This window comes from Megalops cyprinoides, chromosome 8 (assembly GCF_013368585.1).
Source record: "Megalops cyprinoides isolate fMegCyp1 chromosome 8, fMegCyp1.pri, whole genome shotgun sequence".
NCBI classification, from domain to species: domain Eukaryota; kingdom Metazoa; phylum Chordata; class Actinopteri; order Elopiformes; family Megalopidae; genus Megalops; species Megalops cyprinoides.
Window position 1 is genome coordinate 16,518,794 of NC_050590.1, and position 72,089 is coordinate 16,590,882.

The following is a 72,089-nucleotide window of genomic DNA, read 5'->3' on the forward strand; positions in this document are numbered from 1 at the left end:
TCCAGTCCATGATTCATAATCAATAAATGCTCCTGTAAGACTTCTGTTGAGCTTTTCTTCAAAGTTGCTGCTGACCTCTGCTGGTGAAACATGACCTGTGATGCTGACTGGAACCCACCTGATGTCAAAGAGTGCTGCTTGTTTTTGTACTGAACTGTGGAATCCTGTAGGTATGACTAAGCTATGAGTCATAAAATGGCATAGCTTTTTTCAAGTACACTACAAACGTCACATAGCACTGCCAGCTTGACGTCAGACAATCACAGTATTGTTTCTGTGCAGTCCAGGGAATAGGTATTTTTAGTTTTTCTTAGGCAATTCTTTCAAAACCCTACTTATTAGTTGCACAGAATACATTAGTTGACCATGTGTCCACATATAACAGAGCAGGGACAATCTGTTACAGAAATCCCAGTGATTCTCTTTGGTCTTTATTTCAATATAAAAGGCAATATATCAGTGTCCTTCCCATCCAGGCGATCAGTGAATCTGTGCCCAGAGAGCAGAATCAAGCAAAACGGACAGAAAACAAGGGCAGAACCAAAAAAACATATAATGAATTTTTCTAAAAAAAAAAAAAAAATGTTTAAAGGTTTCCTTTTGGTTGATGTTGGTTTTTTTGTGTTCCAAGAAAATGTCACAATTATAGAGGGAACCACCTTACAATCTTTTCCTGACATGTGTAAAACCGCCTATAACTTTGTTAAGAGAAATATGTGTTCATTTAAGTATAAAGTAGCAGGCCTTCTGCCCTGAAGCCTTTCATGTCTCTCAATAAGATGTTATACAAAACACACCTGCGTAAAAACTGCATAAGACATCTACTTGTCAGCCAATTTGTAATTGCCCTGACATTACAAGTATCTTGAATATTTTTTTTTTTATATCAGCAGCTTTATGCTTAAATTGTGTGTGAGAATAGCTACAAATTATGAGTCAGTTTTTTGGGTAAACTTTGCAAAATAGAGCATTATGTTTTTATATTTTGGGGGTTGTCTGGAGTGGCAGGTCCTCTCCATATTATCATATTATCTCTTAAAGTAACAAAAGTTTAGACAATATAATGTGTGTTGTCTTTCTCTATAGCATTTGTGCATTTTTCTACATACTGTGTTTCATGTATATGCAAATGGTGATGCAAAGAACAATAGACATGGAACGTATTTAAGAAAGTGGAAGTAAGTATTTACTTTTCTCTAACTGGTTAAGACCTTTAGTTGGTGTCTGCAAAAAAGAAACAAGGAGAAAAAAGAGTGGCTCTGTTTGTTATTAATTGGTGAAAAAATATGTTTCTACTTCCTGGCTTTGCATGCTTGGAACTGATCTGTGACAAGTAGGCAGTTGAAAAAAAAAGTGGTCACACTGCATCGGTAGGTTTCAGATCTGCTCTTCTGCATGAAGCCTAAGGGCTGCAAGCAGTCTGTCACAGCAGAAAAATAGTAGGAAAAGACTTTTTAAAATGAACTATGCCCAGGTTCCTCTAATTCAGCAGGATCACCTGCTTCGTGTTAATTCTGTATACATATATGTATTATAAAATGAACATAGTCCACTTACGGTGCACTCAACAGAAATATAACTTTCTCTGTGGATTCTGTCAAAAGTACATAACATTCCCACACCACATATGAAGCAGTGTAATAGACTGACGTGGCACTGTTACTCTATATTTTCTCCTTCTCAAAAAGTCTGCTACTCTCCAAAACCTCTGCTAGCTTGTTAGTCACTGGTGCTGTGCATATAAGGACGATGTTAACTTCAGCTCACCTGTCTGCAGTGCCTGCATTTCTTTCAGAGAGTTCACCTCCAGCCACAGCTTGGCTATCTGGGTCTTCACATCATCCTCATCTGCTGCTGCATCTCAATTAAAAAATGAACAAACAGGCATGCAGAAGGTCAGCAAGTAAAACAATCCCTCAAGAGAAAGCAAGAAAAATTCACCAAAAAAGTACCAAGATTTATTCTCAGAGACATTAGCCACAGTTTAAGATACATTTATCAATTAACTGTCTTTTTATCATTTACCTACATTTATCATTTACCTATCTTTAACTGGATCTTGAAAGTAATTTGTTATTTTGCAGAAAAAAGAACCCCAGGAAATGCAGTTGGTTGAATTTACCAAACATTCTAAATGCTTCTGACCAAACCCTTTCCCTGTAGTTTTCCCCCTTACTCTAGGTGACTTTATGAATAGGTCCTGTCTGCAGCACATATTACCTGTCTGCCTGGTGGGCTCTGCCTTCCTGGTGCGGGAGGGCCGGCCACTCCCATGGTGTAGCAAACCAAAAGAAAGGACCAGGAGAAACACAATTCCAGGACGTACCATGCCTGCTGCAAACATCGGAACACACTTTGTATCACTGAAAGTTTTCAAATGCTGTCTGGACAGCTCACTAAATATGGTTTGACTTTCTCTGTGCAGGGATTCTGTCCCATTGGCCTGTTTTGTGTAATTTTCTCTTTTTTTTTTTTTGAACTTCAGGAGGGATTCAAATATCCAGGGTGGACAGGTCACAAAGAGTCCCCTGTTTTTGCCAATTCATAAATATTTACCTGAGCCTGCATGCAGCTCATTTAGCTAGCAGCTTTTCTACCCATTACACAGCCAACCTTTTGATTTACTCCTAAATGACTGCTCCACTATTACCTTTTATATATATGAGCAACTTCAACAATTTTCGTCCAGCCTGACAATGCAAATAAACCTGTATTTATGACAATTTACTTCCTGTTTAACAAAACTACAATTAAATGCTGAAACCATTGGGCACTAATTTCACTGTACAAGTACACTTTGATAGTAATGTAAGTGATTAAATGTTCCAGCTCTCATTGTAGTGTTTCCTGTTATTATGAGGTTTGCAGGCCTGTCATTACCTTAGCGTACAGGAAATCAGGATGTCAATGTGACAAGTCAGCAAATATGCCTGTTAACTGCTCCAACTGACAGGAATTGATCCAGTGCAGAGGAATGTGGAACTAAGCTTTGATTATATCATAAGTTACATGTTTTCTTTTTCTGTCATTTAAAGTATATGTGTCTATGGGTCCATCGAACCAACCACATGTTTTAAAGAGACAAGGCCTCAAAATGAACTCCCTTTGGACGTTTTCATCCTGAATGCAATTGATAGCAGATGCTTCCTGTTTGTTTATGCTCCATGACATTCAAAAAACTTGTAACTGTACTTTGGAGTTTTAAATTGTTGCTGAATTATCCTCATTGACCTCATGTGTGAGAACCCCCTGAAACAAGAAGGCCCATTTGAGAATAATTAGTCAGTAGTGAATTGTGGTATTTATCAAGGCTTTGATTCAAGTGATGTACAAGCAGTTGTAAAAGGGAGTAAAGATAAACACTATCTGAGTGAAGGCAAGGAAACATTGCAGATAACTCTCCATTCCATAAAGTTCAATTTTATAGTATGTTATGTTTTGAAATACAGTCACTGCAAATTTGAAAAGCTTGAAAGTATGACTATGGCAAGAACAGTAATATATGTGAATTACTGAGTGTGTGCAAAAATTCCTTGCTTAGCCCTAAGCAGAAACAACAACAACAGTTCTTACCTGTAATTTGTAGATCGCTTTCAAAACGACAGGGACACGTGTAGGGTAATCCAAGTTTATTGCCATTTTAATTGTGCGTGTACCTTACTAACAATTCTATGGCTGTTAACCTCACCACATTTGGGCTATCAGTAGTGTTGATAAATTGAAATCATGGTTTTGACAGTGCAGCAGTGGGGAAGAATGTTCAGTGTGCTTAAGATTGTTACATAACACACAGTATCTTACTGTGTTTCTGAATCTGTGAAAAGAGACCCTGTTAATGCTAAAGAGATCTAGTATTTATCTTGTAGTAGTGCTATGCTATTTATAGTCTGCAGAGCTATAAGTTGACATAGTGAGAGTGTAGCAGTGTGCAGAACCATGTTGGCATCTGATGGAGGGTTGGTCCACAGGGAGTCCAGCTGCCTAACATGTACTTGACACTCTCTCTAGCTTAATAACATTTTTTGTTGAAATTTTCCTGGATGGGGAGAATAAGCAGCTGATATATTTACATTTGAGGTGGGCTTAGGAAATTTAACACTACGTGGTAATTCATTTCTATATGTCACATACATTTCTAGTTCAAACACACATACTATATGGTGGAAATGGAAAAGTGATCAATTTATATCAGTCTCATACTCAAGAAGGCAAAGCACAAGATGAGCATACTAAACATTTACCTCATATGATATGTTAGGAGTCCAGAATTTTTGCTCCTAGTTTCACTGTTGATGACATGCCTCAGCTTGTACAAGCCTTAAAAATCTTTGATTTTGTAACACAAATCACAATAAAGCTGTTCAGCACCTCAAACGTCTTTCAGTTTAGGCAGTAAACATTGGGCCTCATTCATCAAAATGTTTTTAGAAATGACAGGATTTTGTTCTTGGGAAAAATGCATACACAAACGTCACATCAGATTCATGAAACATGAGTAAACACCCAATTTGTTTGTACCCTCATTCATATGATGATGAATGATGAATTCCAACTGCTGTTAAATTAGATGCTTATGTATCTTATCTATAATTAGCACACGTAAACGCCCCAACAATCCAAAATAAAGGACATTCTGAGTAGACAGATGTAAGCCAGGTGTAAAAAGGTGCATGCCTATGTGTAGTTCATGCCTTTATTCAAAGACACTTAGTTAATTCAGTGCAAGTCTAGAGCATAGCCCTATTCTCTTGAGTGATTCAGGCATGAGATCCTCTCAGTGCCATTCATCTAATGGCTAACGGATGAAATCTTTCATGGCCATACTATGAAGAACACAGAAAGCCAGCATCATCTTACTCAAATTTGTATGCACGTGTATGTGGTACAAGTGGTCTGGAGCAGACATGAAATTTGTTCGTACATAAGAACAAATTCCAGGTAAGAAGAAATTGATGAATTCCAAAATGTTTATGTCATTTAGATCATATGCACAGTATATGCACAAGTGTATCCTGGAAATGCAATCCAAACATTTCACTGTCCCTGTTTACAGGCCCAGAGAATCAAAATGACCACTTCATAGCAAATGTACCACACCCAGGAAAAACATAATACATATTTCTCATTATAAAATCAAAAAATAGAGATGAAAATATATCAATTATATTATAGCCTATAGTACAAAATTTATTTCCATATTCTGACATGTTAAGAAATATTCTGTAGTTATTTACTTTGGTTATTTTCCCCACACATCTGCATGCATCACTTTTTTCCGAGGTATTGCTTTTAATTAGTCGTGGTTTTAAAAAGCACGATATCTGAGAACAACTACACGTAGCACAAACAATACCAACAGCAAGCAGAACATCTAGATGTTGTCTTTATCAGTGTCATCAAAGGCGTACTTTGCACCTTTAGAAACGTTTCTTTGTGGCTTAGTGTCTTCTCTTAGTTGTATTTTAATATAAAGCAGCTTAATAGGAAACTAAAATTACAGCCTTGTCTTATCTTTGAAGGAATGTTTTAAAAAGTAAGGAACACTACAGCACTACTCCCAGGATTTCACTCATGAGTTTTACTGCAGCATTTGCAATCAGAAGCCACTAGATGGTAATAACAGCTGAGAAAGAAATATACTGTAGCACTTACCAAAATCCCACAAAGGAAGTGAACACAATGCACATCCTAACATACTTCATAAAAAACTTGAAATATGATTTAACAAGCACAACACTCTAAACCCTAAAAAAGGCTTATCCCAAAAACCTTAACATGCGATGTTGCAGAGTACAACAACAAGTGCATCCTTTACTAAGTGATGTAAGCTCAGCCAAATATTTCATGCAGCAAGGTACCTGAATACACCCAGATATATTTAGTTTCCATTATGTGCAGTATATCCAGTCAAGGTACACTTTGTTTGATTCACAATGCTGACCTCTGACTTAGTAATTTTTTGTATGAAATGTAAATGAGTGAGAATATATCTACCTTTTTGGAAGCATCCTACCTACCCAATTATTGGACAGGCTGCAGAATATTTTCATTTGGAAAAGGTCATTTGTTTAAAATATAGGTTGATGAATATGAATTTTACAGGTCAAAAAATGTATGTGTCTTATCTTGGAAAAATACAAGGCAATATGATGACACACAATGCAAGATAATACAGTCTTTGTGGAGCTCTGTGCAGTTTATATTTGTGTAAACAAATCTGACATTGTATACAAAACATAACAAAAGCACTAACGACAACAAATATATTGACATAATTTTTCCATACCTGTCTATAAACCAGACATAAGATGTCAATTAGGCCTATGCAGAATTTTACTCTTTTTGAAAGCAAACTTAAGGCTACCCATCATGGTGAACTTGCATATACACAACTGGTTAGTCTACACATTAAAATCTTAAGGACACAACCTGACACAGTAAACATGGATTTGCTGAAGCCTTGGTCAACACTCCAACAGTATTACAGTGAAAAAAATACATTTACTTCACCACATCTGCTTCAACACTATAGTGAGTTAAGAAATTAGTCATTTTCCTGCATTCAGTTTCTGAATATGTTATATGTTCACCTGAACCATAAATTATGAATCATGAATCTTATCACATCTTATTTCCTGCATTGACAAAATGCATAAACAGACTGAAAAAAATAATGAATTGAAGTAAGAGCCACCGAGGTCTTCATTTTTATAGTGCATTTATGCAATATTTGATACTAAGATTGTTAATATTAACATTATGATTGGATTTAAATCTGTACATTTTTGTTTCCACAAGAAGAGAAAAACCATATCGGAACTCAACAAAACAGAATATACTGTGTGTTCTGTCATTTAATCAGTTCTTAAATAATGATCCCATCCCAAGTAAACCATCAAACATACACTGACATTACTTGTTCAATGCCCAAGTTTCCTGTTCTGTTCCTTAATGATGGTCTCAGATCATTTACTGGTATTTCACCTGTTGTGCATGAATAAATCCTTTGTGCTAAATGGCTCTTCAAATCCTCCCTAATTTACTCTAATGCAGATTATTATACCAACTGGTATTCATTTGTATTGTATTGCATACCACATGCAATGTACAGGCACATTAGCATAGCTTTAGTATAGCAATAAAGGCCCAACAATTCAAATTAAAAGAAAATAAAAACCAAGAAAGGTGTTTACAAAGACAGAACGGAAAGGAAAGAATTAACAGTGGACATGTCTGACCATTTCACGCTTTTTCTGTTTTTCTCTCTGAAGATGTCATCATTTTGTGTCCACAAAATATCACTAAAGTACAGACCCATTTTGTTATTTTTTGGACCCACATACTCCTGAACTTCAGTATCTGATCACCAAATGGCACAAGGCACAGAGTATTGCAAAACTAAAATGATTTAAGATTATATTTGAATACATATTTTGTCATTCTTTGCATGTAGTCTTATTTAAAGGTGACTACAATAGGCATACTGGTGCTGTGATGGGACTCTTACTTCATATTATCTCAGAGGAAAGGAGAGGAGAGGAACAAAAGTTTTTTTTCTCTTGCTTTAGTTGTCTTTGACTTTGTCCATTTCCTTGATATGGTACAGCACCACTGGAATCTTATATGCTTTCATATCTTAATAAGAGAGTGTGGATAACAAGAGGTGAAATACCACAATCACTGCAAGCCTTCCCTGCAGAACTTTGACGCAACGGAGAGAAGCTTTCAACTGCAAATAAAAATTGTTCTGTGGTCATCATAGGGACAGTACAAAAGGATCTTTTCCTGCAGGGTTAATTTAACTGTGGGGATGAAAGTGATTTCAGGGGGTCCTTTCCGCAGTCAACCACAAGAGGAGAAAATTGTCCACAGAGGTGCCTGAGTGATCAGTAATAGGTGCCCTAGAATGACCACTGTGAACAGTGATTGTGCAACTTCATACAGTCATCTGTTTATACCACCATCAAATCAAGCGGAGAGCAGCCTGAAGGAACGAAGCCTTCAGTCTCAAACACAAAACAGTTTTACCTTTTTTTCTTGTATCAGCCATCAAGAATGCTATGAAGGTTTTTTCAAACACTAAAGCTCGGTCAATAGCTTACTCATGTGTATACTTGCCTGCACATAGGGTACATTTTAAATTTGAGATACATGCACATTTATCCCATTTAAATACTTCAGCGCAGAGCTGTGCACCTCTCTCCTGACTAAGAGCATTCAGATATGAGTACTTAAGCTCATATGTAGGATATGAGTGTTTTGGACAAAGTTTATCCACAATAAGGGCATAGTGGTATTCAACAGGAACAAATTGCCTTGCGCCTTGAAAGAAGAAAGTTTGTTAGGTTGCTGAATCAACGGTAAAATCTTGTTTTCTCTGAAAACAATAAAGCTAGCAATAACTACAAAGTGAGTACAATGAATTAAAAGATGCAGAGATGGGGCTTGCACTGTAATAGTCTATCTATCTTGTAATTACTACAAATACCTAATAATGAAGCAAGGATATTTTTATTCATCACTGCCTGGGATTAGATTGGCCTACCTATTAATGACAGTAGATGTTTCGACAACTAAGTATGGACAGTTTTGCTATTTTTAGTGAATGCTGAAATTATACTTTTTTATAAATCCCTGTAGTTTAGCACAGTTTTTAAAAAATCTGATGTATGACCTGTGTTTTTATTATTTCAGTATTAAACATGCATCGAAGAAGTGCAGTCTATCAATGTATTCATTCATGGAGGCATTGCTCGTTCATTAATAACTACCATCATTTAGGATCTTCACTGTTGTAGCTAAATGTCTGGTAGAATTAACAGGAAGAGCATTCAATCACATTATATAACATGTCCATCTGCCCTGCAGCTTAATGACACAATTTGTCATGTAGATTCAAGGTATCTTAATTCAAACAACAGAATATCATCAAGTCACCACCCTATGGCAGAGAAGGAAGTGCACTGAGTGAAATGAGTGAGATTCAGTGAACGAGATATACTAAAAGAATTGAACAAACTGGTAGAAATGATTGAATCATTTCGTTAATCGTTATTCAAACCTTGGGAGATGTGCATGTGGGCCTTGGTGTGCAATGTATAATACAGATAAATTTACTTTCTGAATGAATTTTTAATACAATAAGAAGATAAATATTAAACATAAAATAATTACATTTTGCATTTCTCAGTGTGAGCACTTTGTCTCGAGGGGATGCCTTACTGAAAGAATCTGTGACTCAGTGAATGAATCTTCATACTGAACAAAATGATTCAGTTCAATAAAAAGAGTCAAAATGCCCATCACTACTGTGCAGACGTTTCCCAGTGCACAGCATTGAATCACAGCAGCTTTTTTCATTGACACGAAATCTTGATAATACAGCATGAAGAGTCACACTTCAGTGTTTAACAATATTGCAAAGTCATATTTTCTTAAACTGTTTTTTTAACTACTGACAAGCAGACAGGTACAGTACTAGTAATACACATATGCAGTCACACTAACACACAGCACTACAGCATTTGTTCACAATGCACAGGTTTCTGCGCGACAAGTCCTGAGGGAGTCACAGCCAGGCTTACTGCAGTTGTGGTCATTACTGAATGAAGGGAATACGCTCCTTGTTGTCATTGTTATCCTCATGTTCCTCCTCATCATCATCATCATCATCATCATCACCCGCCTCACTGGTCTCTGTGCTGTCATTTGCCATCTGGAAGGTAAAGGCATCAGTCTGACTCTGGTACCTCTCAGACCACGGACATCAACATGCCAACAAGTGCATTCCAAGTGCTGTTACTGACCCCATTTAAAATTGTGTGAATGGGAAAACAAGATTATCACTACATTACTACTACTGACAATGCCATGATACCTAACAGATTCTCCAGAATGCAGTAGAATATAAAATCAGTTTAAACAAAGGTATGCAGCCATAGAGGAAAGAAAAAAACAGATTGGCTCTTCTTTCAAAAGGTCAGAATGAAGAGTACTCATCAGAGGGAAACAAAAAAAAAATCCAGCTTCTCTCTAAAAATTTTTCTGTTGCAACAGTACAAACACAAGTGTTGCCAAAGCCAATGTACGGCAGATATATTTTCCATTTTTCCATTTCCATATTTTTGTTTCTGTGTATGCACATTTGAACTTGGATTCCCTCTGAGGATTCACCATGGAAACCACTTAAGTGACGCTGAGAGATTTTTTTTTGTTTATAATCATCAGACACTGTTATGCTCCACTTTGCCTCCTGAAATGCCACATCACTGTCTTCACCACATTATCACCAATTTAGTTAGTCTCTTCTTTTAAAAGAGAATTTGCAATCCTTTCTGAGCATACCATTTTTATGTAACATATTCATTGCTGTCCAATTATGTTAGGTTTTCTTGATACTGCACTGTAATACAAGACAGAAATCGTGAGAAATTATGGCAGAAGCATGCTTTCAGATCTTGTAACATGTTTAGCACTCTATGATCAGAAAACAGTTCAATCATGATGACTATCACAGCCAGCTTATGTAGTCATTTATATTTTCTTGTGAAAATATCATGTTCTAATCTTCACAGCCACACTTACATTTTCTAGTAATTAAACCACTTCCAGGCATTTCTAGGTTCTTCAGTTATACATACACAAGTTGTGCCATACTGAATCTGCCCTTTGTGGGATCCCACCAGCAAGAAAATATAAAGTACCTGGATATCTACTTGGTGGCAACTGAGGGGACAGGATATCTGTGTCATCTGCTACTGCCAGACCCCAACACCTGTGGCCTCTTCCCCATGAGACAGGGCCCACAGGGGGGACACAGGGGAGATGAGGGGCAAAAATGAAATGTCAATTCAAACTCAGCAGCAAAAAAGGCATTCTAGGCATTGCACAATGAGCTGATTTGCATGACACCTTCACTGCGGTGTCATGTCAGAGGCAGATTTCCTGATGTCACAGCTGCTGCACTTACACAGAATTCAATCATTGTCAGCTGACAAACTGAAATAAAGAGCTTTGTTTCAGCTGAAAACACAGAGGATTCTGATTCACCTACCAAAGGTGTTGGGGATTTCTCCATATCCAGGATGAGTTTTCCTATGTTGCCTCTCTCATGAATTCTCTGCATGGCTTCTTTTACCTGTTAAAAATTCACAACACTTCAGGTCCTCTGTAATCCACCGTCTCTCACAGTCACAACAGTAACACCAGCTCAGTATGACTACGACAGAACCACTGACATGCATCAGAACACAGGATGTAACCAATTCTTTCTTAATTTCTTATTTGGTATTCTTAACTCACACTTCCACTCCTTCAGCTGCACATGTAAAGGGAAAAAATGGTGGCACTTGCCAACAAAATGGATATTGAATTGCTGTATTGCAGAAAAAAAGATCACTCAAAATTTGCACATCGATTGCTATTTTACTTTCTGGACATAATACAAACTGTTAAATATCAGACCCTAAGGTGTCGCATTTCAATACTAGCTACATCATCACAGTGTCTGTTTCAATGACAGAAATCTTTCATTTACTCCTCTAAGTAGTGAAAGTATTTAACGGGCGGGTTTAACATTGGTATGAATAGAGCTCTAAAAATAATGAATAAAGTACATTGGTTTGAGCTACAGGTGGCAGTAGTGGCAAAAACCTAATTGGAAACATTCCACTGTGCATTCAGAGTCAATTAAAGCTGAACACATTTCCTTTATCAGACTCATAAATGTTAAATTCAGCTAAAAAAAAAATATCCTGCTCTGACACTGAGCTCTGACTGGCAGCTCACACTGCCTGCAGGACAATAAGGAGATTTACTGCAACACTTCCCAAGAGGCCTGCCTTATGACTGAGCAATTTCAAATGTACACACTACAACAGATGTGCAAAAAAGGTGGTCAAATATGCCCTACAGTCAAACAAACACAACCAAGATATGCCATATGATCAAAAAGGCCACCCAATGGGCCTTGCAGAGCAACAGGCATTCATAAATACTAAATTGAGCTTCAGCCAGGTGGCTGCTAACAAATGTACACAAGTCCTATCCATGTTTAATAGTACATTTAGGATGTTCCTTCTATTAATGATAAATCCAGTCTATATCCCTGTCCACAACACCTTGTGGATATTCCAGTCTTTCAACATCACAACTGACCATTAGAGTTCATGCATGAAATGTGAAACATACTTATTTCATTTGGGCCACTCACATAAACAATGAGACAGCAGAGGAAAACAATACTGCAAAGCTTTCTACAGGTGGATGAACACAGAGGACTGCATGGTGGTGCAGCAGCATTCAATCAATTGCAGTAAGGAGGGAAACCTGGTGCAAGTGGAGGATTGTAAATTTATCGTTTTGAGAGACACAGAGTGACAGTTTTTATCAATATGATGACACCGCAGTCTGCATGTAAATACTACCTTAACAATTATATTCTACCCTGATTGTGTTCCATTGTTATTCCTCAGTTAATGTTTCCTTTGATTTTTGGCACAGACTAATATCTGCAATTAAAATGCAGTTAATCAATCCTTATGTAGGGATGGCTGACAAAGACAAATTAAAATATGAGGCTATCAAATGCATAGCACAAATTCTCACAGAATTCAAACAAAAGCTTCTTTAAGTGTGTCTTCCAGGAGTATTCAGATTATATTTTTTAAGTGTTATTAGGAAATAGAACTCATAACAAACATTGTTATTCTACCCTGACCTGGCCTCGTCCATCAGATATAAAGAAACAGGACAAGGAGACAATCAAGGACCTCATCAGAAAGTAGTGTGTTTGTGGCCCTTATTCCCTTATGGCAATGTCCCCCAACAAAAGCACTACATCACAATTATGGCACAAATGATTCAGTATTTACATGGCTATCTGTCAAACCCTACTGAATGCGCTTTTTAAAATTCAGCAAAAGAGCATCTGCCAAATTAATAAATTCAAATGCAAATGTAAAAAAAAATATACTGGCAGCTCTGAATTATCCAAACACCAAAACAAGGTGATTCAATACTGGCCTGTGATTGGGCAGACAGCTAATGAGGGTCAGTTGCAGTTCATGCACTACATTATACACTCCTTTAATAGACTCCAAAGTGATATCTCCCCAATTAACACTTGCTTAAGTACAAAAATATACCAACCATGTGTACAGGAATTAAGCTCAAAAAGAGGTACAAATTTCAAGTAAGAAGACGGCACAAAAATGTCCAAATCCAAAAAAAACGAACAATACATTTTTGGACAGTTAGGAGAGTAAACGGCACATGCTGCAGGACTACAGCATTAAATATTTAAAGCAGCACTTTACCAAATACATGGCCTGAGGGTTAAGTATTCCCATCCTTTGCTCAATGTTAAGACAGTTGACAATTTGCACTCATCAAATAGACTTTGCAATTTGAAGGAAAGCGAGAGAAACTGGCATGTTACAGGTTAACAAACTCATCCAGCTTCTAGTGAACAAACCAAAAAGTACAACAAAGTAAAACGTGTGTCAGTTAGATAAAATTCAAAGAAATGCTGAAATGGGGAAAAAAAAACAGCTGAGATACAGCTGAACCAAAGCCTGCTTCCCAAGACATGCCAAGGAGCAAATTATATCACTTTTTAGACCAGAGAAATTTGACATATCCATCTTACTTAAAATACACAATGATTAAACACAAGTTGAAAGTGGTGGGGCCAGTATAACTGTGCTAAAGCAGATGGAACTATGAGGCTGAGGAGCCAGTGGGCTGGAGAACAGTGATTAATAAGTTAGAGGTATGAGGATGGAGTGACCATGTACAGGACAGTCAAGAAACATCCTAAACTACCTTCAAAATTATTTTAGTTCCAGAGCAGAATATAAAACTGCATTCTATCAATGACACGTCGAACAGCTGCCAGCAATTACCAGCTCAGTTTTAGGAAAGGGTTAATTTAAACGGTAGAAGCAACAACATTTTAACAAGCAAAACATTTGTTTATGATGCAAGATCAGATTACAGCTGACTGATTGTATGACAGTTGTGTTGGTAATGAAATATTACAGTGTCATGCTGTTTTATCACATGTATATCACTCAAAACACAGTGCACATTGTCTATATATAAAACACAGATTGTATTTAAAAAAGATAAAAAGGAGAAAGTTTACACTTTAAATGAAGATTGACAATAACCACCATTCTTTTAGAGAATAATACTGAGAATAATGGTCATTCTTTTTGAAAACTATTTACAGATATTTAATAAAATGCAAGACATGAATAACAATATTTATGAAAAAAACTGTTCAGCTTTGATAAAACCCAAGTCACAAAACTACATGAAAAACTAGAGTGGTATTCAATATAGGGCATACTTCTGCCACTAATTTATATTGTTCACACACTGACAAATGCAGAGGTCAGTCACATAACCACTGCTCCACCTAGTGGTGATCAATATGATGAGGGGCCACAAACAGGATTTGTCCACTGGATGCTTTTATCTCTTTTGTAGATGAATTATCTACATGCCAGTAACTTTGAGAAAGATGGTATGTAAATGCCACTGGGGCTGGAGGGCAAGGGATTGCACTGAGTCTTCCACGGGGATTAGATTTTAAGATCTCCCTCATGATCTGTGTAGAGCCCCTGGAAACTTCTAAGTAGACCTCATGATTCTGCTCAGGAATTGTCCCCCTCACAGCAGCTCTTCAGCATGTAGTCCCTCTTTACAACCTGTAATCTCTGTTCCACATGCACTGAAAAACAGCTCTGCTGATTATATCTGAGCCTTATTTGTGCTCATTCTTCTGTTTTACTACATTTTTCTCTGTGACAATGATTAATTCCAATTCCTGCCAATACAATTCCAATACAAATCCCAGCTCTATAATTATTCATGGTATGTAGTCTAGTAAAGAGTTGTGCTTCTTTGGGGAAAAATGAAAAATGAATAACCAAAAGAAAATAGTTTTATTTTGCACCTATTCTAACAGTGTCTAAATGTCAAGAAAATGCAGAGGAATTATAAATATTTCCCACATTTTGGCTAATGACAATCCAAGGCTTTCTGCTGTGTGGCCAAGGCAACTCCTGCACATAACATTATACTGGCAGGATCTCAGAAATGAAAAGACAAGGATGTCTGAACAGATTATGTAATTAAGAAAAGGTAAATAAAAATAGGGTGACCCACCATGATGAACACTAATCTAATTCACGTCACTGTTGTTACAGAGGAACAATTATCACCATAAAAGAAAAACGGGTGACTGCACTGGGCCAAAAACAAAAGCTGTTATCTGAATGGCCTCATTAAAAACTGTTCACAGGATAATTAACACAACAGCCAAACTACTTATTCAATCCCCCATGAAAAGAAAAACTGTTCATTATTTATGAGTACAACTGAAATACATCAGGAGTAAAACATATTAATGAACACATTGTTTTTTACAAGAATTTTCCTGGTCATCACTTCATTCTGTAGAGTAGACAACACAGGAAAGGCTGGGGGATAGTGAAACCCAAGCAGACATGCACAATCAAGACGCAGAGGGGCTGGGGTGTCTTACTTTTATCACTTTTTCAATATGCATGTACTAAACCTACTTTAGACCAACCAAATGCCTCCTTGAACAGCTCTCAGAAAAGTTATTTTACTTAACATTGCTGCAATCATTTAAGGTGCGATGTCTGTTTGGAGTTCTCTCAAAAAAGGATAAAACATGAGAAATGTAATGATAAGAAGAGACTATTCAGCCCAACAGGACTCGTCATTTGTTTGTAAAATCTTGCCTTAAATTGTTACTGTCCTCATGTGGACCATTGCAATAGTAGTCAAAATGGATTTCTCCACTTTCTACATTTGTCTTAAGTTTTTGTTATTTATGCAAACTTTTACAGTGCAAAACCAGAGCTGAGAGAGAATGTGAGGGTCCTGAATCACTACTTCCAAAAACTAGCAGTAATACCTGAAAAGAGGCCTGATTTAAAATGTAGAGATCAATACTGAAACTGATACTGAGCTGAAGTTAGTTCATTGGCCATAAGCACTGGTAATTAAGATCTAAACTGTGATTTAAGGTTTGCTGTTAAAAAGGTGAAAAACTCAGCTAATTATCTGACTGCTGCAATAAACAGTTAGTTAATCATTAAGCTAAGCATTAAGCCTTAATGTGAAGAAACAAGTGGAAAATTCCCTGTCACTCCCTTAAAAAGGAACAAAACTATTATTCAGAGAGCAAATCTGACTCTATGTTCATATAAATAGTACGCCTAAGCTAACCTAAAGATATTTTGGACATTAATAACACTATTAAAGTCCAAAATGATATCTTAAACTAACTTTTCGTTTACAATTCTAAGACTACAGCCCTGCGTATAAAATGAAACCTAGATATTGCTATGTATGAACTGTAGAATTTTGTCCAAAACTAATCATCAGCCCTACAATTATGTCTGGCAAAAAAGGAATTCCAAAAAGCTGAGAGTCAACAGGGGACATGTCAAGCCTTCAGGCAGCTCAAGGACTGTGCACTATAAAATTTATTTAAAAGACCGGATATACATGGATCATTCATTCATTTTTTTTCTTAAGTGACATGGTGACTAGTTTCAAAAAGCCAGTGCTTAACAAATGTGCATACAAAAAGGAGTATCTAACCAAACATGAATATGATATGAAGCACAGAGAAGTGGCTTTGCATTCTGTGAACACCATTTTAGCATTGTATTTGATCTTTTCACTGATTTTCTTGTTGCTCAAACTTCTAATGAAGTTATATTTTTCTTTGTATGGCCAAAATTAGGTCATGTTTTATACTGTTATGTTATTATAATTCAGTTTTGTTCTCATAACTCCTAGTTAGACCAAATATAGTGGGTATCATTTATTCCTCAAAGTCACATGTCACAAATGGTCAAATGTATTTTATTTTATTTACAAAAAGCACTGGAACTAAACGTATGTATTTAAAATAACCCTGAATGCCAACAAAGTCTGTGTCTTCCTGGCAGTATACAAAGAGGAGTAAAGGAAAAACTCCAATAGCTCATCAGTTTCAACATCCCTGAAGTTTGTGTTGCTGGTAAGAGAATGGCACTTCAACGCTGAGTAGTTGCCCTTAATGAAGGACTCTTGGAGTTCATAAATCAGGGATGGCTTTCTCACATCTGCAGACTGGCCTGGGGTAAGAAAGAGCAGACAGTAGGTATCTGACAGCACTACTTGTCATATCAGACATCAGGGTGGTCCCAAGATACTGATTATGTGGTCCCCAGAAAAAATAAAAATAAAAAACAGTCTAAACAGAGCAGGCATTTCTGTATATCTGCAACTCAACAGAAACACAGATAGAATCTATTTTCTTTTGTTTCTTTTATTCTCTCTTTGAGCATTGTCTGTAATTTAAAAGCAAGAAGCTTATCATTATAAAGTTCATCAACACAGCTCAGTGACACTTTCATTGAATTATATATGGCATTGATCTAAATATTTTAAGAATTGTTTAATCAGTTCAAGACATCTTCAACAGAATTAACTCATCAGGCTTCACTTCTGCTGGCAAGTATTATCTGGGTGTACAATTAATTCACTCTTCAAAGGAAAGCCCTGTCAAAACAGAAAATCGTATACCTCTGTAAATACTTCATATTGAGATCAGTTTTTATCTTACGCTTGTATGAGGGGTCTGTTTGATATGCCACTTAGACATTTCATTATATCATCATTCATTATATATGGAATTACATTTTATACTGACGTTTTGAAATATGTATCCCTTATATTTTCAATATCATATTTGACCATAAACTGAACCTTACTGCTTTACTGAGATGAGTGATAACCTCCCACAGTGTCAAGCTGGAGACGGCATGTCCCCTGCACAGGTGACTCGCTCAGGTGATATTATAACACGGTTTTTTGCAATGTCCCAAACCTTATTTACCTATTTGCATTCTTATTCAAAATTCAGAATGAGTGACATGCAATATACAGCTGCTCCTCAACAGCATTAAGTTACTCAAGACATGACAAAAGTAATAGCTTTATTACATAACCAAAACAAGATGTTCTGCCTGTGGTATTTACTGTTCAGTAACATCCTGTGGTAACACTTTATTTAAATAACCAAATGCCTTAAAACTTTATTCCCTGCATCCCAATATATCAGAGGCTAGAAAAATCAAAATTTTATATCTTTTATGATCACCTATGTTATGTGTCAAGCACTTACAGACATGACTGAGAAGTTCCAACCACGTCTTGTAAGCCAACAACCAGACGTTCATCTTGTAGTCAATGACTAAGGCCAGCCTTAATACCAGCCACAGTGGGACACACAGACACACAGAAGCCTGTCAAACAAGCAAATTTCTGTGGATAGCTCTCTAGTCACTTGAAGACACCATCACTCATGTAATAAAACCAATCGTGAGTGTACCAGTTTCTGGTTTGTGAATGATGTTTATATAAATATGTACTCTGCATTTTCCTGGTTGCTACAGCATTTGTGACTAAAGGCAGCAACACATAAACCAGCCATATTCCAGATTTGCATATCATTAAAGTAAGGCGTAGATGACGCTGCCAAAGCATTACCATCTGGTCATCAGAAGATGGAGAATTTTGAGCAAAGAGATTGTATCAGCTCTTAACAGATGTTTAGAAATGCTTTGCATTTGTAGAAATTGATGGCACTCTCATGTGAGAATATACACAGTATCAATGAAACATGGCTATGTTTATGTCCAACTCTTAAGCCTGAAAAGGTTTCAGATATGATGCCTTTGAGTAAATGGGAGGTATGGTCTTGAATTCTCTTCAGCTTTTATCAGGCGTCTATGTCAATTGCTCAATCCAAAATAAATTCATGGCTGTTAAGATCATTTATAGTTACCAACTAACCTTTACATGGCAAATAATAAAACTGCTGAAACCATAATTACTGTGAACAAGACCGGAGAGCCATTGGTCTTATGTTGCCCCTAAAAATGGACTCGGCCAGTATAGTGACAAGAGAAGCAACACTTTTTGCAGCTTGCAAAAATCTGTCCCCACCTTAATGCTATGTTTCCTGCAGCCATATGAGTCATGTGATAACAGCTTGAGAACCTGAACTGCATGCCATTAGATTTGCCTTTCTGAAAGAAATAAGTGTATCTTTTGAAAAGCCCAGAAACCAAAGCCTGGGTCTACTCTATGGCACCCTGCTGCCAGATGCCAGTGCAAATCTCTCTTATTGAGATTGGACACCATGTAACAAGGGCCTGTTTCAAAGCACCAAACAGAGCCTCTTCACTGGTGATGGCATTTGTAAATATTCATTCAGGTCAGTATGAGTTCAGCTATGAATTATGTGTTTCGGCCAGTCAAACAACCACAGAAAACTGTTCAGGTAAACACCAAGAGCTACAATAATACATGTCTTTACAGAAGTTGATGCAAGGAGTTAAATGGTATGCAGGAAAACACAATGTCCTTGTGCCTAATGATGCAGAAATAAGGGAAATAGGACTGTTGTTGCTTTCTATAAGCTGGACTTTGTACCACACTACTTAACAAATGAAGCAAAAGTTTGGAAGACAAGAATTTCCTTTAAAACCCATACAACATGCATGAAGTCTGTGTACATTGCTGAATTTTTTTCAGACTTCAGCCAACACCACAATGATTACCTCTGTGATCCTTTCACATCTCACCTGTTCTTGAACTATGAATCACTGTTATTACAATGTTGAGATTTAGTGGAGTTCACAAGAGGTTGATAGTATTATGGAAGGATAAAGGGTCAAAAGAGTAATCTGAACACAAAGCTCTGAAAAAAAAAAACAGCGCCGCAGCGACTACTTGTATTTTGTGGCATAACTCAATATGTTGACTCTGTAGCAGCCTCAAAAATAACAACAATAAAATCTCAGAGGATGTAAAAAAAAAAACCTTTACCATCTGTGGGGCTAACAGAGCCCTTTGGAATAACCTGTCCAGAGTGCACGAGCATTTTCCACATATAAGTGTTGCAGTGATCCCTTTGAAACAACAATATGATCTTCTACACTGTGATAAAATCATAAATACCAAAAGCTGTGATGGCTACATGTTTAATGTGTCTTGCATTAAAGCAGCCAAACAGGCAGCGATGGAAACATACTAGTGATGTTCCTGCAGTCCAGCAGAGCCTTTTTCTCCTACCACTGCCTCTAAGTAGAGCCCTTACCTCTTCCAGAGCCCATAATGAGTCTACACGGGGTTTTATCTTCTTTTGGTTGTAGAGGGAAAATAGTTTCTGCACCACGGTTTTCACCAGGCTTCCACGGCCTTGTTTGAAAAGAAGATTCAGGAGCGAGAAGCCTGCAATGACTTTATTCTCTTCGTAGAGCTTAATGGGGTTCACTTTATCCATTTGCCACCACTGGTAGTAAAATATAAATATAGACATATACAGTTACAGATAGTTATACCATTATGTGTTACAATATGACTGTTAGAATATGACCAAAAAACCTCAATGGTAGAATGGTCGTCAGAGAGTTCATTGCAAAATAAGAATTTTTTTGCACATGTTTCAATATTTCCTCATTTGAAAGGAATGTCATACACATAAGATCCTTCGAGATCAACCAAACAGGATTGCTCAGAAAGAAGCTCCAAAAATACTTACAGATTTTGCTAAACTGAAGAAACTTTTTGTTTCCCCTGTCACCATGTTGGATGAACCTGTAAGCAACAAGAGTACAGGCAATCAAACAAGTGTTTTGTGACTGTGAATAGTAACAGAAAATTGTTGGCACCAATGGTTATCTGCCTGCCACAGCCAATCTGAGCCTGAAATTTTTGATTAATATAATTATGTGATTCATTTTTCAATTGCCATTGCAACTGTGAGAGCAGTATGAGTGTCGATGCTGCCTCCTATTTCTGCCTAATGCAACTAGATGGCTGAAGGCTGAAAATGCTTTTTTCAATTAAAACATTATAATGTAACTGAAAGCTGAAAGGAACAGAATACATTTGGACAGACTATTTAAACATGGTTTTGACTTAACTGTTTGTTCAGTCTTTTCTGTAATGACTAGATCATTTTTCAAATAGGTTCAAGAGGCTGCATGAATCCCATTAGAAAAAAAAAACACGTTCATCCAATAATACACGCTTTTTCTTGTCAAACATCAATTTTCATTGTTTAGGCACCAACTTTCAACAAAATACGTAGTGATCAGTGACAGAGATCATGATCATACACAACAAGAATAACCCATATGTTGGTAACAAATGCAGAAAGATAACCATACATAAAATGTATTCAAAACATATCGCAGTAACAAATCTATCCAAACTAAAACAAACCAACACACACATAACAGAATGGAATGGTTTCATAAAAGGTTACCTAAGACTGGCTAAATGACCACATAACCTACCTCACCCTGTGCAGACCCATCTCATTGTACAGAACAAAACCATTTCATATGGTTTTTATTAGCAAAGTTATTTATAATTACCAACAATTGAGTCCATGGACTTCCATTAAATTAATGAGCAGAATACACTTTATCACATTTCAACACAATAAAATGTATCATATAATCATATATGCCTATCATAATCGCTATATAAATGTACATGACATTCATTCATCCCCTAGACTGACAAAAACTGTTAGATAAAGGAATGAGTGTGGTTTTGTAGTCTTAGGTGGCATTAATTCAGGTAATTGCTGAAAGAATTCTTTGCGCTAGGTGAGGTTTTGATTTTGTGTGCCAGCGTTTTTGTGCATGTGTGGTGAGTAACCATGCACGGAGTAATATGGAGCATCCTGTCATACACACCGTAAAGAATGTAGGTTCCCAAGGGCTTCAGCAGTCCCAACCCTTTCCCGGTGTTCTCTCCACACAAACAGTCAAGGACGATGTCTACTCCTTCTGGGGAGATCCTGCAAAATCCACAGAGTCAGCAAATAACCCTGACTCTTCATTTCTGTACATTTTCAGCACTAGGCCTTGACCTTCAATAATCATAATTTAAATCACAAGTTTTTATTTGTAACTGGTTTTACAGAATGAGCATTGACAGAATATAATCACACATGCCTTATGTAAAATGTTCACAGAAATGATCATATTTTGTTCTTGGGAAAAGTCACATCAGATTCATGAAACATGCAGAAACACCCTATTTTGTGCTTTCCCTTGTTCATATAATGATTGGATTGTTAGATTCCCATCCATGGTATCTGTAAATAGCATAAGTAAATGGCCTGCATTTTTTAATGTATAAGTAGTTGTATGTAGAAAACATCAACTGCTAGATGAAAAGTCTAACAATTAAATTTGTGAAATACAAATTTCATTATTATATAAGATAAAAATCAATTTATATATTGGAGTCCTTTCAAATTCATGCTCATTTCGACCACTGGTTTCCCAATGTTCCAGACACTCCACTCTTCACACTATGAAAAATATATCTTGCATCCACCTCTATTAGGATTCTGTATATTAGGCACACTTTTCCCAAGGACAAAATATTATCATTTCTACAAACATTTTGATGAATGTTATACCTGTTATACCCACAAAAAATGTTCCTACTCACAAACAGTGAATCTGGTCCACTGTGCTCTTCTAAAAATAACAAAATCTATTCATCAGAAAAACCAATGCCCTTACTGAGATCAGCCACTGTCCAACAATGGTGAGCATGCCAGTTTCCTAACCACTTGACACCAGAACAAGATCCTGCTGTTAACATACTCAAGGCTTAGGCTGAATATATTAACACAGGATAAGGCTTTGCCAAAATTGGTGACAATCAAAAATAAATATAGCTGTAAGCTACCACCTGTGAATCAGGGTTAAGCTGGCATAGGCTATAGTTTAATGATCCCTCTAATAGACAAGGACTGTCTGTATAGTGTAAGCTAGTGTTCTTTACTGGGGACAGTCACATTCCAAACTTTGACACATCTGACCTTCTCAAATCCTGTGTTCCCAAATCTGAATGCTGTGCTGTTCAACAGTTCAGGAATGAGTTGCTAGTTAGTAGGTTTGCAATAAGAAAATCATCATTTATTATGCTTGTTTTAATTGGAATTCACATTTTATACAAGCACCATGTTCACTTATCAATTAAATAATTTGCAGAAATGATCAGAGAGGATTATCAGAGAGAAATTTTAAATATTATACCATGGAATGAACACTTGGACACATGGAATTTCAAACCATGAGTAAAATTATGATTATTGTGAACCAGTAAGCACCAAGAGGTACCATATCTCAGGTTTACCATTTCTGAACAACACATCTAAAAATTTGCCACCCAACTAGATTCATATATTTGCAGGTGTGAGCAAAATATATATATAAAAATTTGCTCACACCTGCAAATATATGAATCTAGTTGGGTATATATTTGCCTATTTTCAGTGCACAGAAAGGGAAAAGAATAATGATAAGACAATGTTAATAATTAATTTATGGCTAAACATATTGCAGGTTTTCTCCACATGAACAAATGCAAAAACACTAAAATAACCAGGCATGTCAATGATGCTGAACTGGGTCTTGCAAGAGGGACGACTGTCGACATTAGAATAACAGAATAATGATTGGAGCTCTCACACCAGTAATTTGTTTAACATATTTATTTTCAACTGATAATCAATAAAGTGTATAAGTGCCCTAAAAAAGTATAGTGTGTTTTAATGTGTATGGCATTTTGTGAAGCAGCAGCAATATGCTTCTAACAACTTAAGTGAAAGCAACATTCTGAATCTAGTATGAACAAGAAAAGCCAAAGCTTTTCTTTCTGTGTAACAATGAGACTGCCCATTGAACAAAACAGGTCAATGGTCTTGTGATGCCTATTGTAAAACTTGATACTCATTTAATTTGACTTTTCTCTTGATCCTGGGTGGTATGCAAGGCAACAGAGATTATGGGTGACTGCCATAGACTTGATAAAAGCAGCACTATACAAAAGGGTTAGATTAATAAAACTTGTACAGTCCTGCTTTTATCAAGTCTATGCCATAAAGTCCTTTTCCTACACGTACAATTTTTCAGCAAGCTCTAAAAGTACTAGGAATGTGAATCATCCCATGTAAAAACCCTAAGCACTGACAAGCTTGCCGTACCAGAAATTATACAGTACATTCAACATCTACCGTAAGGCACAGCAGTAACATCTGGCTCGCAGAGTACAAATTCCTGATGACCATAATACCATAATCTGGCCATTTCACAAAGTACTGCTCTGCCACTCCAGGTCCTACAGTGTGAGTACCAAAGCATTCTGTTATCAGAATGTTTCACACTTATCTTCACAAATAACTGTTCCCTCAAGGAAAGGGCCATTGACTCACAGCAGCAATGTTCCACCTCAAGAGCTGAGTTCAACAAACTTGTAAGGTTTGCATCTGCCATGACATAACACATTTCTGTCAACACTTCACATGGGCAGGGGAGGTGACTGAAATCCTTTTAAGAATGAAAAGCAAAATCACACAGCAGTCATTTGGACTGAATAGACCAAGCAATTTAATAACCATTACACTATGCCTTGCCTATTAAAGGTGTATCCACTTCAAGAACCAGCCGGCCCCTCAACCATATTCTACTGGTTACTCTCAGGCTGAGCTTTGTGTTGCCATGGAGATCAATGCCACACAAGGCCAAGGAAAGCAATGCCAAGTGACTGCATCTTCAGATGAACACTGGACTCAACGTGTGCTGCCGGCGTGTGTCTCCCCGGGCTCCTTCTCACTGTACAGTTTCTACATTCATTGGATTGCCTTTTGAAATGTCTGAAATGTCTTTTTCACTGATTTAAAATAACTGAGCTGAGCCGAGTTACTGAAATAGTACATGTCTTGTAAAAGCTCTGTAGTAAAAAACACATATGAAGACATTCCTAAAATGAGGTTCATAATGATTAAAATTATGCATCCTCACACTTGTTATTACAGCTACTCCCTATAATATTATTTCACAGATTTTTCTTACCCCTATTTCTATACATTTATATAAGCTGTTTCCATCTGCAATCTTCATTATTATCTTAATGGGTCAGCAAATATATGTGTTTTGTTAAAAGAGTTTATCGAAGTTGGAGTAGTTCATTTACATAAGAATATGGAAGAATGTGTCTTATTCTAATGACATAAAATGATGCAGACATCCATATTAAAGCAAAGCAGAGGGTGGCTTTTACTAGCCCTGAATGTCTGAACTGCCTCACTGATCCACCAGCTGATCTCCCCCGTACAGCACATCTCATCACTTAGTTACATAATAACATTAGTAATCGTTACATTTTTTCACTTTGGCAGGTAGCAGGTAATACTCAGCACTGCCATGCCTTAATGTAGATACAACGCACTGTAAAACAGCAGCAGGTCTTACTTTTTAACTTCTTGCACATAATCAGCACTTCTGTCGAAGAGGTGAGTCACAGAGTCTTTGATGGCTTCATTTTTGGAGGGAGACGCTGTTCCAAAAACCATGACACTGGGTATGGTGGAGCACAGCTGAGCGACAGCTTGTCCCTGAAAAACATAACCATTGCTGCCAGTCTGTGCAATTTGTAGACCACATGGTTTCCATTCCCACTCAAACATGCCCATTTTCACATCCCCTTTTCCATACTCTCAATCACTACACAACCCTGTCATTGTAGCATAACTTTAGAATTTCTTCTGATATGCACAGCAACATATATGAGTAGCAATAATCAACAGATCAAGTATGTCATATACTTTGATGTACCTTATTTACAATACAATTTTTTTGTACGTAATGTAATTGCATTAATGGAATAATAGCTGTACATCTATCAACATTACAACAACAACCTATAGATCACAACAGGTACATAAAAGACAAATCCTAACTTTGTGGGGAAAGTCCTCACAGTTTACTAAAACTGCTAGTTCTCCTAAATTAAGACCAGGCCTCCACCACAGCATGTACCTCATGTCACTGAGGAGAGAGACAGTGTGTTTAAGGAGAAACAGCCATGATAGACCACTCTTATTCAGAACCAGCCATGTTCAGAACTACCACTGTGTGGCAATGTTACTCTCCAGTCAGGGAACTAAAATAGAATACTCAAACTGCCATGGGTGTTACTGATATTTAAAAAAAATGCTGCATAAAATACTGCAAATCATCTTAATTTAAAATCAAATATATTACTTCAAACATGTATAACTGATGCATATAAGATGCAATCCTTCATCAAAATGTAAACTTTTTGTCACATTTATCCATGTTGTACAAATCCACACCCTTTCTTCATATCCCCAGTTGCCTGCTATGAGTGCTAAATACGTCCTATACTAGAGACATTCCAGTTACAGACTTAACTCTCTCTAAAAGTCAATTATCTTTATAAGAAGCATAAGTAGGCCAGGTCTTTGCTTTCAGTACTTAGGTTTTAACAAGGTAATGTGCACACCTGACACACTAAGTGCCAGATCTGCTGTAGAGGGAAGGATCTTTTAAAAACTCAATTTTTTTGCTTGCATTCACTAGCCATTATGTGGACATCTCTGTACTTAATCAAGGTAACAGCATTACATAAAACAGTATTAGCTGTACTAGATGATATTCATAGGCTACCTCCCTGATTGTGAGTAACAACAGAAAAGGAGAATGACAACAGTGGTATCTATAGTAACATCAACCTGACTTTTGGTGATCATGAATATATTCTGTGTGAACAGCTAACCTACAGAACTATTGTTTTCTACCAGTTATTGAAGGATTGACTTACCACAGCACCTCCTACAGAGTGCACTAACACGGACATCCCTTCCCGAAGACTGGCAAGCTCAAACAGCATTATGTAGGCAGCCACAAAGTTCAAGGAGAAAGCAGCTGCCTCAGGGAAAGTCATATCATCTGGGATCTTGTAGACGAATTCTATAGACGTGCATACCACCTCTGCCCAGGCATTGTAATTCACAAAGGCCATCACCCGGTCCCCTATCTAAAACAAGGCAAGAAATTAATGTTCTTGACTGAGAGGGTGTGAACACACAGCAGTGATCAGGGACAAGACCAAGTTAGGCTGAACATGCCTGAACTGGCCCTTGCAGTATAAGAGCATACATAAACAAGTTAGCAAGTGAAACCAGTTTGCTCTACTAAAAGATAAATCAATAATAAAGCCACTTATTTCACTTGTCATTATTTTTATTTTTCTTGAAAGATTGGTGTTGAAGGTGACAAACCAGAGGGGCACATCTGAGTGTAATCTAAGTGCAAGATTAATTCTAACTTGCACAATATTACCAGTTTCAGTAACCACAATAATGATCATTAAATATTTTACCTTCCATAAGAGACAGATGTTTTGGCATCCCTGAATCATATCCCTGTGATAACATCACTCACTGTCACACATGACAGTGTATTATTCCCTCCAAAGGATTACATCATAGTTCACAGCTATAATTACGTTTGTGGATGGCTTTTTAAACATTTTAAAATATTTATTCAGTTATTTATAACATGAATGCAGCCAGTGAATTGTGTCCTGAAGCTAGGCTCCTTTTCAATTCAGTTGTTTCCAGCAGGAAGCATGTATGAGAGATATGGCAATTCAATCTTGCAGTTTATCTAATTCTTAACCTGAAACATCCCTCTAACGCCTAGTCTATGTTTGCTAGGTAAAAATCCACATTAATTTTCTTCCCACTGTCTGGTAACCCATGACAACCCCATTAATATTCACACTCTGCCAGGTTCCATACAGGTTGGGAACAACTAATGCAAACAATGCTGCCCATGTGTTTAAGATAGCTAGATCACCACTGTTAAGCCTGCAGCGTAATCTACAGCTGCACTTTGCATCACTATCATCAATGGTCTTTGCAAAGCCTACATGAATGACAAAGACTACTACAAGGCAAGGCAAGGGAGCAGAACTGGTATGGGTAGCATACAGCCACACATACCAAAATCTGCCTCAGTCTAAATGAATGGGCCATGCCAGCATGACGTGAGAGAACAACAACTGCACTGCCATTTCGTTTCATAATATTGTGACTTGATAATAACTTTTACATTTGGTTTTAGTCTTTTATTCTTCATCAAATTTACAATTAACCAAATTGTTCTGCTCATGCAATAAAAGCAGTTTTCAGAAGGGCTGCCCAATTATTCCAAAAGGATACACAGTTGGGTAAAGGCACATGCTGTAGTATTAGCATCTGACACACATATCAAGGGAATCTAATAATGTCCTTCCTGACATCTTGTCATTTCTGATGTTTGCACTCCATGGGGCTGCTAATACATCTTCACGCTGTTAAAAATGTGTTTGCAGGACAGTCAAGGAACATGTGTCATCAACATCCTATGTGCTGTTTTGTAACAACATGGGTGTTTGATATTTCTTGGATTAGGGAGGATTCTGTTCTGTTATACCTACCAGTATTTTTATATTTCTACAACAAGTGTGGGGGGGGGGGGGGGGTCAGATCTGAATAGATTGCATTTCAAAGCAAACCATTCAGGTCTGTACAACAGTAAGAGTAATAGTAAGCAGCTTCCGCGTATTTTTACTGAATCAGCCTACTAGCACTGCACTTTCTACAAGTACATACCTTTCCCCTTACATAGATACAGGGCAGGTAGACTAGTTTTTTTTATACGAAGAGAAAAAATACTGTCTGTTTTGAAGGTGAGTTTTGATAGGAAAAAGGCAAATTAAATATAGATTTTTTTAGCATTTACTTACTTACTTACTTCACTGGAAATAAAGACAGTTGATTTGACTAAGAGACTAATAACACACCAGTTCAAGAGGTCATCATTGCTTTAAAATAAAAAATGGAACAATTTTGACAACAATTATATAGCATATAAATACCTACAAATAAGGAAAGTGCAAAGAATAAAGAAAGAAAGGAAATACATACAACAAAATGTCTGTGCTACTTCCACATTAGAAATTTGTTCATTGATCCAGTAATTCACATACATTTTACAATGTTTAGACTTCCTTGATTCACTGACCTCAAATCCTTTTGTGTTGTTTCCCATTTCTTCCACTATTCCAGAACATTCAAATCCAGGCACAAGCGGAGTCTTGGGTGGATTATCGATATTTCCTTGCCGTACCATCAAGTCAAGAAAGTTCAAACCACTACAAAAAGAAACATAATTTTACTGCATTTGCTTTCGAACAGCTGTCAGAGTACCAATTGTGTAATGTGTTATATTGAAGTCATGTTTAAATTCAAGTTCAATTGCTTTCAAACAATATTATTATAAATTGCAATAGTTGAAAAGTTATTTTTTAATTAATTCATTTTATTATAATCTATTTTTTATTTATAGTAGACAGGTGAGGTGAAAAATGGCATATTATTTTACATCGCACAACATGTGATGAATGAAGTTAGTGTTGTGCCTAATTATGCATGCCATTTCTTCTGGCATTTAAATGACAGCAGAAGGGCAGAACAAAATTCTGAGAGTTAACACAGCTCTTCCTGTACATTCCTAGTAACCGAGAAGTGCTATATCTTCAGCCTGTACTGTTTCTCACTTCAAATATGAGGAAAACATTTGTGCAACATTTGTGTGTACATCAGGCCCCCATCTTCAAAATACTACAGTATATTAGGGCATTAAAATTATCCAAAGTCAATTAAACAGCAGAGCTATCAGTCAGCACATCCCATTTGGTCAGCTGTCAGATTTATTTTATTGAACCAAGTCTTCATTGTGAAACTGTGAATAAAAAGAGTCTTCTGAAGCTACAGGTTGAGCGCTCTGGGAGATGAATTCTGGTTACAGCCAATTACAGTATAGTGACAATACACATTACAGATGCACACCACATGCATACATAGAATACCTGTATGTATGAGTTTCCTTCCTTATCAATATCTTTGAGGATCAAATCCCTGGTGGAGACAAAATATGTTCCCTATATCCCATAATACTTACCAAAGACGATTATGAGCGTCACGATGCTCTGCCTCAGCCTACCCGACTCTATAGTTTACCTGATCCTGACGCTTCCATTACATGTACAAATATAAGTACTGTTAAACTCAACTGCATTATATCCTTATTTCTCCCCAGACAGCTCAACGTTGAGCACAATTCTTGTGACAGACAATTTAGACAGAGCGGCTCTCTTCGGTTAAATGAAAAAAAAAAAAAAAGAAATCTGGGCAAAGGCAATACAATATCAATGCATTTGAAAATTATTTAGGGAAAGTCTCCACATCGTAGCCCACATTTATGGAGTGAACAATCTGTCGTAAAGAATGACCCGCACACTTCTGGGAAATCACTTGAGCACCTTTAGTTACATATGTAAGTCCGAGTTCATGTGAAAATAAAAGTCAAAATAAAAGCGTGTAAATTGAAGTACACAGAAAACGGCCTGATTTAACAAGCAGTAATATATGTCCGTTTACGTCCACTGATATATAAAATATTAATCGAATTGATTAACAAAAGAATTTGCATTGATATTCAATGTAGAACATTCAAGAAGTTGCTACAGGTATTGCGAAGGAAAAGTTCAAAAATTGCATTCAAATTGTAAAGGCAATTTTACCATGCAGTCAAACGCTTATACCAATTGTCAAGAACAACGCTCTGTGATTGTATAATGATAACGAACATTTACCAAGCTTTCACATGGATTTTCACCTCCCCTTCCTGCGGTTCAGGCATCGGTCTCTTAGTTACCCGGAGTTTGTTGAGACCCCCGAATCCGGTTAATACCACGGCTCTCATTTCTGTAGTGTTCCCTGCAGACATGCGGCTTCTATGCTCTTTTCTATCATTCTTTATCATATTTTGCGTCTCCTGTGCATTTTCCGCTCCTTCCTTTGCCATGTTTGTCGGTACCCTGGGATGACAGAAATGCGCGCGAGCCAGCGATTCCTCCCTTCCCCTTTTCGTCTCAGGTGTTGCTTCCAGTGCTACAGCTGCCTCCTGTACAGCAGCCTAGGGTCGAAGATTTCTGAGTGGTCTCTGCTTACCGTAACTGTGGGTATATATGTGCAGATAGGAACGATTAAATAAAATTGTTGAACTACGTAATTAAGGAATCCTTATTTTAATAACGGTACAGGATTTTCAGAGGACAAGATCTCTTCGAGACACCCACTAAATGCATTAGGCATTGAGCGCTAGGAATCATTAACTCCCATTGAAATGTTCATTTCAGGAAGTGGAAATTAGAAAATTTTAAAAGCACATACAATTGATAAAATTAAGATTTACAGGCTTCCTTCAGGCTGTATCTGCAATATAATATAATGTTGTCAGTACAAAGGTTGCCATTTTAAATTTGTAAGAACACACCCATATCACACCCCAAGTCAGCTTAAACCAAGGCCTGAAAATCACCGTAGGGTACTGAGTGATGGCTGTAAACTAGGCAAGTGTGCATGTTGTGGATGAAACAAAACAAGGCATGTTAGCATTGAAAGAGTCACCCAAGACTCACAGGGATATACTTGGTTTCTGGCATGCAGGTATTGGAAGTACCTTTCTTACCAGGACAAATTTTCAGCTGTACAAGATGGATTATGAAGGATAATGCAAGAGAATCTTCCCAGACCCTTATCTATTCAGTTTTGAATTAAAAATTGTGAATCAAAATGATTAAAATTAAAATGTTTAAAATCTGTAGTGCACACTTACAAAGGCAGGTGGTCCAAAATATCACTAAGCCACAGAATGATAAAGAGTTTTGCTTTATAATACATGCACACAAACTCCCAAAATCTCAGCAGTGATGACAAAATACAAAAGAACACACTCTGCACCAGGGGTTGTTATAGAATATCTCCAAAAAATGACTAAACTGGAGCCTTCTTTAATAACATATAATTGCCAACATTGTAGTTCTTCCACACTCAAACCTAATGCTGCCATTAATCTCCAGCCATGACGGATTTGTAACTGGTTTTAATCTATGTATTTACTTATTTTATAGCCATCATACCTGTCAGGCAGGCTAACCTTAGTAGTAAGAGCTTTGTAGTAAGACATTTCTGCCTTGTTAAGAGGCCCAGCATTTTACTGATGTGGTAAATGTCACTGTCAGTGGAGCAGAAGACCAGGGTCAAAGAGAACTTAAGGTGAGAGCATTGCCATCCAAGATTCATCTGTTTTGCTGAATGAGCACCACCTAACAGTCCATCAGATGCTTAAAACTTACTTGTCATCAGTGAGAGTCAGCACATGTAACTGAACAACATGATGCTTTGTCATCTCTTGCATGTCAAAAAGTTATTTAAACTTACATATATAACCCATAGAACGAAGTATCAAGGTATCTCTCATACTAAGTATATTCAAGCTACATTTCATGAGTGTTTTGCCATCTAGTGGTTAAATGTGGTATTGTATTGTCATCATTTAATATACGCTTTACACGCACATTATATGCAAGTATACTAACAACGTCAAGCGTCAACGTTAGCGAACAATGCTTCCGGCCTGTCTTATAATAGATAGAAGTTAGACCTGCTTAATGGCATACTCCAGTGATTAATTGTGGCTGAGAAAAATGTCCTTCATTAGTAGCCAAAACTCATATTGTTCCCAAAAACTAATTTATTCTTGCTGTGTATGTCCTGAACAAAATCCACCTTGAGTGGAAAAACTGCTGAGCAAGCCCTGCCAAAATAAATTAGTTCTTGGAGCAAACAGTACATGGATTTTTGGTTCTTTGATATACTGCTCTCTGCCCAGCGCTTTAGAAAACAAAATGTGCAAATATATTTCCTCTTTATTACAGAGAACGATACCAAAAAGTAATCTGTACTACCACAATGAAATAGCCGTATGAAATTTGTTAGTATATTATACAGAGCCATACTAAATACTCAAAAGGACAAAAGAGAATAGCAGCATTGCTGGGGAAGAAAGCCAAATGTTTGTTGACCCAAAGTGGGAGGAAGGCACACTGGAAAATTGACCCTTCAACAGCATCACTGTGGTTTACAATTATTTAATGGAAATGTAGAACTCAATGAGTTTTATTCTAGCAGTTACATTACAGCTAAGTAACAATTGTGTCATGATCATGAACAATTAGAGTGGCGAGCAATCGCAGACAGGCAAGACACACAGTAAAATAAAAAGTACTGGACATTTTATGTTTTACGACACCATATATGGAGAAAAAAACCTGGTTTGATTTTCAGTGCTTCAAACACAGAATACAACAGTTTTTTGTGCTTTCATTAAAAGCAGAAGTTCATTAAATTTCAAGGAGGAGTATTAATCACATTCAAACCAACAATTCTCCACTGGTTAGTGATACACATATGGCATATACAAATGGCATAAATAAAACATACTGACTTAATTACTTACATTGTGCGTATCAGTGTTTTTACCCTTACACCTCTTGGAGGAGAAGGGCATCATTTATTAAAAACCTATGGTCAGGAATTCCAATAACCTCATTCTGCTGCCTTAACACTAAAAATACAGACAAACAATCATGTGCAGTAAATGCTGAATATTGGGGTACTTATATTTAATGTAAATATTTATGGTGTTCCTCCCATCACATTGTCTGTAAATGTTTGGCTTTGAACTATCAAATGGCAAGCCTAAATATTTTAGGTGTAGAACGTAATAATACAAATTTCTTTTTAATGTTAGCTACATTGATGTATCTTTCACTAACAAAGAGCATTTTCAGTTTTGTTGGTTTCCATTACTGCAAAAACCACATCCAGATTATGTCAGTTTCAGGTCTTTCTCCATTAGTCAAGTTAAGGATCTCTCAACAACTGTCTGAAGCAGCTCTTGCTCCTACTTTCTGGGAACTTCTGTGAATATCCGTAAGCCATGCATCCCCTGTATTTCATCTTTAAGTGCCTATGGATGAAAGAAGATTTTTTTCATTAAAATTTTATTAATTTTCTTAAATTCCAATGCAGCACTATATTAATATAATGACAGGTCGACTGTACTGTGAACTCATTTTTTTAACTTAATGTGATTATACTGTAGCAATATGCTTTCTTGTATGGTCACATTTTAGTTGTTTTCTCACATGATACAATTTAACGTTTTACATCATTTACCTGGTTGACTAGCTGATGCTGTTGCACTGTTCTTTTCCCTTTAAATTCGTCTGATTCTAAGTGTACTTCATACATGGCTCCACAGCCACCTAGAAGACATAACATTAACACAGCCTGAACAAGTTACTGCCACGGTGACAGTTTTCTGTGAAGCTACAGTCGCACAGTAAGAATTATCGCACAAAGCATATCACATCCAAAACATCTTGACATGGTGGCAAATAGATTAACAGAAAATAAAGACTTGCCAACCTATGTAGTTCGTTAGCTAGCTTGCTAATTGTTGAAAGATAGCCATTCAGTTAGGCATTGCCCATACTTGCCTGAAATATCCAAAACTTTTACTGACGTTGCTTGTGGAAATTTTTCTCTCAAGATTCGTGTGATTCGGACTTCTCCATCCGTCTGGGCCGAGAGACACCTCCGCACTTGTTTTGTTACTACAACAGACTATGATAGACATTCACTCAGTAGACCGATTAGCAAATGGCTGATAACATAACTGCTAGATGGCAACACCAACCTAGCTAGTCATAATGACAGAACTCTGTCAGGAATTTAGTTACACATGATTCTAAGGGAAACGCTTGGCCGGCAATACCACTAGCTAGCTACTTCGCACCAGCAATGCTTTCTAGGCAATGTCCATAGTCAAACATGACATACAAACTATCCGACTAGGACCAAAATACTGAGCAACAAGTTAATGCCTAGTTGGGGATTCTGAAGCTTACTTCGGTTCTCTGAAGAAATCTAGAAAGTGAAATCATCCTGGTAGTGCTACAATTTACGTCGAAGCTAAAATAAATTAAACAAATGAACCCCGATTCTATTATCAGTGAGGTCCATTCAAAATGTCAATCGCTTTCCTCAATGTAATGTCCTCACTGAATCCTTCGGTACACATGCGTGCCCTACTCTCAGGCCCGCGTTGTCTCACATTTATGACGTTTCCAACACAGCAGCTGCCGTGCTGTCGTCTGCGACACAGGTTACGTTATCGCCCTCTGTTGCTTCGGAGAATAAATACATTTTAACACCTACTGCCATTTAGCAGCTCTCATTATTGTAATATGTCGAAAAACGTAGTTGTGAACAATTGTATACATACATTAAACAATGTGTCAAACACAAATTTGAAGTCATTTATTGCTGCAATCATCAATCATTTAAGAACTTGCATGGTCTTCACAAAAAAAAAAAAACTTTGCCAACAAACAAAATGAAACATTCAGTCATACATTCCATGTTTAAGAGAGAGTAAACAAAACTGGCGTTGGCTTTGTTTTAGTGCAAAACATAATACAGTACAATCGCCTCATTAAGGATAAGTAAAACTGAAAGTGGACTCATGCACTGTATACTGTCACCAGACAATACAGTCTTAAATACAGGATTGTATATGAGCTGCAACAAGAAATTAAAAGCTTGCTGTTTACTGACAATTTCATAACATAAGATTTCATTTTTAAAACAAATTACTGACGCATACGTTCATTTCATCTTCTGTCTTGAATACATTTTTGCCACATTCATTATGTCAAAATATATTTTCTAACATTTTACCAATACTTCACAAAGAACAACAAATATTAGCCATATACAGTTTCACATATTTGGTACCTCCATTGGTAAAAACAGATATTACATGAACAGAAAGTATCTTCCAGAGACGATTGAGTTCACTCCCCATGCACTGACATATTATTCACGTAGAAAAATAAACATTTCACAACACAAAAAAAGCTAGACAAGGAGCTTCACAGTGCCCTTAGTTTCCATTGGTTGAGCTTTCTTGAGATTTTCCACTCACATTTTGTATTTCTCCCTTCCATTTTCATTCAGAATGCAGATGTGCTGCAAAATCAGAACATGCAGAAGATCATCTACCGAGGTACATGGCTCTACATTCACCCTCCATTTAGGAAGTTACTCTCTATAAAGCAGTCAGAATAATGCAGAGAGAATGACACACTGTGAAAATAAAGTTGCTGTGTGTCTTTTCTGAACACTTACACTAAGATCTCTGAAGTATTCATTGTAGTCCAGGGCATATCCAACCAGGTACTGATCAGGAACCTCAAATCCGATGTCTACAAATCAAATAAGAAAGGAAGAGTCCCAGGGCACACATGTAATAGTAACATTTTGATCACAAAACTACAATGCTCTACTCTATAAAGTTTTTTTTATCTATGTGAATGTGCCATTGAGATCAATTCTGACCAGAATCTTGTAAAAAGAAATTAAAGTATGATTTCATGCACTGAAGATCACCTTAAATAAAGGTTTACCTGATGCCTTGATAAATGTCAAGTAAACAAACAGATGAAAATAAAATATTCAGTTAGAAAATATACTGGACTGTATTATGCAGGTCAAATTTTTATGAAAGGTCAATTAATGGCTCTGCATTTCAGCTTCATAAAAGGAGGAGGAAATAAAGTTAAAATAATGGGTCTTTCTGGAATGTACTTAAAGAGCTTATCAGATTCCAGCCTAAAAGCATTGCATAATCAGTCTGAGCATATGTGCTACTACATGTGCTGTATTCAACCACATCTGAAGAGGGCATTTTCCACGAATATTGTGTTTTAAGTATTAAATACTTATCTAGGAAACCATTTAATACACTGCTCTGCAATTAACGCTGTTAATGATAATAATAATTCACAATTTTTATAGAACATAACACTTACAGTCTGGCCTGTATCCTGAGCTTTTTGGTGTTCTTTTGACCAAAAGGCTGCAATAAGAGATGCAAGTTGATGTAAACAAGTATTAAGCATGATTTACAGAAACATCATGTGTCCAGTACAGTACAAATTTCTATTCACATACACAGAACATGGCTAACTGGTGTGGCTATGTAATCAATAACAAACTCTGTCCCTTTCATCTGATTACCAAACCCAGAATGACTTTTACATTGGAACCATGTCATAGACTGTGAGTGGCTGGCAGATACACTGTAGTTAAAACCCTGTTTGACTTTTAAATCATATCCTAAGCATCTGTAATCCTAATCAAAATGGACTAAGCAGAATATACCTTTCATAGTGCAACATCCATCTGCTTCCATACAATAAATGGTACAGGGGATTAAAATGAATGGCCTGCTTCCTTTTACATAATCTGTATAGAATCTTAAAAATAAATGCTTCAGAGGATCATTACAATATTAATGCAATGTTCAAGTGCATTCCCTTTAGCAGTTGTCTATATTGCATTCTACTGTACTCAAATCTATTTCATAAATATACCACAGAAACTGAGTTGTCCAAAGCCAATCAATTTATTCAAAACACAGAGTAAAAAGAACACTTTACCTTACTACTTTAACCATCTTTGGGCCGTATCCATTTAATAGAGACAGAAGTGTCTGCATGGTTCTGCCTGTTTCTACAATATCCTGAAGTGCAAAAATACATATAAACATCAAACATACTGCTGCATTTAGCTTGACAAATTTCTTGACAAATCATAAGCAAACTTTACTCATCCATGTTCAAAATTAGCATAACCTCTACTTTCCACTACTAAGCATTCTAACTCCAGATTAACTCCAAGTTAAAAAGTCACTATAAAATTGCAAATGTAATCAAATAAGTAATCAGGGTTTAAAGGTATCTTACCTCAACAATCAGAACATTCTGTAAAGGAAAAAACAGAATGGTCTTACACTCTGACAAGCCAAAATCAACTGTGAACTGGAATGCCATACCACATCATGTGAATTTTTGGTGCCTTTATTATCCCCATCAAAATGACACATTAGAGTAACTAACTCAGTTGTCTTAAGTATGATTTTTTTTGTTTTTTTTTTTTATTTTAAGATGTAATAACTTGCACCATGAAAATGAACCATTTTGACAAGCAACATTAAACTCACTTTCCCAGTAAGGGCTGACAACTCATCTTCTCCAATAACTTTCACACTGTTTGTAGATTGATCCTTCTGGGAAAATAAAAACAAATTAATACCAAAACCAACCATTCCAAGGATGTTACATCAGCACTGACATCAAATTTATCTTCAGTACAACTGGTAGTTAGAGAAAGCAAAGTTTGCCAATAGCTTGCGACTTGGCTGCAGCATTCTCTTTTACAAGGTAGCATATTGCTTTGATTTTCAGGTTATTTTACAGGCACTGATTAACGTTCTTCAGACACATTTTGTGTGCGCAATATGGTGGTCAACCTAAACATATTATTCAGTCTCAGGCTGTTGAAGCCTGACCACAGATCTGACCACGCTCATACTCAGCAGCAGACATATAACGCACTTGTGATCACACTTTTCTGCTTTGATGCTACTGTTATTTCACTACTGTGTAAAAATCATGATCTTGGCATATGAACAGAAATCACACATTGTTGGACAGAGGATTATTATTTTTTTTTTTTACCTACAGCCACAATATTTACCCTAATATTCTTAAGCTGGGAAGAATGGTATAAATTTTGTAAATTATATGTAAAAGTAACATTAAAACTAAAACAATTATAAATAAGTACAATTTTTCATGTGACAATTCAACAGTCGTGAAAAATAAAATCCATTCTGTCATCACGATTACTTTCATGTCACTTCCAGTTGAACATGTCTGAGAAATCTATCAGTGGTCAGCCAGCAAAAACACAGCCATGAATCAGATTTAATCAGTCTCAGAAAAAGAAAAGTAAAAGTATTCAGAAGCAGTTTAAAGAATTTAGCATTATAATAAACAGGCATGCATTAGGCTGCATCAAGGCTATGTAAAGGGAAAAAAATCAAATCACCATACTGCACAATACAATGTAGCCTACACAATATTTCTGGAGTTAATATCCCCAAACCACACATACTGTACACAAAACAGATGAAAATGTCATTTGAAAAAAACACTGAAATAATATCACGGATGGATCAAAAAAAAAAAAAAAGGAAGAGAAACGTAGATGAATCACTCACACAGTAGCTTTTAAGTCTAATGAAATCCACAGTCAACGGTACAGATTTATCGCTGTTTTGATTAAGTGCCTTGATGTAATCTAGCAGGTCGGCAAAGAATTTATAACCACCTTTCAGAACACAAAGAGCAACAATATGGTGTCCTCCCATGTCCTGCATTATATCTCGGGCCAAACGTTCTGTCCTACAGAGGAAAACAACAACAGCAAAAGAGTTCATTTCAAAAATGTCCTCACATTCAAAGAGATTTCTTTGCTTATTCTGGAAAAAAAAATGAATAGCTGCTGTAGTACATCTTGCTGTTTGTGTGGTGGTACTTGTCTTTAACAAAGAAGTTAATAATAAATCGGGTCTTTAATATTGATAGTGAAAAGCATACATCACACATATGAACAGTATCAGGTTTGTGATCCTTTATGTACAAATAGGGTTGGTTCTGCATATAAATGTTTCAACAACCTTTGCTGTAAAGATGATCAGACTAAGTCACAGAAGAGGCCAAATGCATAAGACACCATAATGACCATGGGAGAGCAGTCTGCACGTTGCCCACCTGTCCATGATTATGCCATGGGGAATAATGACCCTCTCCAAATCGTTTTCATAGTGTTTTGGAACACAAAATAGATTCAAATCATGGCCCTTCTCTTCATCAGGAATCTGTAACGAAAAAAGGTCCGGCAACTGAATAGACAGGCTATAATAATGGAATTTAGCACATTTCGTTTAGTTGCTTTCCTGATTTACTTTCATGTAACACCCAGCAATGCAAAAATCCCATTGCTCTTACATTCAACATGATTTGTTATTATCTTTCAACACGATGAAAGCATACCCTAAAAACGAAGTATTTTGGCGTGCATTTTAAGATGAGCATGAGACAAACACGGTTGGCGTCGCCTTAGCAACACCCACTAAGCCGCAGTGAACTCGAGTTTACCTGCCATCAGCTGCAAAGATCAAATGCGTGCAGTTTGAGTATGGCAAAGGTTTTACGTTCACTCATGTTTAATGTGCAAGACACCACCAAAAATACCCCATTTGGATAACTGCGCAAGCTAGACAGCTAGCATATCTTTTTAGCGCGCTAACTAGCTAGCTAACCTTGCAAGTTTGATAATATGCCGTAGCAGCTGCAATAGCTCGCTAGCAGGGAAAGATGCTTTAATTAACTAAGTAGCTAGCCTCCTGACAACCCTTGTTTGCGTTATTCTGCCACACCCTTACATGTTAATTTTTACATCGACATGTTGCAAATGCTTACTCATTAATTTGTACCAAGACAGCAGCCTATCGACGCTGCAATTTTATTTAAAACGTAGATTCGTCGCAAAAATAAAGATACTCAGCGAACGTTACATCACTATAAATCACCTTCCGCATGTCAAACTCTGTTTGTACCCGATAACACGATTCCTCACCTGCAAAAAAGAAGCCATTCTTTGCAGTTTGATGTATATAACGATGTTAGCTACAATAACTGAAGTGCCATGCCCACCATTGGTAAGAAGGTTCACTGCTGTCCGCTTCCCTACACAGACTGTCTTGCGTCTTAGTGTTGCCTAGTACACGCAATGCTCCCTGCAGTTTTAAACCCTTACGTCACAAATCCATTTTACCTAATAATCTGATTTACCCTTTGTAACCTGTTCTTCGGCGCGCTCCCTGACTACGGAAGACAGCTGACATCATAGCAGCTTGTCCAAGGGACGACCCATTCTCATAATACGTGATCTGTTTTAGCTGAATACTGTTCTAAACGCAGATACAGCTACAGTTCTTGACCCTATGAATCTACAGATTAATGTTGTAAAGTAAAACAAAATAATAATAATAATAATAATAATACCATCTGAGTTAGAAAAAGGGATTTAAGATCTCCAATGCTCTCTTTTCATAGCATACAAGTAGCAATTACAAGAGAATGCCTATCATCCAATGTTTACAGTATATTTACAGTGGTGTTTAATATACAACGAATTTAACCTAAAGGGTGCCCAGTCCTGGTCCGAGGACAACCATTCCTTATGAATTTATGTTGTGTTGTAGAATCCTGCATATACAAGGGGCAGAATATGTACAAAGTGATTGTGGTGTCCTCACTGTATACAAAAAAAAAAAAAAAAAAACTGCAGATCAAGTTGGTAGCATTTTAATGTTTCCTTTTAGGATAATTCATAATCACATGCCAGCATATTCATACACATAGCAACCAAACTGCACTTTACTTTAAGAGATATGCATGAACATTTGGAGCACAAACGGACAAATCTGAAAAAAGTCACACAGCAAAGCGATCAACTAACATCGAGGAATTACACTCTAACCCATTTAATAGCAACTCTCCTGTATGATTTGAACAGGGTCCTATATTCAATGACACCACCACACAGGGGAACAAAGAACAACATTCTAACTGTGATTACTCGCTTTTGCATTCAAATAAATACAATTACTTAAACTGCATTTCTGTGTTGACTGGTGTTTTATCTTATTCTATTCACTTTTGACTGCTTTAAGCTGGGTGGAAATTGACATTTTGGGTGATCATGAGAAGCTTTGTAACCAGCTTTACTTTTGCTTTTCATATTCCCTCTAAATACCATGCACTGTTCACAGTGTTTGTAGAGGTAAATGTGGTATTACTAGTTAAATTAATTATTCTAGAATTATACACCTAAAGGGCAAATAAAGCAATAACTGGTTAGTCTGAAGGGAACAATAAAATGTGGCATAAAGAAGGTGATGATAATAATAGAGATATTACCTGGATTTACCTGTATTATACACATTACAGTGTAACAGTAACCTCATAGTACCCAAGTGACAGTACAAAATCACTGTGTGTAAGGCAGCAACAGTTAATATTTAAAATTACTAATAATATAATATAAATTACTTTAAAAAATTTCTAATATGCATGACTTTGTTACCATTGTTAGATCTACACATAATGATACTTTTCGTGAGTAGGTTCAGTATACATCCAACATGATATCTGCACTACAGTGATGCACGTCATGTCTGAACCCTACAATGATGGAGGAAGTGTTGACTTCTGCAGTCACAATTGCTAGGGCAGTCTCTAGAGAAGATCTAGAGTCAATGTGAGTCCAGGCTGGAGTCCAGTATCCAAAGGGGATGTGAGCTAATAATTGTTGATAGTCCTGCTCAAGGAGACTACAACTTTGTCCCATCCAGAATTTGGAAACTGCAAGTTTCTGATAAGACACAGGAATCTATCTGCAGGAATTCATTAAGAGTCCCCACCACATGTACTAACCACTCAGTAGCCACAGAGGAGTTTTATGCGGTTTCTTAAATGTCCGCCCTGTCCTATCCCCATCTACTCTTCCTACTCTCTTCCTCTCTGCTACAGTAAGTGCAGCCACTAATGCCCCATAGCACTGCACCTCGTCCAACTTGACCAACCCACAGCAGCCTCAAAGCTGTCATCTTACAATCACAGGAGTCCTCTGGAATTCTCAACTTACCACCCAAAAGCTGACATGATGTTGTCTTATGCTTTCATTTTCTTCCTTCCAGTGCTCTCACCTTATCCTATCTGGCCTGGGCAGTACACAGATACCCATAGAAAAGCAGAGTTACATGTAGGAGGGGGAAGTAATTTGAGGGAAACCACTTGGTATATCATAGCAGCACCTAACTCTACACAGAAAGAACCTAGCTTAGGTAAGTGACACACCAAATCCCTTTTCCTGTATAAGAAAACTTACCTTTCACCGGCATCGACACAAGCTGGTAAACATCTTTCTGGTTAGGGAATTTATTGGGAATGCACTGAGCACCAGTAATGTGACAAATACACATCAGGGCATCTCCTAGTGTAGAACAAGCATGTTTAACAGTGGACCATGATTGATTTCTGTGTTGAATGACTTTGTCAGGCAAGACAGGTCAAGATCTTATGATGCACAGGTATACCAGTATCTCTCACATAGAACACACTGTTGAACACATCTCCTTTCTCACACATAGTGACAACCAAAATGAATCACAAAACAAGTTGTGTACACAGCAGAACATACAGGCAGAGCTGAGAAATCCCCCTGAAAAACAGTCATGTTTGTGGGTAAAGTGCTACAATCACTAGTATTGATCCGCACAATTAACTAAATTTACCTTGATCATGCAGCATAGAATTTAACTTTCCTAAATCATGCAAATTTGATGACGGTGAATGAGATAACAGCAAGTCAAACTTCATACAATGTTTGATTGAATTCATCTAATCATAGCAACAGAACAATGTTTGTCCACAGCTTACTCCTTCTCTCCCTGCAACACAGCATCTGGCACCCTACCTGAAATTGTTGCATTAAGAGAAATCTTGTAGTTGGTCCATCAACATCTGCATCAAGGAAGAACATACTATTGTTTTGTTTTCAATTGTCAGCAGAGAGACAATATCCTTCATAACACCTTTTGTATCATGGCATTAACAACATCAGCTAACCCACTTACCCCTCCAGACTACTCAGTGGCTAGTATTTGGTTAAACATTCAAACGTTGACTGTATTTGACTGTATTAACCACTGAATTACCTGCACCAAACCAGCTGTGATAGTATCCAAGAATCTACAGGCTCTAGGTCAAATAGTGCCAGTGCTAGTAAAATCAACTGGCAAAGACAACGCTTGGATGCCAATCATTCTCCCTCATATGAGGTTGTGTCATTGCAGCCATCTGCAACCACCCTAACAGATTGAACATTACAGGAATATACACATGGGGGTGGAAGTTTTAGTTCCTGCAAAGAGGTGGGCAGTTGCATAGAGGTAGTGTGCTGACTTGACAAAAGAGAACAAAAAGGAACCCCCTAATAACAGATTAAACATCAGGTGTTACAGCCTGCCAGGGCCCCCACACCCCTTCTAGGTAACCAATTAAATTACTTTTTGGCATTTTATACAACCTGTGTAATGTGAAACCCTAAGGTGGGCCATCGGAACTTAAACCAAAATAATGTCTTGATCCTGTAATTCACCCTTCAGGTCAGATAGCATGCAGCACTAATCATAAAAACAGGGGACAAGCACACTGGTCATATGACTTCTCATGCCATCACAATCCCAAATAATGACCACTAACTCCTCACATTACCTTGCAGTTACAAATATTTCCAGGTCAACGTTACAAATATAATTTGAAGTGACCTAATAATCCTTCCTTTTTCTTACAGTATTGTTCCTATTGTGGAGGGAGAGAAAGGTGATTACTCTTGAATGGCCAGACAAATGTTAATCACATCAAAGTTTAATTTTTAGTATACATTTCACAATGTTGAGTTTCTCCTACTGATGACCATCTAGAACCAAACTCAGAGCAATATGAAAATACCACTAAATCATGGTATTGAACTGACATTGTTATCAGCTGAGCTCACATGGATTTTATTAGTCATTCTTCTTCACTGCCAAACCAATAAATACACAGATAGATCACGCCCCATATTCAATAAAATGTTTTAGCATATAAACCAGCAGATAAGTGTGGAAAATAGCAGTTCTTCTTAGGAATCTACCCAAAACTGACTCAGAAATTACTAAATGATTCAAGTCTTTTCTTAAAACAGCAAAGGTTTATAAAAGTTCTAAAAGTTGCACTGATTTTATTTTAGTATACACTATAAGCCAAATTCTTTGTTAATGACCACAGTGCTTTGCCATTATGCTTTACCAGCTTAAAAATGGATGAAACATGCAAACTAATCTCTTTCTAAAAGGTCTTTTGTGCATCTGATAAAAACCATTTTAAAAACAGGCATTATAATAGAAAACTTTCATTCCCTTTGCTATTTTTGACTGAAATGGGAAAATGAGTCCTTTTTATCAAAAAGATATATACAGTGCCCAACTAACTATGAAGACGGTGTAAAGCTTTACCAGCTTTCACTGTATACAAAGGAAACAAGCAAAAAACCCAAAAAAGAAAGACTTCCACTGGTCTCATATGTAGCAACAGTTGTTCATTTAGTACTTATTCCCCATTAGCTCATTTCTTCTCCTTCTTGTCATCTTTCCGAGTCAAAGCCTCCCCCTTGTCCTTGTCCTTGTCCTTGTCCTTATCTTTGTCTTTATCCTTCTCTTCCTTCTTCTCTTTTTTGCTGTCATCCTTTTCCTGGCCCTCTTTCTTCTCTGCATCACGGTTGGTGATCTTGTTGTTGATGAGGTTGTGCAGAGCCACCACAGAGCGGATGAGGGAGGCCAGGTAGACCACCAGCATCTGGTCATTGGTCTTGAGGTAGAAGGCCTTGATGAACTCTTGTAGGTTGACATCTGGCAACAGGTTGAAGACATCCTGCAACTGGTATATGATCTGGTGGTTGATGGGTAGCTTGCCCATAGCTACCTTCTCCAGGTAGCTTTTGATGTCCAATAGCTTAGAGTTCAGGCCCTTAAGCCCATGCACCTGGTTGGTGATGCGCTGGGAGAGGGTGCCCACTGTGGTGTCCTTAATGTCTCTGTAGCAAGAAGGACAAGCACATCAGGTGACCAAGAATTTCATAATGATCTCTCTTCATTGGAATTACGCTTGTGCACACAATGTAAGGTAACACTTTCAGTCTTTTACCCGTCTGCTTCAGTAGGTAGGGCTGGACTTTCAGGGCTGCCTAGCTGCCCAGAACAAATTTCATGAGTCAAAAGATTTTGGGATGCTGAGTTTCCCATCATGGCAACCAAAAATATCTAAAAACAAATGTTTCCCCTAAATAAAATGGTTTCCCCTCACATTGCCTTGCAATGTAGCTGCCCACAGTCTGCTGTCTCCCCAGCACAGAACTATGTAGTGCATTGGCCTGCACTGTGACAACACAAACCTATTTTATTTAGCTTGCTAGCTGGTTGCATTTCTACCCTGCTACTTGGTTCAGGCCTTGTTGATTTTTGAAAAATGTGTGCATATTGTTGAAGTTATTTATAGCCAAATAACCCTTTGATAGAGAAAGCACCGCACATGTAATTAACATTAGATAGGTCCGCCACTTCCAGCTTTAAGCAGGACTCACACAAACTAGCAACTTACTATCAGCTGTGGTAGACACATTATTTTGTACTCTTCCACTTGTGTAGGCTCATAGCTAAGGTATAGCCTAAATATACAGGATCCACCTGTTAATTTTATAGACAACTGCAATTTTGTGACCTTTATTTCTACCGTAAGCATCAGATTTTAATGTGAGGAACAAAATTTGCAAGCCTCCCATTTTGCATGACTGATATAAGAAAATCGATTGGATATTATTATTGTATAATTTCTGAAGTGAGCCCAAAAAGAAGAACACACTTATATTGCAATAAAAATAAACATCAAAGCTGAACTTAAATTTGTAACAATTTACTCTATTGTGTGGATTTCGGGGGGTAAAACTATATAATTTAACATGCAACCATCTTGCCCATTTGGACAACCATAATCTGAACTGGGCAACCACATTTCAAAGTAAATGCTGAGCCCTGTATATGTTATTAAAATTTCTTTTATCAAAACAATATTACAGCAAAAGGGCAGTACAGTAATAGCCTTGTCACATATGCCACTCATTATACAGTTATGTAGTTACCAAAGTTTAGTTTACTCCACAGGGAAAATAGAAAATTGCGCACAGAACGCACACCTGAGTAAATGCTCCACACCAACTTCCTCTGCTTCCTCAGCCCCTATTTCGCTTGTCACGTGTTCAAATGTCTTGGACGTAGGAGTGCCATCCTAAAGAAATAGTATATGAATGCCAGAAATACAATACTGTACTTAATCATTGCCAAAAATACACTGACCATGTCACCACTTCCATGGTTACAGTACTTGGTTAAATTCTACTTACTTTACATATAAATCACATGTACTTACTGAGCAATGTCATGGTATTTAAAAGGTCTTATTTAATACTACACACAATTAATTCATTTCTGACAAAGGTACCTTATCTAGGAACATATGGTTAGGTAAACAGCATATTATTGTAGTTAAGGGAATTGACTTGTAAACAGAAGCGTACATATTCAAATCCTGACTGGAGTTAGATGTCCATAGCAAGACAGCTATAGTGCAGATATAAGATCACTTCAGTGCCACTGAGCAAGGTAATCTGAGTTGCACCAATAATTATTTAGCTGTATAAATGAAATGTAATCATTTTAAACAGTACATTTTAAATCTGCTCAACAAAATAAAGATGTAAAGTGATAAAGTAGATGATGTATTAATAATACAGTGAAAACATGACAAATTAAAAATATACTACCTCCTCAAAAAACAGACTACCTTGACTCAAGCCAGCACAACTTACATCATGCACTTCCTCTACAGAGATGTATGCTTCTGTGGGTAGACCCAAGTCCTTCGGCTTCACATCAATAATAACTAAAACCTAAAAGACAAAATTGAATACACTATATGAATATATACTATATCTATTTTCACAAAATAAATACAGCATTGCCTGTACATCGAAATTTCAATAACCACACAGAGCAATGACTATTATTCAGTTGCCCAAACAAAATGCCCAACAATTTCATGTATATAGATTACTCAATAACCTCAAGTAGCAAAAAGCACTTACTGAGTTTGAGCAGTACTGCTTCATGAGTTCATTGATTGCAATGTCATTTTTGTGCAGTTTTGGACCTGTATGATACCAGCCAACTATTCTTTCCCTGGCTAAAAAAGAGGAAATTATTTTAGAACACTCAACAGCATTACAGAGAATAAACAGCTGAATCAGGGGAAAAAACCTTTCCATGTAAAAACCTGCACCAAAATGTTTTGACATCCTTACCATTGACTTTCTTGAACATGCCATACATATTTTCCAGGTAGTCGTGGTCAAGGAACCAAACAGAGTCATCCTTGTCATCCTCATCAAATGGCACTGCACAGACAACCAACTTACAACCATCAATCATTCAGAAGCAGAATGCTCATCACAAAGGCTACCATATGGAAACCTTTAAAACACAGAATTTACTACTATGGATATAAAAAGTCCACACACCCTTATGAAATTGCAGGTTTTTGAAATGTAAAGACAGAAATAACAACAATGTGAATGTCAGACTTTTTCCATCTGTAATGTGATCTTCCAACAAAAATCCAGAGAAAAAACAAATAGTTAATTATTAAGAACATTTTAAATGAAAAAAACTACAACACCCTGATTGCATAAGTCTGCACACCCTTTCATAATGGGGGCTCTAACTGTGTTCAAAGTTAACCATTCACATTCAAAATCATGCTTGTAGGTAAACAGCATACACCTGCCATCAATGAAAGTGATTCTGATTAAACCCAGATTAATCTGTAGGATTTGCTTGAATGCTTGGGGCTGCATCCTACCGGGAGAGCCATGGTCCGCAAAGAGTTGCCAAAGAAAGTGCGAGAGCTAAGTGTTGAAAAGTACCAATCAGGACAGGGATATAAAAGAATATCAAAGGCACTGGATGTACCATGGAGCACTGCCAAAACCATCAACAATAAGTGGAGAAAATGTGGCACCGCAGCAAATTGCAAAGATCAGGACAACCCTCCATAGTTGATGAGAGGATGAGGGGAAAACTTATGAGAGAGGCTACCAAGAGGCCAACAACAACACTGAAGGAGCTACAGGAATTTCTGGCAGGTACCGGTCACTCCTTGCATGTGACCACCATCTCTCGTATTCTGCACATGTCTGGGCTATGGGGTAGGGTGGCAAAACGGCAACCCTTTCTTACAAAAAGGAACATCTAAGTCTAAATTATGCCAAAAGATTCTTTAAGTCACCCCAAACCATGTGGGAAAATGTGCTATGGTCTGACGAGACAAAGGTTAAACTTTTCATCCTAAATTGTAAAAGATATGTTTGGCGCAAAGCCAATAAAGCATATCATCCAAGCAATACCATACTGACTTTGAGCATGGTTGTGGTAGCATCATGCTTTGGGGCTGCTTTTCTTCAGCTGGGTCAGGGGCTCTCATCAAGATAGATGGGATAATGAATAGCTCCAAATATCAAGATATTTGACACAAAACCTGCTGGCCGCTGTCAGAAAGCTGAAGATGAAGAGGAATTTCACATTCCAACATGACAATTAACCAAAGCACACATCCAAATCGACCAAGGCATGGCTTCAGAAAAGGAAAATCAGTCTTGGAATGGCCCAGTCAGAGCCCAGACCTCAATCCCATCGAAAACCTGTGGAATGATCTAAAGAGAGTTGTACGCAGGAGATCCCCTTGCAATTTGAAGGAACTTGAACTTTTTTTGCAAAGAGTGGGATAAAATGCCAAAGTCTAGATGTGCAAAGTTAATAGAGACTTATTCACAAAGACTTGCTGCTGTAATAAATGCAAAAGGTGCTTCCACAAGATATTAGTTGGGCGGAGTGTGCATACTTATGCAATCAGGGTGTTGTAGTTTTTTTTTTTTTTTTGTTTATTTTTTGTTTTATATTTTTCCTTATCAACTCTTCTTTCTTTCTCTGGATTTTTGTTTGTTGGAAGGTCACATTAAAGATGGAAAGGGTCTGACATTTATGTTAGTTCTGTCTTTACATTTCACAAATCTGCAATTTCATAAGGGTGTGTATACTTTTACATCCACTGTATACTTAATCAATGCCAATTTGCCAAAGTATATCCTCAACTTGAACTGGCTTTCTACAAGGCACAAACTCACCTGCAAAACTGTTGGACACATCAAGGATTCTCTTTTGCCACGAGCCCAGCAATACTCCAACAACTCGCTTCTGGCTACCAACTTTTCCAATTCTTCACAAAGAGATTTGTCAAGGTCAGTAGAATGAAAAGAATCACTTTTGTCATCTATTTTTGAATCAAGCGAAGCTTACAAATAAGGAACAAAAATTGCATAAAACACATATCTAACATCTATCTATGCAGTTAATGTGTCTATGCCTCGAAATGGCTTCTGACACATCCTGTTGGGTTGTTTCTCCCAACAAAATCAAGTGCATTTTCATCTTCTGCCTAAAATGAGCTATCTACCTATATTGCTGGGTTTCTTGCAACCAAACTACCTGGATCTACTTGAAAACTGAAAAATGTAACAGTAGGGCCAGGTTACACGAACCGATAGAGGAAACCTTGAGCATCATTCTGAACATTCCGTTCAGGGTAATATAGGAAAAACTGTATTATATATACAGTTACATACATATATATATATTGTTGGTATAGGCTGTTTATTACTATTATTCTATAGTAACAGTGTCATGATTTAAAGTGTTTTGTACTGACATAGATAACAGCTATGATTTGTAGCAAGCGTGGATGCACGCTCCGCTAAAAGCGACGTTAACTTTATTAGTATCATTAAGTACACACTTTCTCAAAGATGCAAGCGAGCTGCTTGTAGGGTTGTAAACGGCATTTATCTAAGTTAGACAAACTCGCTGGATAACTGGACAGGCAGCTAGCTAACGTTAACTTGCTAGAAATTGCATATGAATTAGCCGGCTACGTAGCTTCGTCGCCTGCTGATTTTTTTGGATTTATTAAGAAACACGATCAAAGTGTCACGTTACCTATAACAATGGTTAGTGTACACGTAATTTTTGCTCTTATCCTTAGTTCACTGAAATTGATAATTATAATCGAACGTTATCCATCCTGCTAGCTGGGTTGGATTCACTGGGCCTTCACGAGACAGTGAGTTTACAGTTTTAGACAGATTTACAGCAACCAAAATAAATCGAATTAATTTACCGATTAAAGTGGTCCACCACACTGAGAAGCACTAACGGATGGACAACAACTTTTTCCACGGCCAACTCCGGCATTTTTCGCCTGTAAAACTGTTTTCTAGCAGGATCAGAATTACTTCTTCCTTCACAGCGCACACACTTTTACAAATCCCATAAACCATTGGGCTAACGTGTGTCACGTGCACTGTGCACCAATGTCGCCATGACTACCAGGGACACAGTCAGAGCAGCATGGATGTCCGCCAACTACTGTAGGCTATGTGGCACGGTCACTGATGGTATGCTTCAGTTGAGACAAAGTACATCTAAGTTATTTTACACTAGTTCCACTGCATGTTCCTTTTCTTTTATCTGCTTTTGTTAAAATTTGGCAATCCTTTTGAATAAATCGAAGCTAAGCCTGCATTTGAAAACAACAGTACTATAAAACTTCATTAGCCTACTGAACGCTGCTACAAATAATAATGTATTTCTTACCTTTGTGCACTGTATTTCAAATCATTGAAATTGTATATCTTAACATTTATTGTCAGTGCATTTGTGATATTGATTGCATCAGTTATATACAGCCCTTAGCTAGACATTGGTGTTTCATTACATTATACATTACATGCATTTAGCAGGCGCTCTTATCCAGAGCAACTTCCAGTACAATAGAACATAAGTGTATCCATTCAAGTTAAATGAGCAACAGTGTCATACCAGGCTAACATCACTCCTATACCAGTGAGTGTGAGTGTAACACTATTCAAGCCTTGCCACAAGTTAACTTGTGTAATCTGACTAAGCAACGGAAGCCAAGTGCCAAACTGCAATGTTTCCCTCTCCTAGAACAATCTGTAATTTATCTTTGTCTTACCATTGCTTAAATGTGGGGAGGTGTAATTCAAAATGTTTAAAGTATGTGTCTCTAATTGTTTGCAAGTTTTTACAATGTAGGAGAGAGTGCATCTGTTTCTACCTCAGCTGTCTCACAGTGACCACATAGCGTTTCTTCTGTTGTTAGCCATAATTGTCTGTGTCCACCTTTTTCAATTACACGACTGTAGTCACTGAGCCTGTATCTGCTCAGGATCTGTCTCTGTGTATCTGTGACAGTGAAGAGAAATTCTGCTAGTGTGTAATCCCTGTTTAGGCCCCGATGGCAATTACGTTTATTTTCTGTTGTGGTTTCACTATCCCAATGTTCCAGTTATGATATTTTTATCTGTTTCATAACCTGGGTTAATCTAATTTGTGGTTGGTTAGCAGTGCTATTCTGAAACCTGAGTGAATTAGCTGTTACTTGGTTACTTAGTTTCAGAACCAGCTGACTGAGATGGGCTGACTTGGGGCTTTACTTTGTAACTTTAGTATATTTCTACAAGGAGTACATTGCTCGCACGTCACAGGGGTGCTGATTCCTCCTCCACAACATCAGAAGGATTCATCCGTTCCTGACAACATACGCCACGCAGCTCCTCGTCCAGGCCACAGTGCTCTCTCGCCTAGACTACTGCAAGGCTCTCCTCTCGCAGGCCTCCCAGCCTGAACCACCCAGCCTCTGCAGCTCATTCAGAACGCAGCTGCCCGACTAATCTTCAACCTCCCCAAATTCTCCCATGTTACTCCCCTGCTTAAATCCCTCCACTGGCTTCCTGTCGATGCCAGGATCAGATTCAAGATGCTGACCCTCGCCTTCTCTGCAATCAACAGGACAGCCCCTACCTACCTCCACAACCTCATCCAGCCTTACACACCTGCCCGGCCCCTGTGCTCAGCAGCAACTGGACGTCTTGCTCCTTGCACAGACAAAGCTGGAGGTTCTTGGTCTGCAAGGCAACGACGTTTCTCCTGCATCGCTCCCCAGTGGTGGAACGAACTACCTGTCCCGCTATGGGCAGCTCCATCACTCCAGTCTTTCAGACATGGTCTGAAGACACATCTCTTCAGACTCTACCTGGACTAACCTATCACACAATCCCCCCCCCCCAAACAACCAACTTCCCAACTCCTGTCTGCTGTCATCTTTCAGCTCCCCATCTGGATCACTGCTGTTATAAATTGCTGTGTGCTTTTTGTGTTACCACCTTTACTCTGGCACTCATTGCGCTGTTTGAAGCTGGATCTTGTTAGTTGGCCTATACCCTGTAGCTGTATAAATTAGCTAGTATTGTGTCCTCAAACAGACTTAGCTCTCAGCTGAGAACTAGTGTCTCATTGTGGAACTGTACACATCCTGTCCCTGTACTGTTGCTATACTTACTGTATGCACTTTTGTACGTCACTTTGGATAAAAGCGTCTGCTAAATAAATAAATGTAAATGTAAATAAATGTCTACAGAATTCTGCATGTAGGGTCCCCATAGGATGTTTGTCCTTGTCTTGATGATTGGGTCAGACCCCATATTTCACTCCCATACAATGCAATGGGTAGAATGATGCTGTCAAATACATTAAACCAGATTTTAATTTATTTTGTGGAATTTTCATTTCGTTGCATAGAAGACCTAGCAGGCTTTCTCTTTTAGTGCATTCACTGCCTGACCAAAGTTCCCTGAAGGACTGATTTTTAGGCCAAGGTAAACCTAACTTACAGTGTACACTAGAGTAGTGTTTCCTAGAGTGATTAGGTATCTGCATTCCTGAGATCTGGGCCTTTTTTTAAAAAATATTTTGGATTCTTTGAAATTTGGAAAGAAAATACTTTCTTATAATCAATGAAGGATGAAAATATCTCTTTTTTTTGGTGACCATGTTGATTCATTAGGCTGTGCATGGTGTAATTATAATCAGTAGTTTGGTGATTTGGTTGAAAGCCAATCTGACCGTGTTTGGCAAGGAAGCCTTGTATTTGAGAATTGAGGATACAGCAGAAAACCTTCCCCAGATTGTAGCTCACACAGATGCCTCGGTAATTACTGGGATCAAATTTATCTCCACTCTTATATAGGTTCCAGATTTCAGAGAAGCAGCCAGCTTGTACAACATGGCTGAACAATTTAAGCAAGGCCCTCTGTAGTTCAGGAATGCTGAGTTTAAGTGGGTTCTGACTGAGGGTATATGGGTTCTGATTGTTATTTATGGTTGATTCTAGGATTTGTAATTGTCCTTGATATTTTTCTGATCAAATCTGAGGTTCTTAGAAGGTACTGTATGTCTTTATAAAGGTTTTCAAAATATTTTTTTCAAATGTTGCTGTTTTTATGGCTTGCTTGTTTTGTGCTCAGATTGTTACATCTTTCCCACTTTCCAGAGCTGATTTTGGTTAATGGGGTCCTCAATTTCTTTGAGAGTTTTTTGTACTGCTCTAGTTTGTTGTGTTTAATGGTTTTCTTGTATTCCATTAGTGTTTCACAGTATTTTAGTCTAAAATTGATATTTTGTGGCTGATGATGTTTTTAATTAGATAATGTTGCTGTTTATTACTTTTCTACATTTTCCAAGCACATTGTTAGGAAACCATTTATATGTTTGTTTCAGTCCGATTAACTTGCAGGGCTCTGTCTGGTTGATATTTGGCAATCCAGTCCTTTTTAAAAGTGCATTTATTTGGTGGTGGTCTGATAAAGTTGTCTGTAGCCTGACAGTGCATGCACTTATGGTGGAGGGGTCCATGTCAGTGATGGCACAGTCCACTACACTAGTCCCAAGAGCTGAACACTAAGAGAACTGACTCAAAGAGTCCCCACTGATCCTACCATTAAACATCTATAGGCCCGATATAGGCCCACATTTTCTAATTGTGGTGGGCTTGAGGTATAGCGTGGGATTTCTAAATATTTGTCAATTTTCTTCAGTTTCAGTACAGTCAGGTTCAGCATCTATCCTGGCATTAAAATCCCCACACAGCAGTACATTACCCTAAGCCTGGAAATGGCCGCTTTCTGTGTGGAGAAAGTAAAAGAACTGATCATCATAATAGGGTGATTCCAAAGCGGATGTGCAGACTGCACATATGTACAGGTCATTGTCACATTGAATTGTGCCTTATTGAATTTAAGCCAAATGTGTGTTGGTCCTTTTTTAATGAAGGTTAGCTGAGAAGCTAAGTCATCTTTATGCCAAAAAAATAATTCCAGTAGTCTCTAAAGTGCTTTACATTCTTATTCTTAAAGGTTGGTGGTGGACTGTGAATATCCACATTGGCATGATACCAAGTTTCTATCAACACAATAATGTCTTGACTGTTAATATTTCTTTGACAATGTGGGTTCTTGCTTTTCAATCCCAAGATACAAGTATATAAACCCTGGATATTCCAGAATCTTATTGTTATAGACCTTGTCAAAATTTTTTGGTTAACCAGAGTAAAGTACAATAGAAATGGGAACATGTCAGTATTTTTCTTTCGTAACATAGAGCATTAAAAAATGAATGTATGGGCATAAATATTATTAATACTGTAACCCTCACAGTGCTCATCCTTTGATTTTGCATTTAAGTGGTAGTAACTGCATCAACTCTCCAATTTCAGACTAAGCAGAGTGCTTTTGGCTGGAGACCAGGGCTGCAACTAACAACTATTTTGATAGTCGAATAACCTATCGATTATTGAAACGAATAATTGACTTCGGATTATGAATCGCACAATTACTCAATGGCTCTTATTTATCTATTGGCTTTTAAATTTAGCTTGAGGTTGTTTTAGGCATATCTTAACTAACACGAAAGACAATAAAGATGAGAACTTCATTCAAAAATACATCTTTTAATGAATGGTTACTAGGACTAACTCAGTGAGGGCAGTAGCTTGCTGGAGACAAGCCTGCTTCCTTTGAAGAAAGCCATCCATGGAAGCATTACGAGATCCAATAAACCCATAACTCGTTCAAATTAATTCAAATGCAACCCACATTGGGCACGTACGCATAGACACAAGTTGTAGAAATCTTTCGCGGTTTAGAAAGTATGAAATTCTCTGGTGTTCTCTAAACTTGTGTACTCGGCAGCAACACTATCTCCAGCCATAAATGTCACCATTACAATGACGAAACGTTGTAAGCAGAGAATTTCTAAATAGCAGACGGGCTCTGGTTTAACATTCTGGTTTAACATTTGGAATGTGAACAGGATCGTTGTGAATAATAGGTTATTATTTGCTACACTGTATGTTCAATGTCATTGAAATTTAATAATAATTTATTGATTAAGAGAAAATGTATTTCAAAATAGAAAACGTTGCAGCTCATAATATGAAGTAACATGGCTTTTAACATTAACATTAGCTATGCTAGCTAACTAACTAACTTAACGAGACGAGTCTTCATCATCCAGAGAGCCAACGTGCCACCTCTTCAGATGCTTGAGCATGATATGCTCCCATGCCAAGCAAGGTAAGGTTTGCAAATGTTGCAGTTCACAACCTTCTTGGCAGAGTTAACCCTTTCGCGCCTACAGTCACACTGGAGTGATTAGCCATTTAGCATATATGCTAAAACTGGTACGATTAGAAAACTAGAATGGAAAAATTCTAGCTAATTTTAGCTTTGAGAAAACAGCAATTTAACATTAAAAATATAGCAAATGCTAACTGAAAACTATGAGAAGCTTAATAACGCTAATTAAAACGTAACAAACCATGTAACGTAACACATGCACTACCTAGCGTAAAAAATAAGTTACGTGCGAAAGGGTTAAGAGTGAAATGCTGCCACACTTTTGCGGTCTTTGGTCATGAAGGTGTTGCAGCAACGTAGCTTAGGCTACATGTCTGAGCATTCTGAGTCAGCATGAAAAACACACGCGATGACATCACCAACTATTCGACAATTAAATTCATTGGCAATTAATTTAGTCATCGATTTTAGTTGACTATGTCGATTATTCATTGCACCCTTACTGGAGACTACTTCTGAATAGGTGGGCTGGTGCTGTGGAGGTGACATGGGCTGAACTCCACCATACCATACTCCATTATGCAAGGACCTGCCTTGGACAGAGTCACTGGGCCCAGTTCTCAGGGGTGGGGCTCTGCTGTGTGGGTATCTGCTGGAGTGGTGTGTGGAGGAGGCTCTGCCATTTGCTTGATTTTTTAGGTCCTTTTTATTTCTGGACTCCCTCCTGATCAAGGTGTATGTGGTAATTAGTCAGAAAGGCACAGTCTTTTGTAATTCTCCTGTAATTTTTTTTAATCATTTGCCAAGTATAGTCTTTCCTTAGTAGCCGGGTGGAGACTGTGATGTTTGCTCTGGGGAATTCTCTTTGTGCCTTTTTCAACACCTTTCTCACTGGCTCAGATACCCTTTCTCCCTTAGACCACAGGGCATTTGTGCCAGTGTGAATTAGAATGTTTTCAGGGTTGTTGGACACCAGAACCTTCCAATACAGTGCCAGGGGAACAGCCTTTGGAAATAAATATATGGAAATAAAGGAATATTAACTATAGCTGTGTGGCTTCTCTGCTGACTGTGTACACAGGCTGAATTCTTTTTGTTGTTGTTGTTGTTGTTGTTGTTGTTTTTTAAATATATTATTGCTATTGTTTTTGATCCATTACATTGGTCCTGAATGCATTTCACAGCCACCAGTGTTCTGGGGGTCTGAGGGGTGCAGGGGCCTGTGTCTACATTGGGAGAGGGTGTGACAATGACACTGCAGACTGGTGGCTGGGGCTGAGGCTCTGTCAGGGCTGGTGTGACTGTTCGGGTAAGGGATGTTTTCTCCCTCTCAACAAGAGTTATTAGCCATTGAAAATGATTTTCAGTGCTGCAGCCTTGCTTTTGATCCCTGAATCATCACTGTGCCATTATTATAGATGTTTATATTGAATTTTGAAGCAATATCAAGATATAATTGTCTCTTGTTTTATTACCAGTCATTTTCAGCTCTTTATTGGCCATGCAGAGGGCAGTGAACCAGGCAGTTGGATGTTCTGTGTAAAAGAGCAGGTCTCCTTTGATTTCTCTATCACTCAGCTGAATGAAGTCTGCTCTTAAAATCTCTGCAAATTTTCTCAGTAGCTGGGTCTTGTACTTTTTTCCCAGTCTCACTGGGGACATAATCAGAGTATCTGATTTCAAGGCTACTGAAGCCCTGCCTCATGGCTAGAAAGATTAGCTTGCTTGTGTGAACAAGATGTAAAACAGAAGGCTACCTCCCTTTCATTTATGTCCCTCTCTTAGGATTTTATTCTTTTGTCCAAAAAGTTGCCTTTTCCTCTTTTCCTCCTTGTTTCTGTGGGTGTTGTTTGTACCACTTGTCCTCTTCAACTTAATTGGCTGCCTTGCTAATGTTATCTTACTCTGTCACTCTGATGTCTTGTTTAATTATTCCTTATAGTAAGTTCTTGCTTCCTGTAGCACATTGTCATGTTTATCCTATTTAGTTTTAGACTTATATATACCAAAACACCACACTGTAAATGTTTTTTTCTACCCATAGTGTACTCATATGTAAATGCAAATGGTTTCAGAAAAAAAGTAAAAAAATTCTCACCCACTCAGTCAGTTCATTTCAGTTGCTGTTTAAATAGGCCCATAAATAAGACTGTATTTTGAGTTTCACTTTTACAACAAGGATGCATGACTCTAGTTTAAATACAATCATTATATTAATGATGTGTAACATGTGCTATCTCACCATTTCACTGTAACTACATCTCACTGTCTTGGCCCTGACAAGGATGTACTGGGCCAAGCTTGAAAAGAACATAGCCCACATTTATTTACAGAGACTTCCTATATAAGTCTAGGTTTGATCTCCTTCAAAGACAAAATGAAAGCATTTTAAGGAACTAGTAGCACAAATACATTAGACAAAGTAGAGCAAAATGTAAAAAGGGCAGACCAGCTTGGGCAAACAAGCAAGGTTCCAGAGCAGATTAACCAGCCATCAGAGCAGGAAAGTCTACAGAAACAGGGGGTGCAATGTGGCTCAGTGTGGTGCAATCGCAATCCACAGAGATGCACAAAAAGTCATAGGTGCTATGTAGACATCAGGATATAAGGAGACAGCTGGGGGTGCACTGAGTTCCATATGGGGATGCAATGCACCCCAAAGAATCCCCATAGCACCAGGCCTGGTAGCACTGCTTTCGTGGGCCAAACAAGCCAGTAAGTACAAAAGTGAATAGCTCTGACACTGAGCATGACCTAATCCAGAAGCCAATTCACACATACACGTCACCATGGCTCAAAGAGTCTAAAATATCAGGTCAAATTGGCAAACCCAGACAGACAGATAAACTCACCTTTTCAAGCCTAGCTTACCAAATTAAAGATGGAATAACTGAAGGCATCTAAAAGCTTGAAATAGTTCATGCTGTAATTAGAGCCATTGCTTCTGGTATGCAGCTGTGATTGTAGCAGTATTGCTAATACACTCTATGCACTGGCACACACAAGCTAGCTAGCATGCTAGGCAGGCCTGACAACATAGCTGTTACCCGGTTTGCTAACACACAATTCAGTCAAGGTGAGTGGCTATAAATACATTGCATGGTTTGTAGCAAGAAAAAGCCATACCTTTCGCTGTTTCTGTGATGCATTCTCTGCGATGCGTAACTTCCTTGCTGTCTTGGAGGTAGGTTTCAAACTGTGAACATCCACACCACTTACACTTGGTGCAGATCTGACAGCTTTCTGTTTTATATGTGGCCCTAGACTTAGCAGTGCTGCCTGGCTAATAATATATGCCTTCATGGTGAATTAAGGTACTGCTTTTAAACTTTCATTGTCTATGGTAAAAGTAGGGAAGCATTCAGCTCCTGAGGTATTGTTATTACAGTGCTTACATGTATTTATGATCTGATCCCTATAGTACATCATTGGCTGCTGTTTTGCCATTGTGTTTTTACTGTTTTAAATTTGTTTATTGTGTAACAACGTTACTGTATTTCACAGGGGGAAGCCTACGTTTGTGGTTCCCTTGTGTTAAAGTGTTTCCAATGTTGTATGTACTGCCTGCTGCATCAGAAGGCGCTGTGTGTATTCAGTGCAACCAGCTCTTCGCGTTTCCATTTTGTGTATATTAATTATCCCCGCGGTCTATGGTGGCTGTCCTGTTTGCCCTTAGTGTGCCCCATGCAAATCTTATTGTGAATTTTAGTTTCAATCAGCTTGCTGTGGCACTTGTCCAAGAAAGGAATCACGGTTGAAGTGGAACAGTTGCAACTCTCAGAAAGTCATTATTGATCTTTAAAAAACAAAATAGCACATGCAAATACTATTACATTACATGTTACATTACAACTGTGTGGTGTGTGAGATCTTATTTTTGACATCAAGGGCCAAAACCTAGTTTGGCTCAATTTCTTAGCAGGTTTCTTATGATAGGGGATAATATCATTTATTTTACAGGCCACCACTGACCTATAGCCATGGATTAAGAAAGTTACTTACCTCATCCATTGTGAACCGTGCAGGCCATCTCTCTTTCAACTCTTCCACTCTTGATTCCTTTTCCACAATTTCATGTCTTTGCAGTGAAAAAGTCTTGGCCATTTTGTCCCTTATCACTGCACGATTGTTTCGCTTCTTCACTTCACTTAAAAGTGACAGTTTGCCAATTTTTCTGGGGTCTCTCCAGTTGGAATATCAGGTATGTGGTTGGCCTCTCCTCTCCTAGCTCTTTTTACTTTTTTGCTGGCAATGCATCCTCTGGAGCTTTGGACTTAAGTGAATTTGCAAGTAATTCAGAACACCCAATGCCCTTTAGCTGAGTTCAGTAGCTGCCCATTTTTGTCTTCAGCCGCTGCTTCCACCCGTAGCAAGCATTGTACAAACCAGGTTCAGAGAGGCATGGATGCTTCTTGATCAGTGCTTGGGCAATGTCAGTGAAGTCAGCATCTGTTGGGTAGGCTTTGTACTTGAATATCTCTTCAGCTACCTCTTCCAGAATATCTGACTTTGTTTTTGAACTCACTGCCAACCTTGTCATGTTTGACCTATACACTGCATTTGCCTTTTCTAACTGCAGTTCAGTGTCATAGGAGAATGTTGGTATCGGAAACTGTCTTGGCCACATCTTGTAGAGACAGAGCTGGAGGGCGAGGACAGGAGCTCTGTGTCATCTGATTGAGTAGACACTAAATCATCACAGACAGTGAGATTAAATCCTTGGCTGCAGTCATCAGTTATTGGGATGACCTTGACAGTTGCGAAATCCTCAAGTTCTAGCATTATTTTCAAAATAGGATTGTCAAAATAACGTGTTAATTTTGATTAATTAATTATAGAAAAAATAACGCGTCAAAAAAATTAACGCAGATTAATCGCACTCTATGATGCCCCTTGACCCCATACGTCACTGTGCATTAAAGCAATATCACATGAGACAAGAGGAAGTGCTGTTATACTGAATATCAGCACGGCTGTAATTCGGTCGTAGGTACAAGGCCACAAGCTGAGTGCTGACGATAATCACAGCCATGCCGACCTCGAGTGTGATATTGCTTTTATACAACAGTTCTACAAACAAGCCTGTTTATCAAGTAACGATAATTTGAGACATCAAATTGTTTTTTTTTTTGTTTATTCAGATCCGCTAACAAAAATAGTTCCTTCAGGCTTAGGATTACATTTACACATGTTGTCAAGCGACACACAAACAGTATTACTTTTTTAGTATTAGTTTTCCACTGTCAGGACTTGAAGAAGTACGGTTTTGATTTGATTCTTGAACCCTTGATTTCTGACCTCAAAAAGCTTGAAAGTGAAGACCTTCATTTGCCAATATCCTCTGAAAACATTTTTGGTACAATAAGCCAAGTCACTGGATACAATCTTGGATTGCATTCCATTCTTGGCTCTTCTGAGTCTTTTAATGGGCATTATTTTTGCCGTTTATGTTTGATTGATAAGAGTGACACCCAACATGTTTTCTGTGAGGATGACCCAAGAATAGTCATTCAAGTCACCCTTGAATCAAACCCACATCTTAATTCTGTGTATGGGGTGAAGAGAAATTCAACTCTAAACACGCTGCAGTTTTTTCATGCATGCAACAGTTTTTTTCATTTTACATTATGCACAATGTGCTTGAAGGCATGGTTCAATATGAGCTAAAGCTGCTTTTTCATTACCTTACTGATAGTTTCATCTCAAAGCAATATCTATTGTCACGAATCTATTCAGGGCCGGCCCAAGCCTTTATGGGGCCCTAAGCAGAATTTGATTTGGGAGCCCCTCGGCGCCACCAAAACTATTGACTATCTTAGCTAGCTAATCTTGAGTACTGTAAGTTAGTTGATATAGCAACATATAGTAACTCTGTTGAACCACATTGCACAGGTAATGTTAATTTTCAAAGATGTAGAATTATGAGGCTAGCCAGTGCTGTAAGATGAAATCACATTGACAAGAAGCAGAGTACCAGCCAGTCCTGCGCTTGTGATTACTGATGAGGTTGTTATAGTTTGGTTAATGTTACAAGCTAGCTAGCTGTTTCAGAGACGTGTGACAGTTGCCTCACTGTTGCTTGGCAACAGAGCCACGCGCTGCCTGCTACCACTCTCTCTCCCACTCTTTCCTCAGCAAACACAGTTTTTCTAAAACATTTAGGCAGGCTCTTCCTGAATCATTTTTGTCAATTGGTAAGCCATACAATGCAATATTATATTTAGCATTTGATAACATATGTTCTAGCTTCAGTAAGAGAAAGGCAACTTTGAGCTCAACATTACATGACAAGTAATTTGAATCCTGAACATAAAAACTAGAATCTCCCAAGTCCTTTGTACTTAAATCATCTGAGGGCTCAGTACCAACACTATCAATCTGGATACTGTCAGATTAATGACTTTCAACAGAAAGACCTAAGCTGGACCCCTGTTTCTCAAGTATTCCATTCTTTAAGCCATTTACTGAACAATCCTTATGATTTCTGCTTCTGTGAGTTCGAAACAAACCATAAATATTTGTTTTTTGTCGTCATATAGATTCTTTAGGGATTCTTTAGGGTGAGTTCAGTCTGTAAAACAAGAGGACATAAATGGAAACTAGTTAAGAGTAAGTTCCGCACTGATATAAGGAAATACTATTTTACACAAAGAGTTATCAATACATGGAATAGGTTGCCAGGTCATGTAGTTGAGGCAGAGACCCTTGCTGTGTTCAAGTCTAGACTTGATGCAGTTTTGGATACTCTTTAATTAAGAAATTGCGAGCTTAGTTGGGCCAAATGGCCTGTTGTCGTCATCATATGTTCTTATGTTCTTATGTTCTCATAAATATTTGTTTTGTACAAACACCCCTGAAACACAAACAATTGTTTCCCTGTTTTGCAGATTCTGTGCTATATGTTGAAAATAGTCTTTTAAAGTCGAACGTTGATTGCAGTTGCATAAAAGACATGTAAATGTGGTCAGTTCAGTTTATGAGGATGGCTGATGACATCTTGACAAGTAGCTCAAAAGTGAATTCCAAGTCTTGCACGTACATGGACAGTTGAAATAGATGCACAGTTAGGAATGGTGGAGTCCATAATGTCTGTGTTCAAGCTTATAATGTTTAAGAAGCTCAGATCATCTTGAAACAGAACTACCACATTTGCATTTCTACATTCATCGAAAGACTATGGACAAAAAAAAAGACCCACCTTACCCATTTGCCACTTGTCCTCACTAGACGTAGGACTGGCTGAGGCTATCCAGTTAGACAGACAGTGAACAGAAGAGAATGTGTTCAAACTCAATTTCTTTACTTTGATTTGCTTCTTCAAATCACAGTTGTACATTAATTTCTTTGAGTTTTCTTTACATGTCTCTTTTTGCTTTTTGTCATTTTTCTCTGTAAAAAGGCATACGTGGGCCAAGATTTCACCGAGTGAAAGAAGACTGTGACTGAACTTCTGAATGAGCAACTGAAACGGAACTAGAGTCGCGTAAACACAAGCTGATCGAATTCTAACCATGATACCATGGTGACCATGAGAGGGCGCTAAAACCATGGAAACTATATCAAGCCCGCAACACATTTAAAGCTGTACCAACACACCACTTAATACAATTTACAAAACGCAGCATGGTACATTTACATTTAATTTATAGAAACGGTTTGTTTGATGTCAGTAGTAAAGCAACGCCTTTAAAAGTGAGTAGATATTAATTTCATAGAGTATTTAAACTTGTAACTCTTACTAGAGGTATCATTATTTGTCTCCATGAATCTTTTGAATTGATTACACCACCCTGAAAATCTGCACATACTCTGCAATAATTCAAAAGCTGGAATAGGTGAACAGCTTTATACTGTATGATACGGAAGCTGAGAACGGCCGTGCTTGCAATTATTTTTTTTAACGCCGTTATCTCGAGATCACAAGTTAATTATTTCGTTATCTCGAGATAACAAAGCTCGTTTTCTCGAGATGACGAGATAATTTATCACAAGAAAACGAGTTTTGTTATCTCGAGATCACGGAATAATTATGGAGAACTCGAAAATGAGTGTCTGGTTCATTTGATCAGCGTTTCCTGAACCTCTCCTGGAGGACCCCTTGTCCTGCATGATTTAGATCTCTCCCTGCTCCAACACAGCTCATTTAAATGACCAGTTTGTTATTAAGCAGCTTCAGGAGTTCATACGTTCATAAGGAGTTCACATTGATAATTTGAATCAGCTAGCTGTGTCGGAGCAGGGAGAGATCTAAAACCTGCAGGACAAGGGGTCCTCCAGGAGAGGTTTGAGAAACGCTGCATTTGATCACACCCGATTTCAGCCTTCAAGATCGCTGTCATAACTGTCGGAGAGGATCTGAATGTTATCTCCAACACAGTGTTTCTCAATCCTACTCCTGGAGCTCCCCTGTCCTGCATATCTTCTATCTATCTTTGCTCCAAACACACCTGATTGAAATGACTAACTTGCTCTTGATTAAATCGATACAAAGCAAGCTGGGTCGGAAACAGGAGCTCTAGATGTCTTAAAGCAATTAGTCCGATTTCTTATTATATTATGCATCTTACTTTTGCGCTCCTGTCGCCCTCCGACTTAAGCGAACGAAACAAGCTGTGGCCAGCAGCAACTCGTGTCCGTGCAACGCTTCCAAAAGCCTCGCAGCACGACTTAAGAGAAATCCATAGTGTGTGTTACCCCGCTTGGTTTAATTATGCCTGGACATTGGCTGCATGTCGAGCTGCTTTTTCCCACTGTGGTGCTTATGTTTGTGTGGCGTAATCCGCTCGGAGCGCGCTTTTCAGACTGCGCGCGGTCTGATGGACGCACCTCTGTCCCCAGGTGCGCTCCATGAGGAGACTTCATATTAACATCTCACCCCCGCCCTCACTCCAGCTAAAACTTAAGACCTTTGTTAATTTTCACTGTGTCAGGCAACACAAGAACGATGTGACATTTGTTTTCTAACCAACTATTTATGTTTATTTTCATTATGTTATATAGAATACGCTACAGGGCAGATCTGTTTCATGGGTTAGACATAGTCATATTAAAACCAAATTACATACAACATGTCCACAAAGAGAAGGCATTGCAGTGATGCAGCAGTTTTGTTTTTTAACGATTCAGCAACAGTGCTAGTTCTTGACCCTTCACTGTGGAATATTCTGGCTTCACAGTCTTATTAAACAAGGGTCTGCTGTCAAGACGTCGTTGTGATCGTATTTCAGGTTTGGTTCATAAATCATCCTAACAGCAGATTACTGCTGACTTGATACACCACGCAAAAAATTAAGGTTAGGGGCAGTGTTCCAATGAAATATCTTTGGCATAAACAAAGATCACAGGTGGTATGTGGTGTGACGGAGGGGTGGGCATGTCAGCCGGGATGCTGTCAACTCTCCACTCTCAGGCACCCTTCAATGCATCAGGTGCCTGCAAGTTGCTCGGATGACATCAGCGGAGAACAGGTGCGCTGCCATGTGACTTGCAGGATGAAAAATATCCACTGCCTCCATGGTAGGGGATTGGAGGACACTGTACACGTGGTCCTGGGAGCTGGGAAAGTAAAAGTACGGGATTGCCAGACAGGGTGAAGTATGGTGGGTAGTTTAGATACCCGGGCCGTTACGGTTACCATGAAGGCCTGTTTCTGGATCCACCCGGAAAACCACCAGCGAACAGGACTCTAGTGTAACTTTGTGATCTAATCCCCCTCTCAGTGGGCACAGCCTGGAGAGAAAGACAGATTTACATCTGAGGCCTGAAGAACATCTATGAAGATAAAGGAATTTGTCCTCTTCTGACAAGCTGCGGCACTTGATTATAAACCAGGCAAAGTACGGGATTGCCAGACAGTGTGAAGTATGGTGGGTACTTTTGATACCCGGGCCGTTACGGTTACCATGAAGGCCTGTTTCTCTACCCGGAAAAGCACTGGTTACTGAAGCTGTGAAGCCCTGGCTGCCAACAGTTGTTGCGATGTCTGTTGTTTTGTTTTGACTTTTCTTTTTTTTTTTTAATACATACATGTCTTTGTACTTTGTGTAAACAGTGTTGTCTCTGAGTTTACTAAAATATTTGAACACTACGGTAGTTTGCTGGAGTTTATTCTTTATATTCTTAAAAGGTCATCTTTTGCTACTTTAAAGTGTAAGCTCCTATGTACATTCTATTCAGTATTTAACATATATTTACACAACATTGGCAGCAACCATCCTTAGACTGTCCAGTGTCTCAGCTGGAATAAATATTCAACCTAACAATCGATAGCATTACAGCTTATACAGACCTTTATTTTACAATTATTATTTATCTCAAAGACACACCTGGCTTCATGTTGATACCATATTTTGATAGCATCTTAATTTTACATTTGTTCGCATGACAGACCCAACACAGTCGCTCTGGCTAGCTACCAAGCTAGCCAACTAAGGAGGTAGCTAACCAACTGAAGCTAAAATAAGATCACCAGTTGCCAAACAATAGTTATCCATTACCAGACTTATCCAGTCAAGCCAGCTAGTTATCCGAACAGCAATCTCCAATTTTCGTTCATTTCCTTCGATTCGTTCCTTCCTCTTTGCAAACGTGCATGCTGATTAGTTGGCATAGCGGCTATAACTCTCCCTCCGGTGGATATTCGATATGCAGTCTGTCCATGAAGCAACCTATCACAAAACTGTATCAGCAGTACGTTCATGACAACAGCTAGCCAATAGCTGAAATGCTAAAACACTCAAAGCACCTCCCACTGGCCATCTCAGCACAGCGGCTCAGTGACTATGCTGACGATGGTGACTACAGCATGTGACTGACTCTGGAAGACTCGAAACACCCCCACTGCATACTGAATGACCTGATGTACTGTTGACAAGTTCTCAGTACAACGGTTTGTTCAGGCTCAAAAGACATTTTGCAACTCATTCTCTATTGTAAAGATAATATGTGATGCCACCCACTTCATCACAAATGTGAAAGCCAAATGGCCAGAGTCTGTACATGATTCAAGGGTGTTTCGTGAGTCCACCTTGTACAACAAGTTTGAACAGGGTAAGTTACCTTTCAAATAGTGATCAATTCTTACTCTTACAGTTTGCATGTTAAGTGTATAACCTATGGTTACTTTTGTCGTGTGATTTTAGGACAATTTGGTATCCTCCTTGGGGACAGAGGCTACCCCTGCATGCCCTTTCTAATGACCCCCTACCCTGACTCTGAGCCTGGAGTGCAGTGCTGCTACAACCTGACTCACTGCAGGACAAGAGCCAGGGTGGAGATGACCATTGGTATCCTCAAGACCCGGCTCCAGTGTGTGAGTGGGATCAGGGTCACTCCAGAGAGAGCATGTGACATCATAGTGGCAAGTGTGGTGTTACACAATATTGCCACAATAAGAGGGGAAAGATGCTCTCTTGCAATGGTAGAACAATCGTACAAGCAATCGTAGTCACCTTCCTGACAACCGAGATGGCCGGACTGTGAGGGACAAGATTTGCAACAACCACTTCAACTAAGTGCAACATCACCCCAACTGCATTTTTTTATTATTTGTTTATTTTTTCGTGCATGCTCAATGAATACAGCAGTTTGTCAGCAGATTTCTCATTTCCTCTTTATGTCCTGGAAGTAAAAAAATGAAAGGACATGCATTAATTTATTAACACCATGCACACCAATGGAGAAATAAGATAATTTTCATCGTCACCATTACCGTGTGCTCCAGTATTTCAATTTCAAGTTTCGTTTTTTTTTTTTTTTTTTGATATGAAGTTGTATGTGGTCCATCTTGAGGTCACATTTTTATTTGCTTCTCCAGATGGACTTTATATAGATCTTTTACTGGCATCTGGGAAGAGAGACGACATTTTGTTACAGGAGGTTATAGTGTTCTTCTCATTTTATGATTTCAGTTAGACACATGGGTGATGAGACATGAAAAGCTATTCTTACTGTGCTACGATGTTCTGTGAAGTTGAATGGGGATTCCTCCACTGGGGGAAATGTGATGCAAGTACATTTATCATTACCACAACAACTTTAATTCAAAATTGTAAAACAGAAAAATACACTGATACAATTTTGTATTACCGTGCTCAAAATAAAAGTGCTTCCTTTTTTTCTTAAATGCAATTAAAATGAAAAGTGCAACTTCAATAAAAGTTGGTCGAGATGCTGTGTTACAACTTTGGCCAAGTCATCATCATAGAATTGGACCGATACGTTGAAAATTGTGGACTCGTCAACGTTCTGTGAAAACATCTGTTTTGACAGCTTGTGCGCTAAACATAGCATAATGTGACCTGCGTGAAGTTGGCACCCCAAGTATTTAAAAAGTTCAAAATGGTATTACTGTTCGTTTGTGCCGGTTTGTGCCGTAAAAATTTTCATTTGTGCTGATATGGATTTGTAGATATAAACATTATATTTTTAGGCGATGACGTCACCCACCACCCCAACCTTCTCTGAATTTCTCTAAAATGGTCCCATTCGCTTGTGCCACATTTGTGCCGTAAAAAAAATTGTTTGTGCTTCTATGGGTTTCTAATTATTCTAGAATTGCTGTACCCCCCCCCCCCCCCCCCCCACCCAAATCAGTGCTGTCGTAAATTGCTGTGCTTTTCAAGTTGTTCCTTGTTGCCGCCTTTACTCTGACGCTCACTGCGCCGATGGAAGTTGTTGAAGTTTGCTGTTTGGTGTATCGTATTAGTTGCCCTATACGCTGTAGCTGTAGCGTGTAGAATTGTAGCCACGAATACAGTGTGTAGGCCTACATCTTAAGCATGACCGCACAAACAGATTTTTTTCCAGCAGAAACGAATGAGGCCATTTTACAACAATTCGGAGATGGTTGGGGTGTTGGCTGACATCATCGTCAACACATTTCACATCTATATCTAAAAAACCATAAAGCACAAACGAAAATTTTTACGGCACAAACCTGCACAAACGAATGAGACCATTTAGGAGCAATGCAGAGCAGGTTGGGGTGCTGGGCGACGTCATTGCCCAAAAATACAATGTTTATATCTAGAAACCCATAGAAGCACAAACGAATTTTTTTACGGCACAAACGAACGAGACAATTTTGGAGCAATTCGGTGGAGGGGTGCTGGGTGATGTCACAGCACATGCAATATAATTTGTTATATCTAAAAAACCATAGCAGCACAAACGAAAATGTTTACAGCACAAACGTAGCACAAACGAACAGTAATACCATTTCGAACTTTTTAAATACTTGGGGTGCCAACTTCATGCAGGTGGGTTTTTTAATGCTTAGCAAATGAATGATTGCATTAGCACCCTCTGCTGTCGACTGTCAGCGTCACTCTGTCTGACTCTTAAGGTCGAGGGACGTCGAACCGTGGAGCCAGGCCAACGGCCGTTCTGGACTTTTCCAGAACGTCCAGATGGCCAGTCCGCCCCTGCTTTAAGTTGATCAATTGTAGCATGTAAAGTTTTTTTTCCCAGTCTAAAGAAGTAGGCTGAGTTTTGTTCACCCTCTTCTATCCATTTTGTTCTAGATCAAATGTACCCTCCTTTAGCTTTTGATTTATATAAGTCATCCAATTTATTTTGTAATTTAGTATATTCACATCTCTCCCCATCAGACAGGGCCTCCCATTGAGAAAGAGAGGCTAACTGCACAATAACCTCTTCTTCAGTTGCTCTTTTTTCCTTGGCTAGATCACCACCAAACCTCCTGAGAAACTTCCCCAACTCATATTTTAAAGGCTCCCAGTTCCTTCCATAAGCTTTCTGAGTTTCTGCTTTGTTCCAATAGGTTTTGATCAATTCAATGATTTGCTGTTTGACCTGCTCATAATTAAGGAGGGAACTATTTAATTTCCAAAATGAGGCTTTTGAGGTGTGACTTGTGGACAAGGTTATTGAGATATAGATTTCTTTATGATCAGTCAATGGAGTGTGCCTGATATTAACTGAAACTTTATTGTTTATCAGGCACCTAGATAGTAACCAGATTGCCTGGACCATTCCTTATTGCACTGATTCTCAATCCTGCTCCTGGGGCCCCGATGCTCTGCACGTTTTCCATCTCTCCCTGCTCTACCTACCTGACTGAACTCATCAGTGGCACTTTTGATTAGCTGAGCACACCTGATTCAATCAAGAACATCCCACTAATTTCAATCAGGTGTGTTTGGAGCAAGGATAGATAGAAGATATGCAGGACAGGGGGGCTCCAGGAGTAGGATTGAGAAACACTGCCTTATTGGACCAAGTATATTGCTGGTCATTTGGAAACAGTTTCCTCCAGATATCAATCAGGTCAAATTTATCCAAAAAGCAATTCAAAGCTGAGCTGAGAGACACAAATCACCTTGGTGGCCATCTGTCTAACATGTTGTTCATTGCTATAATAAAATCCCCTCCCAAGACTGAAGAGGCCTTAGGGTATTTGGTTAACCAGTATGAGATTTTTTTCTTCCAAAGTATCAAAGAGAATGTTATTCTCCACAGAAGAGTTGTATCTGTAGATGTTATTTATGGCTATTATCATTATGACAAAATGACCAGAGGAATCTATATTGGTCTCTAAAATATTCCCATTAAAGTTGTGTTTAAAGATTCCTACCCCAGCTGAATGTTATGATCCATGTGCTAACCATATATCATTTCCCCATTGTGACTTCCAAAAGTTTGAGTCATTGGATGTTGAGTGACATTCTTGAAAAAAAAATTGCCTTGTTCTTATTATGCAAACAAAAATAAGGCCTTGCGTTTCACAATATTTTTAAGACCCCTGCCATTAATAGACATTAAAGACAAAGACATATAACAATATCAGAGAAATCCTCTGAGAACTGGAGAAATGCTCAAAATTCTCTCTAAACACTCAGAGCAAATATAAGTTTCTAACTCTGCAACAGATCAACAAACCTGTAGCAAAAACAGACAAGGGCATGTAAGAAATTTATTTTCTATTATGCACATTGGTTAAACTACCAAAACTATAATGCTTCTTCCTCTTAGAAAAAAAAAATCAAAGGAAGGAATAATTCAAACATTCTTACCATAAAAAGTTAAACTTTCAAGGAACTTCCCTTGCATTATAAAGGAATATATCTTCAGAGAGGTTGGACTGATCTCACAAAAAAGTAGCATATCTCTCTGAAACCTTTTTCAACTTAAATAGAGAATGGTACCCAATAAAATGAACCTTCAGTCTAAAAATGGATAAGAAAGCAAAAGAAAAGCTAATGCGCCGTCTACTGGCGACCAACAGTTACGACAGACCATTCAAAATCCCATGGTATGTGCCATTGCCCACAGGTAAAGGGTAACCGAAACAGAGATAAGTAGGATGAACAGATTAACAAACAAGATTAAAAAAATAATAATAATGATAATAATAATAATGATACTAGCTGAGACAATCTAGATAACAAGAATACTAGATAAACTGTAATCTCAGTAAACCAGTAGCGTTATCATTACCTTCTCCTCCTGTAGTTTAAGCCCACCTGAGGCAGTGCTGTATAATAATGACAGCCTAATATATTTAAAACCTTATCACTTGCATGTTATTGACTGTGACCCTTTTACCATCAATGTGTACAAAGGGCCCTCTGAAGCCTGCTTTCTTCCCCTCCTTCCTCACCTGTTCAACTAGCGGCCACGGTTTGTTCCTGGAATCCTTGGTCTCCTGTGTCAGGTCTTCAAAGATTCTGATCTTCGTTTCCTTCAGTATGGTTAATGTTCTAGCATCCCTCCAGATTTTGTTCTTGTGGGTTCGTGACAGAGCAGGGACCCAATCTATGGGCGATGTCTGCTGAATAGGCCAGTTGGTCTGCGATGTCGGGTGAGACCTGGCTGAACACGTCAACAAGGATCTTCTTGACATTCTCCCCAGCTTGTTCAGGGATCCCGGTGACTCGTAGATTCCACCTCCTTTTTTAAGCGTCCAGGTTGTTGTATCTATCATGGAGCACGTTGTTTTCTTTCTCCAGGATTCCAACTCTGCTCTGTAGGGTTTCAACTTTGCTTGTCACATCCT

The 72,089-nt window shown here is 38.1% G+C and overlaps 5 protein-coding genes across 5 annotated transcripts in view; all 5 read right to left on the reverse strand.

Annotated features, from left to right (window-relative positions):
• clec3a (C-type lectin domain family 3, member A) overlaps positions 1 to 2,329 on the reverse strand; it is a 3,710-nt gene extending 1,381 nt beyond the window's left edge. The window contains exons 1-2 of the mRNA XM_036534515.1: positions 2,221 to 2,329; positions 1,768 to 1,851 (exon numbers count right to left, since the gene is read on the reverse strand). Coding sequence (XP_036390408.1) covers positions 1,768 to 1,851; positions 2,221 to 2,329 — 193 coding nt within the window. The remainder of the gene's footprint in view (positions 1 to 1,767; positions 1,852 to 2,220) is intronic.
• A 7,268-nt stretch (positions 2,330 to 9,597) lies between these two features.
• On the reverse strand, positions 9,598 to 30,854 carry LOC118782460 (synaptic vesicle membrane protein VAT-1 homolog-like). Its single transcript, XM_036535830.1, has 9 exons — positions 30,640 to 30,854; positions 29,007 to 29,136; positions 26,758 to 26,973; positions 25,386 to 25,528; positions 21,810 to 21,913; positions 20,642 to 20,697; positions 20,198 to 20,392; positions 11,054 to 11,137; positions 9,598 to 9,715 (listed from the first exon to the last, which is right to left on the reverse strand). Exons 1-9 carry the CDS (start codon positions 30,849 to 30,851, stop codon positions 9,599 to 9,601), a joined length of 1,257 nt encoding a protein of 418 aa, XP_036391723.1. The 5' UTR covers positions 30,852 to 30,854; the 3' UTR covers position 9,598.
• Positions 30,855 to 32,970: 2,116 nt separating this feature from the next.
• On the reverse strand, positions 32,971 to 34,973 carry LOC118782285 (bolA-like protein 3). The gene is made up of 4 exons (XM_036535593.1): positions 34,804 to 34,973; positions 34,393 to 34,519; positions 34,070 to 34,158; positions 32,971 to 33,860 (listed from the first exon to the last, which is right to left on the reverse strand). Exons 1-4 carry the CDS (start codon positions 34,837 to 34,839, stop codon positions 33,795 to 33,797), a joined length of 318 nt encoding a protein of 105 aa, XP_036391486.1. The 5' UTR covers positions 34,840 to 34,973; the 3' UTR covers positions 32,971 to 33,794.
• Positions 34,974 to 35,780: 807 nt separating this feature from the next.
• On the reverse strand, positions 35,781 to 40,704 carry hprt1l (hypoxanthine phosphoribosyltransferase 1, like). The gene is made up of 9 exons (XM_036535058.1): positions 40,445 to 40,704; positions 39,577 to 39,683; positions 39,024 to 39,207; positions 37,962 to 38,027; positions 37,705 to 37,722; positions 37,399 to 37,481; positions 36,769 to 36,815; positions 36,086 to 36,162; positions 35,781 to 35,926 (listed from the first exon to the last, which is right to left on the reverse strand). Exons 1-9 carry the CDS (start codon positions 40,460 to 40,462, stop codon positions 35,879 to 35,881), a joined length of 648 nt encoding a protein of 215 aa, XP_036390951.1. The 5' UTR covers positions 40,463 to 40,704; the 3' UTR covers positions 35,781 to 35,878.
• Positions 40,705 to 44,853: 4,149 nt separating this feature from the next.
• On the reverse strand, positions 44,854 to 50,898 carry LOC118782186 (26S proteasome non-ATPase regulatory subunit 7-like). The gene is made up of 7 exons (XM_036535483.1): positions 50,755 to 50,898; positions 49,706 to 49,797; positions 47,828 to 47,920; positions 47,612 to 47,709; positions 47,336 to 47,416; positions 46,664 to 46,755; positions 44,854 to 45,508 (listed from the first exon to the last, which is right to left on the reverse strand). The coding sequence occupies exons 1-7, from the start codon at positions 50,826 to 50,828 to the stop codon at positions 45,040 to 45,042; spliced, it is 999 nt and encodes a 332-aa protein (XP_036391376.1). The 5' UTR covers positions 50,829 to 50,898; the 3' UTR covers positions 44,854 to 45,039.
• Between the last annotated feature and the right edge of the window lie 21,191 nt (positions 50,899 to 72,089).

Excerpts from the sequence above, each read along its gene's own strand:
- LOC118782460 (XM_036535830.1), bottom strand. The coding sequence starts at position 30,851 with ATGGCAAAGGAAGGAGCGGAAAATGCACAGGAGACGCAAAATATGATA. Across the intron at positions 26,974-29,006 it reads ACAACACAAAAGGATTTGAG|ATAGGGGACCGGGTGATGGC; the intron begins GTCAGTGAATCA and ends GCCTTGTTTTAG. Across the intron at positions 9,716-11,053 it reads AGAAATCCCCAACACCTTTG|ATGGCAAATGACAGCACAGA; the intron begins GTAGGTGAATCA and ends TTTACCTTCCAG.
- LOC118782285 (XM_036535593.1), bottom strand. The coding sequence starts at position 34,839 with ATGATTTCACTTTCTAGATTTCTTCAGAGAACCGAA. Across the intron at positions 34,520-34,803 it reads GATTTCTTCAGAGAACCGAA|TCTGTTGTAGTAACAAAACA; the intron begins GTAAGCTTCAGA and ends TGTCTATCATAG. Across the intron at positions 33,861-34,069 it reads AGCATCAGCTAGTCAACCAG|GCACTTAAAGATGAAATACA; the intron begins GTAAATGATGTA and ends TTTCATCCATAG.
- hprt1l (XM_036535058.1), bottom strand. Across the intron at positions 39,208-39,576 it reads CATGGCATAATCATGGACAG|GACAGAACGTTTGGCCCGAG; the intron begins GTGGGCAACGTG and ends TTTCCTCTGTAG. Across the intron at positions 36,816-37,398 it reads AAGATGGTTAAAGTAGTAAG|CCTTTTGGTCAAAAGAACAC; the intron begins GTAAAGTGTTCT and ends CTCTTATTGCAG.
- LOC118782186 (XM_036535483.1), bottom strand. The coding sequence starts at position 50,828 with ATGCCGGAGTTGGCCGTGGAAAAAGTTGTTGTCCATCCGTTAGTGCTT. Across the intron at positions 47,921-49,705 it reads TGTGTCCAACAGTTTTGCAG|TGCCATTTGATGAGGATGAC; the intron begins GTGAGTTTGTGC and ends TTGTCTGTGCAG. Across the intron at positions 45,509-46,663 it reads GGTGTGGAGCATTTACTCAG|AGACATTAAGGACACCACAG; the intron begins GTGTGCGTTCTG and ends TTCTTGCTACAG.